This window comes from Dicentrarchus labrax, unplaced genomic scaffold, assembly GCF_905237075.1.
Source record: "Dicentrarchus labrax unplaced genomic scaffold, dlabrax2021, whole genome shotgun sequence".
Taxonomy (NCBI): domain Eukaryota; kingdom Metazoa; phylum Chordata; class Actinopteri; family Moronidae; genus Dicentrarchus; species Dicentrarchus labrax.
The window spans coordinates 6,144,485-6,207,090 of NW_026136706.1; the positions used below are offsets into that span (position 1 = coordinate 6,144,485).

Consider the following 62,606-nt stretch of genomic DNA (forward strand, 5'->3'; position numbering starts at 1 on the left):
CACTTTTCTTCACCTCATCGTCAGGCCCTGGAATCCCGTTCCACTTTTCCAGATGGCTTCAGCAGCAGCAGACTGAGCTGGTCCTGCTTCCGTTGACCCGCCCAGTTATCCCATCTGTCCAACCCAAGCAACCCAGTCACTACTGGCTGCAACTGTTTGGGACTGGGAACTTAATCCCAGTCCCTCACTGGAGACCAATTTGTGAGGTTGTTTGATGGAAATCCCTACCCCCATCTCTGGCCCTGGTACTCCTGTACCCAGCAAATAGTGTAATTGATTTATGGTTAACCAAGGAGGTGTGGGGGTGTAATTTTCTCACTTCTCTATTGGCCTGAGTGGCGTTATAAAGTACATACAACATAGCCACTCTGCTGGACTGACAAATTTCAAGCAAACTTAAGTGAATTCTGTGCAACTGGCGCATTAGCTGTTTGTGACAAATCAAAATGGGTTCCAAATAGTTTCTTCAAATTCGCCTAAAATTAAGTGAAGCAAGTTCAAGTTCCATCTGAACGAGCCTTTACTGCTCTCAAGCAGAGATTGGAAGTTGGCTGATTCCTAGCCCCATTTGCTACCATTTGGTTGGGTCACATAACAATAGATTTTATTTAGCCATCATCCAGCAATGGATTTTATCTTCAAGGGTATTTTTGTGATCTCACCGATGTCTGCTTTGATAAAATGGTTGCTTGGGATGAAATCAAAGTTTAATCCACATACTATGTTGCACTGCTCTGCTATTCCTGGCTGAAACTTGCGTTAAGTCTAAGTCTAAGTCTGTGGAAATATTGAATTTAAATGTTGTTTTAGCAAACCTTTTATCTTTCCCGATAGACCGAAGACAACCTGTTGCTCGATGACAAGTAATGAATAAAACGCTATGTGACCAAATCATGGAGGAACATTCGGAGTGCCAAGGTCACATATGGTGCAAGCTGATTCCTGACATTACTGAAGACTAAATTGCAAAGACACTGATTTTGTGTATGAATAGGGTAATACACACAATAACAAATTCTGATTACCTTTTAAGACCAATGCCTTCATTTTTGTTTGCGGTACCGTGTCTTAACAAACGCAACAACTATCTAAGTGACATACTACATAAGGCAACTAGTGTGTCACAAATGCTTAATTGAGACATCCCCCACTCTGCATGCAAGGACATTTGAGACTATTTATTGAGGCTTGTGGGGCTCTAGGAGCCCTCTCAGTTTCCACCAGCTGAAAAGGACTTTCCAGCGAGATAGGAGCAAGCTGGAAAGCACAGCCAAGTAAGAGCCAGGTTTTGGACTCCAGGCCAAAAATTTCCCCAGCTGCTTCCACCAAGCAATATGCAGACCCAGGTGTTCAGGCAAGATTTGAAACCCAAGCAGCCCAGCAGTTTAACTGTTCCACAACCCCCAGCCCCACATCTTCCCTCTGTTTACCCCTCTATAATGCTCCTTACTCCTTATATCTTTTTTTGGCCGGCATACAACGTAGTCATTGAATTGCATAGATTACTTGCATATGTCAATACAATGGACATTCTTCCTTTGCATCTTCTTATAATTGTGGCTGTGATTTATCTTTGTCCTAATTACTTTTTATTTCTTCTGTGTGTGATAGTGAATTACTTAATGAAGCTCTGGCATTTATGCATTTCAAGGGACCGTGTAACTGAAACAAGAATAGCATAACCTTCCTGTTACAAAGCAATACAACTATATATGATGGCTAATGTTAGCTAATCTTAGCTAGCTTTAGATGATACGTTCACTGCCTTTGAGTCTTATTTCATTGTGATCATGTTACTATACTTAAGCTTGTCATAGATACAAAAAGAAAACACCTCACCAGGAAAAATGTTGTTTCTTACTTGAGGACCGATTCCAGTCACTCTCTGGTCGCCTAATGAAAGTGTTTCTAAAGCAAAGGCCTTTTTCGCAGAAGTCATTTCAGAGTAGGTTACACACAGGTGTAAATAATCAAATTAATGATGACTGAATTGTGTTCCTTCTGTTTCACTTTCAGGGTACTGGTATTGTGCATGCTGGCTCACTGTCACACTGTTTTAACTTACTGAGACACTTCAATAGAACTGAGCCATTGTTAATGTTATTAGGAACACCTGTGGTTTTCCTACTGTGATGAGTCAAAATGTCTGTGGCTGTGAGAAAACATCTGCTAACTGAAGAAAATCTTGCAGAAATTTCAATGGGCCATTATCCAGTAATTGCCACCTTTCAAATGTATTGATAAGAAAACAGACAGTGTTCCATGATGTTCCATTATGGAGCACATGTGGGTGTGTGAAATGTTCTGTGTGTGTGGCAAAAACTCTTTAAGACAGCCAGAGCGGAGTATGTCGGAGCACCAAGCTGACACCCAGCTAAAGACAACTAACTGGTGTTTGGGCATCGCCTCCTCCAACATGTTTTGACATTCTATTTTCTTATGACAAGATATAAAGCTATAAAGTAAACCTTTACTTTTATAATGTCAATTAAAGTGATGTCAGAGATAACAATGTCAAAGCTTGGAAGTATATTCATGTATCTCAATACAATATCAAAACACAACAAACATTCAATGTAGCATCTATCCTTGGATAACGGGATAACGTAATGATATACGTTGGGAAATAAATTAATCTCTAAACTCAAACACAGCTGCCAGCCAATAGCAAGCACTGTGCCCCTCCTAACGGATTAATGCAAAGGAATAAATTAATGAATTCATGCAGATAAATTAAGTGATTCCAGAGCATGAATTACTAATTCATAGACAATACATTCCATTCCATCTGGAATTAGTTGAATATCAAGTGTCAGATAAGGGAGGCAGTAAAATGTATGCGTGTGTGTGTATTAAGGGGGGATTTAGGTTAATGAGAAAAGTTCATACAAAGTCCAACCTCCCTGATTCCATCTTCAGCTTGTAACACAAAGGCAGGCAGAGTCCACATGCAGTTGCAAAGAAGAAAGACGAGGTGACAGGTTCAAAAGTTCAGGCACTGCTTTAGACTCACTTTGCATGCCACTACCATTCGGCACACCCTGATACTTTGGAAATGTCAGGAGGAACCTCATTTACTGTTCTCTATCAAGCTCTGGGTGGCAATAATCTCCACAGGGGAATACCAAAATGGGAATAAGAGGAGGAGGGCTGCTGTTGCGAAAAAGAGCCCTGTCCCTTCCACATCTTCCTTGATGAATTTGTAAAACAGATCCATGATGTCTCACTGAAGACAAGTCGTGGCATGGCCCCCTTTTCAGATGTGCTAATCTCTGAATGGTTGTTATAATCACATGAGATACCATGAAATCAATTTCTTCACCTGTGACCTCTAAATGCTATGGGATTTAAGTGTAATAAAAAGTTGAATTCTCAGAACAGAGCTCATTCCCCCTACGTAATACTATACTTACAGGCTATTGTACAATACACAAATAGTTTTAATATTCACCCTTCACTGATATATATCAAAGAATCTCAAACAAGACCCTTGGTAAAACCAGGCAGTTCATTTATCCTTCTACATGCATATTCTTGAATTTTGAAGTTAGCAAACAGATCCAGCATCTGCTGTGGAAAACGCTGCTATGATCCAATCTGTCCAGTGGTGCTTTTGCAGACATTGGCTTTATCTGAAAAGTACTTGAGCAAGAAAAATCAGTGCAGCAGAGACCAAAATATACTTACTTTTAGTCCCTAGTATATAAAAAAATAGGATCCTACATTTCCCTGAATCTTTTGTTTCCCAAGATTACTTTCGTGATGTCGCTTGAGTAATGTCCTCTTAAAGAGAAAGGCGAGATCCCACCAGAGCCACATACGACATTTATAACACTATCTGTGACTAGTCAGTTGACTTTAACATGCAATTAAAAAGCAGCAGATGCACTGCATATTAAGTGTCAGGTGTGTAAAGCTATTACCTTTTAACACTTAATCCTTCCTCAGAATTCAGACTGCATACCTCAAGTCAACATGAGGGAAGATGTGTGATTTAATCCAGGTGTGGACATGTGTGTGAACATCTACATCAATGTAACTTTTGGTGAGTCTATGTGGTACTCCATTTCTCTGAACCACCCGGAGGGTTAGCATTAGCTGTGAGTAGCAAATTGACTTTGACATGTATGTAAAATTCATTACCTTTCAGTTTTGGTTGCATAAATCTACTAAAAATAAAGATGAATTTTTATTTTAGCTTTCATTAAAATGCCAAAACAGCAGGATCAATATGCATCAGAACTTTCCACACTTAATCCTTCCTCACTATCCAGACTGCATGCCTTCAAGTCAGTACAGTCACATGTGAGAGAAGATGTGTGATTTAATCCAGGTGCGGACAAGTGTGTGAACATGTACATTTGTCTCAGTGCAACTTTGTGTGGGTCTATATGTGGGAGAGAATTAGATGGAGAGATAGAGCGAGGAAGTAAAGGGAAAAGCCCAGCCTGAAGTTTTCATTACTGTGCACCTCTTAGCACGGAGGGTCCTTGCCACGTCATGGAGCTGTTACCGTGTGGTAGGTCAGGATCCTTGGCTGGTCTCCGGCCTTCTGACATGCTGTCTCCGTGCCTGCAGTGGCTCGCTGCCCACCAGTTCACTTTTAATTATCTCTTAAGTCAAACCAATTCTGAGGAAGTCCAGAAAAACAGTATCAAAACCTTCTGGAGGTTTTATCCCTTAACCCTCTTCTTTTTTACCTTGAATCAGTCACACAAAACTGTCTTCATGACATCCTGGTCTGCTTAAAGTTCTGGATTATAGGACTGTTTTTTATCACATTTTATCCTCATGTTAAAAGGTGCGTTTTTGCTAAAGTTTCCATTTTTTAGATTGCACTATAAGACTGTCTTAGTTCCCTCAGGTTGGATGGACATTGTGTGACTCTTAAAGAAGAATGTTGGAGTAAAACTTATTTTGATTTATGATGTGATATGTAACTTGACATCTTTACCGCAGCGCTACTGTCAGGGCGCCATGGTCATTAGGCAACAAATTCAGTTCAGTCAGTCAGGCTTGCGACACTCCTCTATATCTGTCTACTATCAAACTACGTCAAACAGACAACTCCATCTGTTGTGTTTTATGTACCCGTGCAAGTTCCAACTTTGTAGAATCTGTAGGTAATTAAAAACATCTTGTATCAGGGCAAACAAGTCTGACTTGGGGCAAACTTATGCAGATGCAGCTACATAGGAACAAATCTAAGTGGTATTTTTGTGTTTTCTATGTGTCTATGGCTTCAATCTAGGTGACAAAATAAATTCTTAGGTATGGAATTAATTCCATGAAGAGAGAGGCGCAGTGTTTTGGTAATTCTGCTAGAATACTGACAGTACGATAATAAGAGAAATGAATGGGGCTAAATCCCACAAGACCTTGTGTTGACTCAGGATTAAGGCCTATTGCTTACTGAGTCATTAATACTTTGCCGTGCCACTAAAAATATTTCGTACCACTCACTCCTAGACACAGAAACACATACACACACTCTTAAACCCATCTTGAAAATGATCAGATTAAAAGCAAGTCTTAACAGGCAACAGAGAAAAACAATTTGAAAAGACACAACAGGAGACAAAAAAGCCAAACATTAACAACCTCCATCTCAGAGGTTTCTTTTTTTATTGTTAGTACATGCTACCAAAAGGAGGAAAACACATTATTAACTCCCCATATTGTTTTGTTGACAGCAGAGAGCCCTGAGAAACGAACACTATTTTAAGTGCTTTGGTATGCGGTCGGAAGGCCAATTGGACTGCATGTGTCATATGCTGAAATCAAGCAGCTGCAAAATTACAGTAGCGTGCCCTCACCGCAACCGACTGGGGCTGTGCAATTAATCAGAGGTTAACCCCACAACCCCACAAAACTTGTGCATAATCTCTAATTTACGTACCTTCTCTCTCTACATGCACAAACACACACACACACACACACACGTACACACACAGAGATTGAGACACTGAAACCTCAAACATAGACACAGACTGGAAGTACTCCCCAAAACAGAATGTGGGTAAGCATGTCCTATAAGTAGATGTCAGTACATCAAGGCATCTAATAAAAAAGTTTTGGAATATGTCATGCAGAAAATAATAACTTTAGGGGAGGGAGCTGTTGTTTTCGTACAAGCATACCTCAGATTAACTAAGTAATTGTTATGAATGAGTTTCCAGTCCAGCAACAGATTCACAAATGAGATTATAAAGCGTCTGTTTTGAGCTTGTGCATGTGGATTTTCTCTTCAGACTGTTCACACTTGCATCCTACCATTAATCACTCCTAATAGCTTTGTTATCTTAGTCTCACCTTCCTGTATTCTTAGCCCTTTCACTCTAAGGCAGGAAACTGCTGGACAATACCTCATCTTTACACACAAAGCATCTGAAATTAACATTAACATGTGTCAGGTGTGCTGTGAGGACAGAGTCAAGCAACTGGATTGTGTTACTGTTAAGGTCAGGGTCAAAAACTGTACTGGGTGTTAATAAGATAAGGTGATTTAATGATCCACATAGGAAAACAAGGCTTTCATCGATCATGTTAGAATTCAGATGTCAGTTAAAGTTGAAATATGTAACTTTCCATATGCTGTTACATACATTATATAGCAAATATGACAGAACCTCTTATGTTGTGGTAATTATGTTGTCTCAGGTAACCTAAGGATATATTTTAATTCCCTTTACTGACATTGTAAACAGCAGCACGGTGCCTCAGTGGTTAGCACTATTACCTCACAGTAAGAAGGTCCTGGGTTTAACTCCTGGATGGGACAGGGCCTTTCTGTGTGGATTTTGTATGTACTTTTGGGGGCTTTTTGCCTTTAATGGATAGGACAGCTGAAGATAGACTAGAGAGGGGATGACATGCAGCAAAGGGCCACAAATTTGAACCCATAGCCGCTGCAACAAGGACTCAGCCTTGGTATATGGGGTGCCAGCTCTAAAAGGTGAGCTATCAGGCCGCCCCTCTGTGTGGAGTTTGCATGTTCTCCACATGTCTGCATGGGTTTTCCAGTCTCCAGGCTGCACAGTGGCTGCCCACTGCTCCTAGTACTGGACGATTCTGATTTCGATTCTAAATCAAATACATCAAACAACATCAAATAGGACCAATGTCTTCAACCAAGGTAAATCTCCCAGTTTTAGGGTTTCAGAGTACCACACTCTATGGTTACTAGCTTTAAGACCTCAAGAACTGAAAAAAAAATACTCAGTATCCTCAGGAAACGCATTTATACTGGACGATTCATGGTTTAAATCCAGTGTTCAGTACAATGCAGGAAGTAGTGTGTCCTTTATGCAGCAAGCCGGTGTAAGCATGAATGATGATGAAATGAGGATCACCAGAGTTGTTACAAATTATCCTGAGACGTAAGCAAGTTTTTGTACAATTCATATAATCACATTTAGAATATGCGTTGATCATCCCCTCACAACATACTGTTGAGAAAAGCTCTTTTCCATAGCTGTGGTTTCAGTTATTAGCATAGTTACAAATGTCAGTGGGGTTTTAAGTGAGTTTTTCTTCTTTCTGGAATAGATCCCGGAAATTCAGGTTTCACCTCAGCTCTCTATGTCCATAAATGTACAAAAGATCCTTGTAATCCATCCAACAATATATTAGTCTGCACGAGAGTGGTGGACCAACTGATCAAACGATATCGTCATCTGTCACACTGCTAGTGTACATACTCAATAGACCCACCTATGAGGTTAAAACAAACACAATGTCTGTCATGTCTGTCCCTGACTGTGGTCACTTTTGTCCAAATACCTTGTTCTTCCATAAAAAGTCAGCCTTTGGTGCAAGATTGCAATCTTCTCAGGTATGCATCGTTTACACTATGACTTCATGTTTTCATCCACAATGCTTCTGTTATAGTTTTTTTTATGCAACTCCATAAGCACATGAAATATTGCTGCTGAGTGTTGCTTATGGCAATATGAAGAGACTGCTGTGTAAGCTATAACATATCGTCTGAACAAACTTTGAGTGAAGTGGCTCAGTGGTATGGCTCTGTTTGTATGCATGGAATGCAGTCTTTAGATGTCCTTGGAAGTACCCTTGTTTGAGTCAGGGATTCTTAAAGCGGTTCATTTAAGTTCATCCTGTTCGGACGAAAATCTTAATCTCTCCTTTTCTTCAAGTTGGTTTCGGTGATGGCACTTGTTTGTTTTATCCTATTGCAAAAGGAAGGAGGAGGGGAAGATCCTTCAACATCCTGGTCATGGATTAGGTTCTTAGTGGATGACATCATTTTCTGGGGCTTTGCCCTGCTAGCATTGTGCTCCCCTTGGATAAGGGGAATTCTGGCAAGGATACATGCAGTTCACAAACAATATCAGTTTGGAACAGAGAATGCCACCTCTCAAATTTTCCTTTAGGCCCACAACAGAGTTGGACTGGCCAGCACGTTGTAAAAGCATAAAAATTTATTTCCCCCAAATGACTTTTCTTTTGAAACCAAAGAAGTTTCCTGATGTTTTCATAATGAATATCATTATTCATAGCAGTGACAATTTGGATATACCTGGATTTCTCATTTTCCAGAGGATTAGTTCTAACACAGATGCATTCAAATACTTTTAAGATGATCCTCAAAGTTGTCAACTATGGACTTAAAGAAGACCTCAATAAAACCACTTTTTTTATTCGACAACCGCCGCTTTAATAAAGACTAAAATATTCACATTTCTGTGACATATACAAGCACAAAGAAGGTCAATGAGAGACATTGAATGTGGTCATTGAAATATTTCCATATAATCCAATGTCCTACACACCTGTGAGCTGCCCTGTACAAACACATCATTTTACTGTTGGCCACTTAACAGCCAACAGACGCAGAGTTATACTGACTTCTGGTTTCCCACTTCAGGGAGCTCATGGGTATTACCAGAGGAAGAGCAAAATCAGGCTATCTGCAATTGCAGGATTAGTTTTAAGCCGTTAGTGAATTCCAGTTGTGCAAAGCTTTGTGTGTTTCACTGTTAGTAGCTAATGAGATAACGCTCCCTTGTGAAATGAACTTCCAACCTGCAGACTGAGTCAAGAGTTGGACTTAAGTTTGAGCTATAGGTAGATGACATCATTTCAGAGGTTCATAAATCCACTTCCTCTTAGCTGTGCCTAAGTATTTTATAGTGATCCAAGAAAAGTTGACTAATCCTTGATATTGCATCTTGACACAGTGCATCTTACAAACCCTGCCCTCCTTAAATTAAACTACTGACTTTCATGCAGGACCACACATTTTGTCAAAAGAGGCATTTGATATTTGAGGTCACTCATTTTGTACATATTTTGTACATACACTTTCGCTTTACTGCGTTACTGAAACAACTAAAGTATGCAGTGCAGCCATAAAGCCATGGCGTGCCGTGAATACTAAATTGATAGCCTGGGAACCAGACAAATCTCCAAGATTATGTTTTATTTGCTCTGGCAGATGTGTCTGGCCACTCTCCCATTAAGACAGATTTCCACCAGTCCTTGATCTGGTCGGCTAACTGGAGGACCTTATTGGCTGTTGGCGCATTTCCGTAAATAACCAAGATGGTTTCCGCTGATGTGGACCTGTTTCTGTTGAATCGGTTATCACATCAGTATAAAATGAACTGCACGGTATATTTTCTCTAAAAGAAGAACTAACAACAGCATGTAAAGCTTTTGTTGATCAGAAAGATGTGTTTGCCATACCACCGACAGGATTTGTTAAGTTAAATTTACCAACCACTCTACATCACACGTTGCATTGCTCTGATTGGTTGTGGGTATATCCTAATGCGTCCAGAGGCATTTTGGTCTGTGCCCATTGATACTGCCATTTGGAAAATGAGCAGAGAAGCTGACGATGCCATAAGACTAAACTGAGGACTGAATTGTTAAAAATCGGCAGTCCTCCAGTTTTTATTCTGATTTATTTAGATTGTTATAAAAAGCGTCTTTGAGCAAGACTGAAGATAAAGGTGGTTTACATAAGCACATCAGTATCCAGTCCTCCACTTCACTCTTCAGACATCTAAAACCTTATACTCCAATAAGTCAATGAGGTCTTTTATTAAGTTTCACTGTTTCTAATCAAATCCTTTTGTGTTTTGTGGGCGTTATACACCGCAGGGAACAGTAGCATGCTTGCACTAACTGATGTAATTGTTGACATTGCAGTCACTCAAGATAATCTTATTAATAGGATTCATTAAGATTATGAGTAATGCACCATAACATCTTATTTAGCTAAGGGTAAAAAGCTGCACCTGCAAGGAGTTGTATCTAGATCAACATATGAGGTAGTGAAGTAAAAAAGCTTGCTAGCTTCAAGTGTCTTTGAAAATAATGTAAAAAGTGAAATAATAATAATCATCATAATATTCTTTCACAGACAAAAATAAGGAACAACTAATGAGCTACAACTGGAATGTAATGATAATGGCAAGTAAAGTACATCATATTAAATGTAACATCAAATGAGCTACAGCAAAAGCTAGAGCTATTCCAAGAAAGTGTCATATAACTCCTAAGGCTACATTAAATTAAATATTTTATATAAATAATAATATAAATGACTACCAGTACAGTGAAAATAGCTGCTAGTATTGCCAATCCTACATCCCAGTCTGCAGCTCTGCGCCAAGACAGTGGTGTAGAAATGAGAAAATATAGCAAGACAGAGAGCCCAAGACATTCTTAGGGCTCAACATACCAAACAAGGTGGTGAAATGGATTTGAAAAATGTTTTTAAAGCACACACTTGTTTGCATGTGTGTTTTCTAAATCTTTCCGCCATCTAACGGTCAAAGATCCCTTAAAGGTTATATACAAATATCCCTTGCCACTGGGGCTGCAAGAGCAACCAGAGTCTCAGCCCAAAACAATGGGAAAGAAACAAAATACAACTCACCAAAACCAAATTTTTAAGTCTTTTCACAGTCTAGTAAACCCTTAATAATACACTGAGTTAATTGGGTGTGAATGTATTTGTGAAAAGGGCTCCAATGGTAAGCTAGCGTTAATCCTTGGGGACAAATACGACATCCAAGTACGTCCACGAAAACTGCTTGTTTCTGCCACTGAGAGCCTCAGATTGTTACTGTCTGAAACATGGAAAAGATTCCTACAAAGATAGACCTTTTGTTTAACAGACGTAATATGACTCACCACCACCCTGTCACACTCCCTCATTCTTATATACTTGCTGTCCTATAATTTTCCTTTTCTTCCAGTTAATTTTAGCTGAATGTCAAAATTCCTCTGGGTTGATTGGAGAGTTATTCAGATCACCTGTCGCACAGAGTGTGGTGGCTGACTCCTCAGCGACGATTGAGAGCAGCTTGGTGCATTCCCCTTTTGGCCAGTCAGGGTGTCACAACACCCATTCTTTAAGGCATACGAGAAGTGGGAACTAAACACCCAGGGCATTCTTCTTCAATTTATTGCTCTATTAATTACATTAACCTATTGAGTATTTGTATTTGCTGTCTCTTTGCTTTCAGACTGATTATGAATGCTGTTTAAAGACAGAAACGGTAGCTAATTTGACCTTGCATATCATTGATATATGATATAAACCTCATTCACTGTGGACAGAAACAAAATAAAACTCACCAAACCCGTCTTTGTTAGTCTTTCCACTATTCCAACAATCACCAACTCTGGTTTGGTCAAAATAAATCCTTATTTCATCGTGCTAGATGAGAAAAACAGCAGTTTTAGTCGCTCTACACAGCTGCACACGGAGCAGACGGACTGTGTAAACAAAGTACCGAGAAGCTGCCATAGCAAGAGAGGGAGTGTGACGTCATTCTCAGCTCAGAACACCATGACTCTACTATATCTTTACATAGCATTGGTGGTATATTAATGTTTTAAATGTCATTTATATATAATGAACCTTTTAAAGCAGCTTTCTTTCCATGAGCAATACATTATCACAATGTTTATTGTATGTGGTAATGTGATGTAACTGTAATTTCTGACTGTAACTTTGAGTGCTGACCTACTGTACAAGACTTGGCAATGGGAGAATCCTAGTGGACAGAATATGTTGACAGAGGGCTTGTAGAGTAGACTTCCCATCTCCCTGCAGGAGACCGTTGAGATAGGAAGGTGTCGGGGTGGACGACCTTTTACACTGAGGTACTGCAGGTCCCAGTTGTTGTCAGATGTCATGACTGAAGCACTTTTTCATATTAACTGAGTTTGTGAGACAGTGTCCACGGACTTTGTGTGCCTCAATGGTTGGATGGTCACTCTGCTCATTCTGAGCCTCCCTGGGAAAGTTTATTCCAGGGAGCCGAACAGGAGGTTCCGGCCTTTCACTGAATTCAGGAGAAGTAATCAGAACTGTACTGTACCGGAGAGGTTATGGGAGTTTTTCCATCCAGTTTACATGCATGTGTTAGTCTTGATGAAGCTTGGTAACTATGTAGCATGGTGGAAGTTTTCCTGTGGGGGTTTGCTGGGGTAGGTGTTTTGTCACCTGTTCTGAATCTGAATATTTTCATGGACAGAATGTCAAGGCACAACTGCTGAGAGCCTTCAGGTTTTTCATTTCCTTTTCTTTGAAGAATGTACATTTCACTGGCCTAATCAGCACCACTGTGCTATGTTCAGTGATCAGGTTGAATGGCAGTCATTTTTATTATGTTTCTTTGCTTGTTAGTTTTTGGATTTGTTTTCCTACAGAGCTGACTGAAGATCAGCTTGATGTCCAAAACCTTACAATTAGATGCAGTATTATGCAGATCAAAATGAATACAGACCCGTAGAAGCAGTTGTAGTTGTTCATGAAAATGTGTTAATAATGTTAATCAGATTGAAGTTGCCATCAAAAGGGGATTTCAAAATGAGCTTTCGGAAATGAAGGTTTAATGTTGGATATCTGACTGGCCCCTAATTAAAGTGGAGCTTGCATGCCGAGAAGTGCAATAGTGCAAAAACCAAAGGAGCCAAGTCAAACCTCAATACTTGTGGTTGAAACATCTGCATTTGTTTGCTTACGGGTGCTATTTATAACCATTTATTTGATATGCTACAGTATATTTAAGGATTTATATTTGGTCAATTTTGGATTAATCTCTGTTGTGGAAAACACATTGTGGCTATGAACCTCTTCCAAACATGGGAGGGGAATTCTGGAATTGTAATTGCATGTATGCTGTGCCTGACCAAACACATAAGAATTCACATAAATTCAAAGTTGAAGCCTAACACATGGTAGATGATGAACTTCACTTCCAAATCTAACTTCATTAACAAATGATCGTCATGTTTAATTCCGGCCAGGAAGGGGACGACTTGACTTCCAGGCCGCTGCATTTGGAAAGTGGCTCTTGAGCTGGAACGCAGCCCTTGAGACTCATATGTAACAGGTTCAAGTTGAAACCGCAGAGTGGTAGAGCGGGGGAAGGGAAGACCAAGATTTGAGGTTGAGGAGAGAAGTGTGCATGTGCATCTATGTTTGTGAGACACAGACTGGGGGAAGCAAACACAGAAAGAAGTGTGCCTCTGCATGTGTGTGCATGTTTGTTTGTGTGTGTGTGTGTGTGTGTGTGTGTGTGTGTGTGTTTGAGATGGAGATAGGAGCAGACCGCATTCTGAGGCACAAGAGGTCACAGATGTGAGTAGAGAAAGTGCACATTCAGCTTTTCCCAGGGAGGGAGATGAGTGGTTACACAGTTGGAGAGTTAGGAGATGCAGGTGGTGCTGCTGAACGTGCTGGTAAGCAGCAAACCTGACAAGTCTAATCAGGTCTTATCTGGCTGTGCTACAATTTCATGGCTGTTTGAACCAAGTGGGCCATGTTCTTCAGATCTTTGGTAGAGGTTTTTATCTAGGCATCTTGAAGCTATGTGGGGAAAAAGGGTTCTTTGGGGTGATTGTAGTGTGTGTTCAAGAGATATCATTTCTACAATGATGACCTTTACTTTCTATCATTGGAACCATAAGACCACCAGAGGACATTATGAAACTACTCACAATACACACTTGTCGAAATCCCCTTAAAGACCACTGATGAAATAATCTGAGCAGTTTCAATTTATTCCATTTCTAACCGCTGAAAGAAAAACTGCACGTAGCACGATACGTAACTCTGTTGTGTTTGTTTTTTCAAACCAATTTTAACCTCCTAATGACAATTTCTTGGAACAATCTATGTCTGTCTGTCCACATGCAAAGTCTGATTCCTGGTATAGTACAGCCACTAAAGGGTCATAGTTAAACACACAATGCAGATGGTTGCTTGGGTTTTGCTGAGTACAGAAAAGTTGTGAATGATGTGTTTAACGTGTTTGTTTTTTTTAACTTGATTTGACCACTTTGGATTATTGTTGAGGTTTGCCTGGTCATTTTTCAAGTAGAGCATGCACATAAACTGACCCCGACAACATGAACTGCTTGACTTAAACTGTTCAAGGGCCTTTTGTTTTGTCTGACAAACCACATTCATATCTGGAGGTCAGCTCAATAAATATTACACACATTCAGATACTCCCTGAACTTCGACAAACCAGACAGGGAATTAATTGTCCACTTGTGCAACACCAGCCTGGCAATAAAGTATTCTGTGTCTCTGATGAGTGCATAAGTGAGTGCATAAGTCCTCTCCTCATGTGTTTGCACTAAATTTCATGACCTTGCCTCCCCCGTGTAATCTTCCGACAACCTTCTGACATCCTCGATAAAAAGTTCATGTGGGAATGCATGTATGTGAACTCCAAGGCCAATTTTCATTGCTGACTGCTGCAAGTGGGACTCATAACCACACCCAAATCTATAACGCTGTAAATACTATGTTCCCGGAAACCAAGTTGAAGAGAGGTAAAAGTAACAGGTTCTTCTCAAGCACAGCATTGGGCTCATTCTTTGGAAAATATTTGAGCAATCTAGCAATATTTCATGGCATGTCAAATAATGGTGTGCATACAATGTAGCTAAGAGCTCACAAGAGGATCACAGAAAAAGGTGCGCTGTGTTCTTGGCAAAATTCTGATTTCAAAAACAAATACCTTTCTCCCTGTCCATGTTCTGCCAAATAAAGTTTAACTGTAAGATCACAAATCAGGATTTCAAGCACAACACTCAAAATGTTAGAACTAGCAATCACAAAGATCATGGACTTGGTTCAACACTCAAACATGCAAAAGTATAATGAAAACAGGAATGTTGTTAATGTAGATGAGATTCCATCACTTTTAATCATGAAAAATGAAATAAAAACAACACCTCACCCAGTGAGATAACTGTAGTGCTTTTGCATTTTGTTTTTGGACTTGAGAAATGCTAGTGTTCCTGCAGCTTGGATGTTTCTTCCCTGTTAGATGTCAAGCATATCAATATACCTTGGGAATAGCATGCTTGCAAAATAGTGCAAATAGTTATCCCCCACTAACAATGCTTGGCTGTGAGGCAATTTTGATGTAGTGGCCTCAGAACTGAGGGTCACGTAATGCCCACTATCACAAAGGGACGTTTTACCAAATGAGCAAGATTCCACACCTCTATATCACTACCCACATCTTTATTCAAACAGGTCTGGTGTTCTCATTGGCTCTTTCCCTGGTTAGAGAAACAGTGGACCAATCAGAGCTTCAGTCAGTCTTGGAAGAATTAACAATGAGGATATTATCTGCTCTCTGTTATGTGTCAAGAGTGTGAATAACTCTGGGAAATGACTCTTGTATCAATATTTAATCATTTCGGTTAAATAATGTCCAGGTAGTTGACAGGAAGACAGTTGGTTTGGCCTGCTAAAGTCTCGGATGTGCAGGCTCTAAACTGGCTCAGCTGGAGTAGGACTTCACTGAACATTGCGAAGAAATCCCATAGAGGCTCAGTGAGCAACTTTCATAGGAGTGAATGGGGCACCATCTTTTAATGGGATATCCAGTTTTCATTAATGTATCCATTTAATATATACATGGGTGTTGTGCTCATTGGCACCGGTTTCCCCTGGTTGGAGTCGTGGAGAAACAACTGAAAAAGCATAACTTTTGTAGGTGGGAGTAAGAATGATGTCTTCCTATATGGCTTGCTACCTGGCTCCATACATAAAAACAGTAACAAGTGTGATGAGATTAACACAGCACAAGTTGTGTTAAGACGACTTACTTACTTACTAACAACTCTAAAATTGTCATGTCTTTCCTCAGGAAAGTGTTGCTACTTCTAGCACCTGCTACCACAGCTTCTGTGTCCCGTGAATGAAATCAGTTAACATGAACATGATGTTGGACTGAATGAAAAAAAAAGAACATGATGTTGGACTGAATGAAAAAAAAAAAGAAACAAAATGGCAATGTTGTAGAGTAAGTAACATACTGTAGGTTGACATTGTTGTTGTACTTATTTTTGATATATAATAGCTGTTCATTAATATTTTTCATAACCACCTAATTCTGAAGAATCTGATTACGTTTAATGACAGAGTTGCTTTTCTCAGTCTGAACTCACAACTGAACTAATTGACCAACAAAAGATATCTGTTATGGGGAAGAAACATTATATAATAAACTTTGTTGGAGGTCTCCTTTTGAAATAAAAGTTTGTGTGATCTCCACTAACTCAAACCTCCAACAATCAACACTGTTTATGGAGGTGACATCATTATATAACAAGCGGAAGTAATTTATTAATCCCAGCAAAACCTCATGATATTCCGAAAAGGATGGGACATGGTTTACAAGGCAGTGAAGGGAGGGCTGAAAAGCCTGTTAAAATGTGACTCCTCCAGATAAGTAATTGCTGCTGATTTTGCCAAAGACATAACATCATAAAAACAGCATCCATTTAAAACTTACTTGGCACACACACACACTGCCTCCCTAATGTGAACAAGATGAGAAAGTCAAATCTGGATTTTCAACACTTTAATACATACACCAGGTGGTCTCTTTAAAATTAGTGTAAGGATAATAAATACATGTGTGCAGTGTGTTTGAGAGACGAAGGCAGCAAAATCACACTCAGTGCAGCAGATTGGACAGTATATAGTACTGTTTGTTTCTTTAAAACTAAAGTTTGGCCACTTTGGATAAATGATCATTAGCATCATCTGGCATAGATGAAACTGCAGAGGTGTCTGCATTGACTAATGTATTATGAAAATGTTCCACGTAATAGGATGAAGATTTTTTAGGTTTACGTCATGCATTTAACTATGCTTAGCCCATTTGCTTACAAGACACCAAAAATTCATATAAACCAGATCCAGAATGCAACAAAAGCCTTGTTATCAGGACGGCCCAACAAAAACTTTATCGAACAGTACTGACCAATTTCAAATATAATGTCAGATTACTGATAAATACACAACTTGTAATCTTCTAGAGAAGGAGTAAGGTCAATATTGTCTTCTGTTCTATAGTTTTGAAAACATGAGTTAGATGAGAATATTGACATCACTCTCTTAGTTGTGAAACTACAGCCAGCAACCAGTAAGCGTAGCTTAGTGTAAGGCAGGGGGAAACAGTAAGCATGGCTCTGCCCAAAAGCTGAAAAACCACTAGGGTAACTTAGATAGCTTTTGGCTGTAGCTTCGTATTTTACACAGAGATATGAGCGTGGTATCAGTCTTCTCAACTGTTGGCAAATTGTATTTTCCAAAAGGTCGAACTATGGATTTAAACCCATGGAACTAAACAGCCATTACATTTTTTGATCATTTGCAAACCAGAATATTTCAGGGATACAATTTGTCGGGTCATTTCATGAAAATGTATTCTCTTACGTCAAAGGCTAGATCAACCACAAAGGCTCCCACCTCACAGCCCCAGACCTCCAGGGTTGCAATAAGGTTTGGTTTCACAGTGTAATGATTACTTTGTAGTAATTCGATTAATTGTAATTTCTTTGGGAATATGTACTATTGAAGCACAATATCAACTGACATGATAACAGCCTTCAGGTGGCTGTTTTATTACATGATCTCGTTATTACTTCAGCTAATACTGTGCTCACATGTGCATATTCCCAAATTAATTTGTGTTTAATCAAATGATCACACAAATCTGGAGCCATGTAATATAGGAACCCAAGCAGCTCATTACTGCCCCGGGGAACCTATTAGATTAATCTGGCCATGCTTAAGTCATCATAGTTTGTACAATACACTACACAAAATGGGACTCACTTAATACCTCTGCCAAATCACACCACTCACACATACTATTTTGCTCCTGCCAACCTCAATAGCTAGAGGAAGAATACCAGTTCTTACTTGTTGAACTTTGGCTTTTAGATAACACTGTAACATAGCAATTAGAGTAAATACAAATAGACGCATAAAGTAATTTGGATCATTAGGGACCTCAAACTGGGCTGAAAAGTGTCATGTACTTGGCCTGAAGAACAGATTGTATCATTTTTTTCTATTTTTATCTTTGGAACTCGTTGCACTTGTTGCACTAAACAAGATGGATGGAATTTAGTTTTAGGATTTTAAATTTGTAGTGTGACTCCTAACAAACATCTCCTCATAATTAATCTAGCTTGCAGCTGTTCACATAGGTGTTGGACTCTGATACTGCTCAGATGATTCTGCACCAAACTTCTGTAACACAGTTATTGTACAATGGTGCCTCTAGCAGAGAGATAATACTAATGGGGAAATACATTTCTGTTCCAGTTATATGAAGAGGAATCATTTTGGTTCTAGAAAGATTAGAAAAGATAGATTACTGTCTCATTTACTTTGATTTACTCTCATTTCTCATATGCTTGGGACATAGATTTTACTGACCAAAAATCATTTGTTATTTTCCGCTGCCAATAATCTGTCAGTTGCTTTCTGCGTGTTCTGTCACATTCAGCAGGCCTTTCTGAAGGATCCAATGATGGATGGGAGCGAACAGCAGAAATGGACAAAATGCCTCATGCCAAAGTCTGTTTCTAGTAAAATATTTATAAGCGTGTCCTCTCCCTCATTGATGTTATGTCAAGTGACTCAACACACAAAAACCAGCAATCAATCATGTGACACCTATGGAAGTAAGTGGCCTGTCCTCCAAAGCTGACAGCTTGACACATATGCAAAAATCACAGTGGAGATTGATGCTATGCAGATTACGTTTTATGAGCGGTCTGGGAAATATCGTTTGGGTTCTTCATTCTTAGAAAAAACAAAAAAATACAATAAACTGAGCCACATCTGTAATTTTTGTTATGACAGTGTTACATGGACATCTGGGGGAAAATGAAAACAAACCAGCAACTCAAGAGATGAAAATAAATTGTGTTTTTTTAAAGAAACATTTCAGTTTGTGGAAATTTCGCCAGTAAAAAAATATTTTTTTTAACATTACGTACATTTGTGTGGAAATCTGTCACCGCTCCTTTAATATGGGGTTGCTGAATAAAGCAGAACATTTGACTGAAGTTCAGCTTTTGTCAGTGGCGATTATAAAGTAGTGCTGGCAATGCCTGTTTCCTGGTTGGGTTGTGCCAGACAGGGATGCCTAACTAGAGGAATTCAAGGAACTTTTCCTGCTTTTTTCTTGAGCTGGCAATGTTCAAAAGCTGCCCATGTGTGTCTAAGTCGTATTCCAAATGAGTGGGAAGCTTTATATTAGCACAGAAGGGTGGATCAGAAGGCCTACATGGCCATGCTCTAACCACACAGAAATTTAGACTTTAAGTGTAACAATACATCAATGTTTCACTGAAGTCTAATGGGGGAAAAAGAGTCCAGTGAGTCTTAACATGGTCCCCAGTTAACAGTGGTCGATGACATGCAGAATATTTGACTTTGTTGCTCCCCTGCTGTCCCTGAGCTTTGTGTCCTACAACCCCTCCCTCAGTGAGAGCTTGTTAATTCTTGCAGGCTGGTTCCACATTGCCACACCATCAGTCTAACACAAAAACAGTAAGGCATTGTTCAATCTAAGGGACATTTTGATAGTCTGTGTGTGGCCCAGTTAGCTAGCTTAGACTGGTGCGCTCTTTTTTAACAACATTTACAAATTTTTAGCAACTTTTTACAACCTGGCCTCATTGTGTTCATTGGTCTATTGTATTGTAGTTTCTAAAGAAAAGCAATGCTATGACGTTGTCTTAATGACCACACTGTAGCCATGGCGTTTGCCAGGTGCTTTGTCAGGCTCCGTTGCCACATTGTGGTAGGCATGAACGTAAAACAATAGCCCTTTTTAGTCACATCCCCAGAACTGTAAACCTATGAATCACTGTGGCCTTTTCTTGTTCTTTGAGGGGTTGTTTGGGTACAAGGAATTCAGACCTTGGCAGCTCATATTTTTAACAAAAGCTGATGCTTCAGTTTAGGTCTGCATTACCATTTGTGCTCATCACAATGCTACCCACCCAACACACACCATCGTCATTGCTTGATAATGGGAATCTTGTCTCCACCTGTTTATCTTCGCTCCATCACTTTCTCTCAGTCTGGTATGCACAATGCGTCGTTGTGCACACAGCAAGCCAGGCAATCAGGACACAGCTTCTATCCAGCGGACGCCACGACTAATTCACATTCAAAGATGTCATTTCTAACCTTGTTTTTCTAATGACACATGACCATGCCTTTTTGGCTTCTTTTTAAGGACTTGCAGTATGTATAAGCAGTCCACTCTGAAACGAAGGAATGAGTTGGTCATACATACGTCTTATTAGCATGCAGCCTACATATAAATTATCCAAACTAATACTACAGTCATCTCAAATGTTCAGATGTGTTTCACATGTTCTGGCTCAACTTTTGCATCTTACCACAAATACATGGATACTATTACAGAGAACTCCACAACAGATCTTACTAACAAGTCTTGCCTGTGCAGCCAAAGACTGATATAACTTCCTCTGTACCATAGAGCTCCATTATTGTCCAAAAACTGTTAAAAACACACCAATAAGCCACACCTCACCGTTCTGCTGCCATAAATACCCACAAGACCACCAAATTTCTCTTAATCCAAAGCTAAAAATAGTCCTGTTGGCTAAAAACTACACTGCCCATCTGTTTTAGAGAATTAAAAAATGTGGTTATATATTTGTGACCTGTTAATTATTTACGACTTCAGTAGGAACCAATGAGCTTGGGGCTGAGCAAAATATGCAAGTGTGTTTCACATGTTTGGCTCTATTCAAGTTCTGTCGTACCAAGAATACACTGACACTATTACAGATAACTGCACAGAAGCTACCCTTCAGACTGAATGGAATAGTGGTAAACCTAAATGTCTGAAAAATCGGCTTGTGACCAGATGTTTGCCGCAGAGAATACCCAGAACCGTGATTAAAGTGAGCTGGAGCAAGGCGGCAATAAGAGACTGTGGCAGAAATGTTGGCACTTGTGGCGCATGTTGTGGTCTGGAATCACAATAAGCAAAATGTAGGAAGCGTCTTTTTATGTGTAACTCCCTTGTTTATGTATTTCTAAAGTATCGATCCAAGTGAACACACTGTGATTCTCATCAAATCCAGTCACAAATTTTCATATTTATGCTTGGGCGCAGTCTGCTCTGCATGAGTTCAAACACAGACCTACGCAGACAATATAACTATTTCAAGTGCCTGCCAGCATTTGAGAAGTAATGGCTAAAATGACATAGTATGACAGGTCTTTTTTTCTTTATTGCCAAGATTTATTCGTCTTACGGTTGTTGTTTTTTTTGCGATATAACTAAAACACATTTGATAAATTCCAAAGGGAAAATGATGGGCCTTGGCCGTATTTCTTTGAGGCAGTTTCCCCAGGGGAGGAGATGTGAGAATGCCCAACTTGACTTCAAGGAAAGACAACATGGTTTCTCGGCCTGCTTCGGTGGGATGCAGACGCGTGCTCTCCTAAAACAATACTGAGGAGCAGTCAGCTTCATTTACCATGATAAAGAAAAACACAGTTTTTTCTCTTAAGCTCTGGTGGGTGAGTACTCTTCATAGAATGCTGTAGTACATATTTCCACTCAGTCTTTCCATTACTAGTTCTGATGACTAACAGTGCTTCAAGGGTGTCAGTGTTGTCATCTGCTTGGCAGTAACAAAGACTGGGCCTTATCGCCACGCTATTTTGTCTCTATGTTGTCCAAATATCCATTCCTGTCTGCCTACATCTTTTTGTTTTTCACTCTATCATGATGTTTTCGTGTTAGGTCCCCCCTTCCTCATCTCCTATATAGTGTCTGTGCTTGTCATCATACCCACAGGGAGTATCAAACTTCTAACCTCATTGAGGTGTAACTTCTCCCTGAACCAAGAGGATCATGCTTCCGTTAGTAGGAAACAAAAGTGTTGGGAGAACTGTTGTTGTAAAGTGAGTAATCCCTTAGATCACGGTAGAATTAGTTGACGGCACTGTTTTCTCTGCATTCCTATGACCCGTAGCCCAGAAATTGTAACCATCCTCCGAGTTTTTAACTTTTATTTGATTTAGAAACCACTCATCTGTCACTTACAAGTAACAGTTTCATCATTCATCTCTGCCTTGTTAACTATGTCTCCAACCCTATTTCAGAAGCAGCTAATGTGAACATAATGCCTTGAAAACTCTATCCAGAACTTTACTGTTTGCAGAACTACTGTCTTTCCAAAACACTTGAGATCTTCAGATAGCAGCAGGCCTGTAATATTCTTACTTTAAGTGTTTTAAACAAATCTATTATATTGATTTTAAAATGTTTTTCTGTTACAATTTCAGCTGCTGTTAAAAGAGACATACTATCTGGCAATGCTGTATTGTGTATTTTATTGTTAACAAATCCAATGAAACGTCTAAAACTGCCAATGAATTGATTCAACTAACACATATTGCCCCTCAAAGCCTGATATAGCTTAATTAAAAACACACCAATTGGCTTGAGACAGGGAAGTTGGAAATGTCAAACAACAAAAAAAGGTGTATTTTGTGTTGAATTGAATATTTTTATGCTTCCATGGGGATTTGTTGACAATACCAGAATAGAGCCAGTCATATCATTTAATGTTGGTGGTTAGTGATGTGTCACTTGTTCAGGTCTATCACAGCACAGTTCAGTGTGTACCTGAGTCTGTTGGCGAAGGTTATACAAAAATAAAAAACAATTTAGGGGTATCTAAGGGTACTTAGTTGGGGCCAGATGACTATTGTATCATATTTTGGTAATGTGAGTCAGATAAGGTTTAAAAGGAGCCAAAAGAATCACAAGAGAATTGTTGGTGTCAGCTAAAAACATACAAACAACAAACATCTTGCAACCTTTGCACGGATCATGTTTCCTACTGCATCAATGTGTTACATTTACTGTGAAATCTCAATTTAACTGCATCTCCATCAAAATCAATAAATGAACTAATTAAGGTACAGTAGCACACTTGGGTGTCAATGCAGTGCTTCTAGCTTTGCTTTATCAAATACAGTTGGCGGTTTTTGTGAATGGGAAGCCATTGAAAGATCAAGTATTAGAGAGGTTCAGTGCCTTGGCCACCTCTGCTGCTCCAGAGTATTGCAACCATTTTCTTTTATTTTACATATATATATATATATATATATATATATATATATATATATATACATGTGTGAAAAATACCAACTATGTTGCAGTGAATGAGTGTTCATAAATCTGTCAATGTGTCTAAAAGTCATTATATCAAAAGCAAAATTGTAATGAGGGAAAAAACAGAAAGAAGAGAACCTTTGTCTTATATATTGCGATGTTGTGTTTCCACTATCTGAATACAATGTGTATCATGTTCACTCCTTTTGTGGCATGATTGCTCCACACAATGAAGACTGGTTTGCACAGACACATTTGCCCTCAGACGCAGAAACACAATACTGGAATGTCTGACCTGGTGAAAGGAACAAGAGACGTAATGTAATAAAATGTACCAAAGTATTGTATTTAACTTAAAGTGCTATTAATGAAGAGTTTTTTCCCCCCAAACCTGCAGCACAATATCCTCACTGGGCTTGTCTATTTCAACATATAAATGTGTCAATATTTCCTGTTCTGGGAATGTTCATGTATAACTGTATTTAGCATCTCAGTGAAGCATACAGTGTGAGGGAGGACAATGAAACACAGATATGGAAAAAGGGAGTGGGGTCTGTGGCGTCATGTTTTACCTTTTCATGGTAAAACGGTGCGTGAGCATTATCAGATTGAGATTACCATCCATGCCCAGCTGTTCCCTTTCACACTGGCCCCCACATCCCCCCTACTATCAACTTTACTGCCATCAACCATCCCATTCCTTTCTGTTCTTTCCCTTAACTGAAAAGCAGAGAAGCAGAAAGGGCCAATGTTTTCAGCGACGTGTTGGCTTATCGTCATGGCTCAATCGCTCTACCCTAACAACATGGTGAAAAGATTGTATCCAGAACGTGTTTTAGCCTGTTCTTTACATTTTACTAGCAATGAGAGGATACTTCATGTTAACTGTCCTTTCAGTCATAGAAAATTCACATGACTATTGTCATTTGTTGAAAGCTATCATTATCTACTGGTGCATCCCTGTTGTCAAGCAAAGACAATAAAAAGTCATGATTTTTTATGTCTTTAAGAAAAAAGTATATTTTCTCCTAAATAACCTCTATGCATATTATATAGTTTATTGTCTATGGCCAACCGCTAAGTAGAGTGTCCAGTTTGGTGAACTAACTGCTTCTCTGCTTCTTGCCGATCATGAAGTCCTGCTAGCCTGCTAGCCGGAGTACAAAGACTTTCTTCCCTCTTTCTTCACAGGAATACCTTAACGATCCCCGGGCGGTTTGTTACATTTGCTCAAGGTGCTCACACGATGTTAAAGAATAGAAATAATAAGTATATTACAATATCTAACACTATATATAGATTTGAAATGTGTGTATATATAGGTATATACATATAAGTAAAAAGTTAAAATAGAAATATAATGTTAGATAATTATAAGGTTCATAAAGTATGTAGCTTTATAATAATGCAATATATACAATATATGCAAATATATAGACAGAAGTAAATGTATGCCACAGTATGTGACCTGAAGTGAGTAATAGTAGTGGGATTTAAAAATTGCATTATTGCAGGAGTTACAAAGTATGACGGAATAAACTGTAAAGTGTATTGCACAATAACCTTATTTAAATGATTGCACTTTAACCAGAGAACATTTCAAGCGCCAGTTTAATGACTAATGACTCAGAGTTCTGACACTCTGAGGGAGGAGTTGTGGAGTTTGATGGCCACAGGCAGGAATACTTTACACCTTTAGACTAACAAATATATTTGATTTGAATGCAACTTTTCCAACTCCCACGCTAAGTACATACAGTACAGTAAGCATGAAAGGAAGCTAAAGTTACACCTTCCCCTGGCAGTTATAAGTAGTTTACCAGTTTTTGTTGTAGCTGCATTTCCTGTTCTTTGTGGTGGTTTCCAACATATTCCACCTAAATCTGCAGAGTTTGTGACTTTGTGGTAATTCGGAATTTTCCCCGTTGGGCGTATTGTAGCAAAGACAGTGACAGGTTAACCTGCACTTGACCCATGTGTTCACACTTTGATTGACACCAAACACAGCCTTGTGATGACATCCTTCCATACTTTCGTCACAGCCACTGGATAAAAGCTAGATTTTGGAAAAGCATCTGTCCTGCAGTGGTTTAACTTTTAGAGCCAATCAAAAACTTGGACATTGTCTCAATATGTTGGAAGCAGGACAAGGGATAAAAATGCTCTGCATGAAGCTGGACACCTGGTCACCCTACTTGTCTTTGTGTCCATGTGTGAATGTGGGATCAGGCGGTTTTCCAGGCGAGTGTGGAAAGGAGGGGGGGAGGGTTAGAGTTGGCTTTTCCAATACTGAGGCCATGGTACTCTGCTAGAAAATGGCTGATTGCTTCCTGTGGAATGGGAGCAAGTTACTGTGAAGCAGTTCTCAGGGTCTGTGCAGACATTGTACTTGACTGCTGTAATAAATGGGAGAGAGCTAAGCATGAACGCGAAGCTCTTGATTGACCGGTTAGTTTATACACTGTAACACCAACCCTCACCTATGGTAATGAGCTTTGTGTAATAAATTAAATAATGAGAATGCGGATACAAGCAGTCAAAATGAGTTTCCTTTATAGGGTGTTACCCCCAGGGACAGGAGGAAGAGGAGCTTGGATATACAGAGGGACCTCATAGTACAACTGCTGCTCCTTTGCACTCAACAGAGCTAGTTGAGGTGGTTCGTATTTCTGATTAGGAGGCCCCTGTGATGCTTCTGTGGAAATATTTCATGCATGTCCAACTGTAAGGAGACCCTAGGGTAGACCCAGAACGTGCTAGAGGGATTATCCATCTGGCCTGAGAGCACCTTGGGATCCCCACAGTAGAAGCTGGAGGAAGTAGCTAGGAGCATTAATGCTACCTTTCTCAGCTTGCTACCACTGCAACTCAGAACCAGATGCAGCAGAAAAACGATGGCTTGGTGTCCTTGAATGTATTAATATCTCAACATACAACATTATAAATACTAATTTTTCCAAAGTACCTCTAAATCCCATGTCCAGTTTTTAACAGTTTAACAATTCACAGTTTCGGACAAGATGGATTAAGCTGATGACATTAATAATGCTGTCCAATAACCTTAAGATAATCATTAAAAATATCACTGCATGGATTTCCATTACGATGATACTCCTTAGTCTGTGGTTTAACCTGCTTTGAGATGGAGATGGCTGTTCAGCAGATGAATATTTCAGATCACGTCAGGTACGTTGACAGTCATTTGGGGCTCCAACCATATGGGGAGAAATAAAGGAACAATACAGGAATTTTCATGAGGTATGTTGAAAGGCCTTTAACCTCCAGATGCAGCATTGCAACTGCTCAGTGTTAAGTGTTTGTGGACTGCAGTTTTACTGCATGACTCCCAGGTGTGAATGCATATAATTGTATCAATGTGAATAAAGCAGGATGTTGTTGGAAAGCACCATGCATGCTCAGCAAGCCCTCTGTGAATACATTGAGATTTTTTTTAACAAATTAAATTAGGAGAATTTGGATCAGCCTTGTAAAACTTTTACTGTGTGCATCACATCATCCAAGAACGACTCCGTAAGAATGTGGAGTATATCCAGAAAACCATGAAGGTTTTGGTTACTGAAAAGAGAAAGAGAAATAAACTACACACCCCTCCCTCCGTACGCATTTCAGAATTATTGTTGATTAAACTTGATCCCAGCCAGTGGGAAAACCAATAAGATTATTCATGAGGAAATCTCTAGTATCATTAGCACGTCATCATGATACGTCTCCCCTCTTGGTGCTATCATTATGGCTAATCAGATTAGCATCATTGTGTCATTACCTCAGAGTACCTGTGCATCATTTCACTTGATGATATACTCTATGAAACTCCCAACACATGGAACATCTTACCATACAGACGCCCATAGCAAAGACAGTAGAATATGCTTATACTTAGCAGGCATGCAATACTGGTATTACCTCATGCTGGCTTTCTCCCACGCAAAGAAAAACACACATTATAAATGCAGTATCTCACACAGACACACACATATACTGTACATACACAAATATGTCAGTTTTCGTTATTATTTTTATATGTTTCTTTCCTGCATGTTGTCCAAGAGAAGTTGTCAAAATAATAGAACTGTATTTAGACCATTGATTTATCATTGCTTAGAGTTATTTATTGATCCAGTATATCGCCATGCTTTTTTATTGGACTATTGAAAAAGACTTAATGAAACTGATGGAAACACGCAAGTACAGGATGGTTATGAAGTTTGACCAGAAACTTCATGCTTAAAATCATTCATGACATTTGATTAGGCGCCATGTGGCTTGATTTGCCATGGTACAGAATGCACGGAAAGAGAAAGTAAAACTGGTTGAAGGTTTTCTTGTTATTTCTACTGTAATTGCTGTGGAGAAATACATACATTTCTATTTTTCATGCCCTTTGCATCAGTGAAGCAGCCAACTCCTCAACCATTACTGGATCAATTTAAAAAGCAGAAATCTTCCCAAAAGAACTCCAGCGCCCACAGAAATACGACTGTTCAAGGAATATTAAAGACACAACAAAGTGAAGAAGAAAAAGGCTGTTTTTGACTGACGAAGGCTGAAAGAAGTAAGCGTGTCAGCACTTTTTGCTAGAGTGGCTCATCACATCTTGTTGTGGCTTGCCAACATTGCAGAGCCTGAGGTGCAATGAGCCTGTCACGAGAGGAGCAGATAGTGGCTCACATGTGTAACTGGATCTGCATGGCACCGAGTACTCTGCTGCTGGGTAAAAACATATATCTGCAACAGCATGTTAAGAATGACAAAGTTTAAACAGTTTTTAGAGTTCAACTCAAAGCATAAAATACCATAAAAAAGAATTTTACCTATTAATTATAATATATGTATAATGAGTATTAACCATAACATGTGTTTACATATGCAAATGATGTATACAGGGTGACAGCAAGTGTTTCATGGTGTTTCTAACCATGCACAAGAGAATATGAATGGACAAAGTCTCTATGTATGTGTGTTCTGATTTGTAAATACTTTCGTGTATGTGAAGGGTGCAATTTCTGATCCCTTTCATAGATACCGCTGTGCTTCTTTGGCTCACCAACCAAATATATGTCAATATCTGGTAAAATATTATGACAACAACCAAGATTTGTAGACTAGAGCTCTGTATCTACTTAAGCATAGTACGTAGAAACATCTGGTTCATGTAAAAAAAAAAAAAAAAAAAAACAACAGTAAAACTTCATTTGTTCATTTTCGGGACTGGTTTAAAGATTGCACTATGTCATTTCTTAGATAAATACGCCCCAAAGTAAAAAAAAAAAACATGCTGGCTGAGAAATGCAGCAACTTTTGCGACTTTGCAGGAACATACTGTAGCTGCTGTATATCTTCCGGCCCTCCGTTTCCCAAAACGGTGGTTTAACGGTGTGTTCCGGCAGTCCTCACCGACTCATAAAGTTAGGAAAACATCATATGACAACGTTTAGCAGGTGTTTGCATCTAGGTGGTCATCGGTCACTGGTACATACATCACATTAACTGAACCAATGAAAATGCCACTGCGAGAGATAAATAATGGAAGACAGACCTGTACCAGCAGCCTGCATATGCTGTTAGACGCTAAATAGAATAGATGTTATAGACATTAACCCTAAACACTGACAGTTGTTTTAAGCACACTCTGAGTAACCAGTACAATGGCTAATACTGCAGTGCTATTCTGCCCATATGCCAAAGGACAGGGTTTGTAAGCAAATCTGTCCTCATATAACACATTTCCATTCCTGAAATCAGAGAAACCACAACAGTAATTTACTGGAGGAAGAATGAGCAAAGATAAAATGATTATTTTGTGAACAAAAAGTTGCATAATCATCACAATGTCCTGAATGTGCTGAAAAAAGAAGAAATGTGACCGGTTATTAGAGACACTAATAAAAATCCACACTGTGCATTATGAGGACCATTTATACATAAGTAACACATATTTTACATTGTGATGGGCCCCAGGGCCTCTGCCAGAGCTTGTGTATGTTGAGTCATTACTTTGGGAGGAGGGAGCGGGAGGTCATCATGGAGCTAGAGGCTGCTAGCCACTGTCTCCAAGTTATATAGGACCTGCCCCATCCTGGTAGTCTGGAGGATTCTTCTACCCTGGAACCACCTGATATTACATTGTAGAGTCAGATGATTTTCCGTATAGTTAATTTAGTGTGATCTTAGTTATCCTGGCAATATGTTTCCCTGCCAGTCTCATTTGTCAGAATGAAGATTTCTGTTGCATTTATTAAACTAAATGAATCTCTGTTAACTAACATTATCAATTGAGTAAACACAAGCATATTTAGGAATATGCACTATGTAATCATGACTCAAATATTAAATTAGATGTTTATATTATTATTATATAACAAATGCAAAAGTCACCTCAAAGCCTTTTTCAATATCAGGTTAAATTAATTAATTAATTAAATCCTGGGGATCTTGGGCTGTTATGTACCTTGTTGGCAATCTAGCCTTTATGGTGTTAAAATCAACTGAAAATGTACTTACTTTTCTTGCCTGAACTACACAGTGGTTTCTATAACAGTATGCAGTAGGCCTCATTGTGTCAGTTACACATTTTTGATTTATGCTGCTCACATTTGAATCAAAAAGCAGTGTATTGCTGCCATCATGGGAAAAAAAGCTTTCAGTTTTTCATTTTTAACAAGACATTTTTCATGTCATAGCAAATTTTTTTCTTATTATCACAAAATACTTGCATGTGAACAAGACGTGTTTTTCTTGTCATTATTACATACGAACTTATCTTCTTATAATGAGATACGTATGTAGCCAAGCACACATACACAAGAACTATGGGCTCAAACCTTTTTATCAGGCTTGTACTTGTAATCTCATTGTAAGAACACATTAAATTCCTTGTAATAACAATAGAAAGTAATATTTCATAATATTAAGAATAAGAATTAAGAATTGCAGTTTCATAATAAAACTGGTTTTCACTGTTGGACTTTGAATAAATCATGTTCAAACAGCTTTTTTAACATTTTGCTCCTCAAACCTAAGAGTCTTCTGGTCTGTTTTCTATCCACCCTTTGAGTAAAAAGTAAATGTTTCTGATAAAGCAGCGCCTACATTTGACTCCTTCCTTAACTGCTGATCTATGGTCTGTTCCAGACCACAGAAACAGATGTTCTACAGGTTGCCCCTCTCTGAATAGGACCTATTGTTGGGTTTTAGAACGGAGCAAGTGTCCACACCAGGTCGTGGGTCGGGTTAGGCAAAAGGCACCAGCTTCCACAAGTCTTGACCTTTTAAATGAGTGCAATGTGATACAATGCATGGGTCAGCAGTCACATGCTGAAACCAGGCCCACATGTTGACAAAGACCCTCTGACCTCCTCCGTCTCAGCACAGCCCCTGCCTTGGCCATGACGAGTGGCGACTGAGACTCTGCTGGGATAACAACCCCCTGAGGCTTCTGGGTAATTAGGGGACCCAATCATGCAAGCTCAGGGCCTGACCTGGAATGAGGATCGAAAGGAGACTAGTTTTGGCCAGGGACTTCTTGGATTTTGATTTACAATGGAAACGGACATGGTTTTGCTTTTAAGTTAATAGTGGAGGATAAATACTTAACCAGCTCCAAGAATCAATTCATATCTCATTTCCTTGCTGTAATTAGACAATCAATGGCAATAGCTCAACAAACACTGTTTTGAAAACAAAGAAACATGTGCATCTGTGCATCATTTTACAGAACCTAGTCTGGTTTCCTAATAATTTCACTTTAGACTTTAGTCATCTATTTGGCTTTTGTTTGAATTATGAATTACTCATTGTTTAGCCAATCACAATTCCTATGGTTGTTTGGTTGAAAGAACAAAAACTTCCATTTTCAAATGCATTCATTAAAGTGGAATGATATTTACCACTAATTGGGGACTCCGAGATGACGTATGATAAATGTTTGGTGTCTTCTGACAAATCTATTGCACTGGTTTAAAGCTGAAGAAGAGCAGATGCACTGTGGAGAGTCCAAAATAGCCCCACCACACTGGAGGCTTTTCTGACTTAATAATGTCAACACCAGAGCCCTCACAAAACCATATGGAGCCACTTTATTTGTTGGACTGATTGCACCAACTCAAGTTTATCTCCAGCCGCTCGCAAGACGGAGAGAGCAAGAAGGGAGAGATGTCTGGTCCAGTCAATGCTGTAATTTATGAAGTGCTTTTAAAACCGTGGCAACCCTGGTTCTGTGTAACAAAGCACATAAATGCATGATAACAACATCAGAGAGCACTGCATAAATTTTAACATATGAGTCCACTTCTCGCTCTCTCTTTTTCTGAGTGGAAACATGTGAAAGAATGACTGAAAAAAAACATCAGGGAGGGGACCGTCATGGGTCACCAAGAATGCAAGTTGTACAGTATATTTCATTTTTTTATTATCTGCAATTTAACCAAGTTACTCAAAAATAGTGGTGGAAAGTAACTTTTGGAGTATTTACATTGTATGCTACCTCATACGTTTACTCCACTACATTTATCTGACAGTGGTAGTTTCAAATTAAAAACAATATGTTTATAACACACAATACAAAACCCTTCACAAAGAAGCAGTGTCTACTTGCAGTCCCATTTCCCATTGCATTTCAGATGTCTGTGAATAGTTTGCAGCCCCCCCTCCCATTAATCATCTCATGACCCCTCAGAGTTATCTTGTGACCCTTTCAAAGGGCAGACCCCTAGGTTGGGAACCACTGGACTGAACTGGCTAACTGTATATAAAAGGTCAAACTAGATCCACCTGGACCAGCAACAACAATTAACAGCTACTGATGCATTAATGTTAACAACCTCATAATGTAATATATGATCATTTATCACTCACAGGGGGCAAATACTTTGAGTAAACGTACTATAATGTAGTATAATCAGCAGTTTACTCAAAGGAACTTCTGAATGCACTTGTAAAGATTAGTGTCACCCCTAGCTTACATTTTTTTCTTGAACGTATAATTAGTAGTCGTGTTCCAGCACCACATAGTGGACAACCATGCCAAGGAACAACCCAACATGTGTGGGGTGCGAGGGTCCCATTCATAGCTACTCGCAGCTTTCATTTTTAATTTGTTTTTTGTTATTATTATCTTAAATACTGTGTGTTTTATATCAGTCATTTTGGAAACTTGGAGAAAGAAATTGGGCAGTTATGATGGAACCACACACAACTAAACAACAAAGCCCTGTACTTACCTCTCCAAACCAACAAAACATATCCAATTGACAACTGAAAATAAACAAAAACTAAAAAAAACACGTTTCTGAAAAACATACTTTAACTTGTAATGGGACTGTCTGTAGCCTCAAGACAATCATGACAAACTATTCAAATCATGAGTTATTGCAGTAATCATGGTCACATGGTCTCCACAACCTTGTTTAGCTCTCTTACTTTTGAATGTAGCCTGTCAAACCTGCTTTCATTTATTTGTCACTGGCTGTTGACACTTACGCTTAACAGGCAGCTAGAAATAAAATGGAAAAAGAAAAAAAAAAGAAAAATCTGACACACCACGGTTTCGCCTCTGTTTTGTTCTCCCCATCTTCAGCACAGTGTGTGCCACAATGTCTCTGTGTTTATATACAATTCATTTGCAACAGCAAGTATGTTTTAAAGGAAAAATAATGTCAACCAGATTTTCTTTTGTATCAGCATAATGAGGAGGATTTAACCAATGCTATCTGTCAGGTCTCTACAATGTTGATACTGAATCAGTAAAATGTTCTCTGACAAAGTATTGTATTTTATTTGTTCTCCACCAAAATATCCAGTCTTGGAATCCAATATCCGTTCATTGTGACAACAGCATTGCTGAACTTTTTTATGTTGAGGCACTCACAACACTTGTTTAAGGTTAGGCAAATATTGTGGTCTGGTTTTAATACAGAAAAAAATCCACAGTGACCTGAGACACAGCGTGTTTGTTAACATTTAACCGAAACCACAATCTTTCATAAACCTTAATCCGACCATTCTCCGGAGTCTGACTGTGAGTCCTGGTGTCTGGTGTCAAAGTCCGGCATATTGTGTTGTCACCACAACTTCATTAGGAAAAACAATTTAGTACAATGGAAACATTATTTTGTTGATGTGTGGAATACTGCTGAACTCGACCAGGACACCGTCGACTCTTCAAGCCAATGTGGGACTGTACTGTTTTGGGGAGGGACCACTCGTTTGCTCCCCTTCTGTAGACTTGGTGTGGATATTTAAGAGTTTGTAAAAGCCTGTTTATACCTGGTATGAACATGCATTGTGGGTGATGGTTAAGGTTAGATAGTGGTGCAAACTCCTTTACTGCCGTCCACTGTGAGTGGTTCTTCATGTGAAAGCCTATCAGCAGCCCTGCAGGAGAGATACTATGTGTTGCGGGCAGGATACTTACTCACTTTCTCTGAGTCTGTCATTAATGCAGATCTTTGTCATCTGTTATGTGAAAACATCAGATTTGTTGTAAAATCCCACAGCCCCCACATCGTATCTCTATTGCAGGGCTGCTGATAGTGTAGGTAAAAAATGCAACTCAGACTGATACAGGGATTTAATGTGGTGCTATAAATGAACTGAATCTTCGTAATAGCCAACTGCACAGTAATAATTGACAATTGACTGACATTAACATTCTGAGTAGGGTACAATCCAATCAGTTTTTTTTCATTCCATTTTCATACAAGTGGACACTCAACTCTCACGTGGAGACACATTTTAATGCTGGGAACTGACATACTTAAAGCTGTCCACTTGTGATTGGATCACCCAGGGCGGTGTTAATACCAGGTCTAAGCAGGCCCCCTGAGGAATAGATGGAACAGTACCAACCTGCTGGGATTTCACCCAAACTTCCTGATTGCCCGCCCACACCCGATACATAAACTGAAACCAAACAAATAGAGCTCCTCGACTCTTAAAAATGGTAAACCTAGGCTATTATGTTTCTACTTGTCCTCACCATCACCATCCCTAACTAGAAATAAAGGTCCTCAAGCCCAAGACAATGATGCTAATGCAGTTTGAAGATTGGGGAAGAAATGTGTGTATTGTCTGTCAAAACCAGTATGCTTTTTCAACATTTTAAAACAGTATTGACTGGAACCTCTGAAAACAGTAATCTGTGGCATTTATGTGTGCTTTATTTTTATGTTGGATGTTTAACTGATGAAAGACAAGAAATATTGGACAGGAAGAAAAACTGAATGGCGCAATAGAGGTGATCTCAAAGGTCAGAAATTAGAAGTACAACCACAGACCACAGATGTGATATGATGAGCTTATTTTGCTTAGTTTGAACAAAATCTTAAAATGTGTCATATTCCAGCTGTGTGTCTTGAAATCCAGCAACTTTATCATGCCTTTTTGCGTGAGGAAGAGGATGTTCCACTTGAAGAAGAATGCTGAACTCACTGTAGATGTCAATTGTGCTTCATATTAAGTCCTTAAGACATAAGATCCAATGCATGCTCTCTGCCTGTACAAACACAGTGGTTGGATCTGCTTACAAAGAATCAAAGTCATGGCCAGTCCCATCACACTCACATAATATATCTCCCTCTTCCTCTCTCTCGCGTTCTGTCATCACTGACTTTCTGCTGCTGTCACTTTTATGGTCTGCATTTTGCTATTTTACACCCTCATTTTGACTCTCAAAGCCAAGAGAAGGTTTACTGTTCCCTCATGCAGATATGACGCGTTTACTTCATATATATTGACAATTTTTCACTGAGGTCATGTGAAAAAAAAAAGAAATGCAAAACTTCACCGTTCCTTACAAAAACAATAAACCACTTCCAGGTACATGGTTCCAGCATACATTGAAGGTCTCCTTTTTTTCAAACAGTGTGGCTCTGCCCTGCCAGAGGCTTCCTTGTAAGCTGGTTTTGAAAATGAATGCCTTTATGTTTTGGTTTGGACCCACTGAATAATTTACTATGTAATTACATACTCTGCAAAAGCCTCCGTGTCCACTCGGGCCCATTTGGGATTCTCTGTAGCATTGCAGTCACAACCAGAGCCTTGACCAAATCAAAACTCAAACCCACTCTCTAATCAAAAAACTGGAAAACTCACATCCAGAGGCAAAGTTTTATGTCTGCAGTTTGCTAAATACCCTTACACCAACAATTGGGGTGTAATTTCTGATTTGCAGCTCAGCCAACCTTTTTTTTTTTCATTTGAGCCACTGCAAAACAGCACTCGGCTGAGACGATGCAGTCTGCGCAGTGCTTCTGCAAAACATGTCCCGTCATTACAGTTGGCAGAGGTTCACTAAGTAAAAATGACAATACGCTGCAGCAAAGTTATCGCTGTGGCTGATGGGAAGCACCCTCTGATTTAGAACAAACAGGGGAAAACTGCTCTCAACAATATGGTCCTTGTTACACCGGTTTATGCATGACTGTTGAGACCGAGGAGTAAATATGTGATTATTTGTCAGGAGACAGCAAAGATCTTTTAGAAATGTGTGCGTCTGCTGCATTTTCTAAGCTTCAAGTTGGTGTGCGTTGCAACTAACAGCAGTGGTCAAAAATGTGATGAACACTAGCCAGAGTTCCATCCATTCTGTATCCTCCGTGCACCATGCACAGATCTGTGGTACTTCGTTAAAACACAGCTTGTTTAAATCATACCATCACCGAAGCACATGTATTTCAAATCACAAACATGCAAGATTTACTGCTGTTGATTAACACACGTGGGCTTCGTTTTTTTTTTTTTTTTTTAAATATAACAGGCTGTTAGATGATCTGAGTTTCACTCACTTAATCACTTGCCTTTTGAAAACTGGGTCTGTGGTTGATTTGTCAGGAAGCCATGTAAACCTATGTGAACTGACCGAGTTATCGAGAATAGAGAATAATAAAAAGATAGGCCCGTTTTTTGGCAAATCACTCAATGCTAATGAATATGTAAGAGGCCCATTGACGATGGATTAAATAAAACATGATAGTGCGTGGTTATCAGTGAATCTAGCCCTGGTATTACTTGGTACTGGTACAAAACCAAATTTTGTAGTAGTGCCCACCCCTAGTGTGTACTTGTGTACTGGTGTGCACATTGTCTCTGGCACCTATATCGTATAGCAACTGTATAACACTTGGCATGGTTGTGAGAACAAGGGATACAGGACATTACAGTTATACATTCACATCAATTTTCTCCTGCCGATGGGTGGTTTAGATACAAGTGGGCAGCTGTAACATCTTAAACCCACTGACCTGCTTGTGGGTCAATCATTACAAACTCATGCTGTGCAGCCAAACTTTGTTCAAACCCGCAGAACTTAATTTTAAGCTTTAGAGCAGATCCAAAAGTTTGTAAAGATACGACATCAGGATAAATTTGGGGAAGTATAAATACACTGATGCAGAACATATCTAAAAGGAACAGTACAGCAATAACAACATGTCTATAGTTTAAATATTTCACTGTTAAATTTGTCAAATATAATGCAATGTAATTTCAATCCGATGTGTGATTATAAAATATAGCTTCAATAAAGAGTTACAAATACATACCATCAGACAGTGTGGAATAAAATGGCTGAAAATATCTTAAAATTACTTAAGGGGAAAACTGGATATTAAGGGGTCAAAACAGTGTGATCGCCCCATTGACTCTCTAGTGATGTCATTGTATCCCCACATCTCAGCTGGCAAGTAAAATGTTATGGTAATGGTTATGAATGATGTCAGAAGCTACAGAAATAACAACCAGACTTTCATATGAGAAATTAGTAATGACTGCAGAAATGTTTGCAGCAAGGCAAGAAGTTTAATCAATATTTTCATTAATGTATAATTGCATGTTCAAGACATCTTGTTGTCATTTGGAAAGCTGTCATTAAGAGGACACACAATACAACATGAAATAAGCCATTTCCATTTTTTAGCAGCTGGCTAAGGTTTATTTAGGATGGTGGACACAACAAACTAAACATAAGCATCTTAGCATTGTGCATGGCTGTAGACTTTCCACCAATCACAGTCTCCCTGTGCCCAGCTTTCACTAAACACAGACACACACAGACACACACACACACACACACCATACTAGCATATCATGCTAGTATGTTAATATGTTTGATCTGCTCTCCGGCAAACTCCTGGTATTGAGGTTTGGCCTCTGCTCAGCTTGTCTTCTACCGTCCAAAATGCCATTCATACCCACATAGAGTACCTGAGCTGCCTACTATCAGAGTCTTGTGCCGGAGCTGTTACACACCATGCAGCAGTTCCCCTAAAGGGCATGTTGGCATGGCCTGGACAGAAGTAGTAGGCACTAGTGCCAAAAAAGGAATGACAGGAACCTAGTTTGCTCGGTAATGTTTTCCCATGACTGTTAATTTTATTACTTTCATTAGACTGACATTTTTATATAAATGCATAAATGCAATTCACTGCTTGTTCTCAATTTCCCCCCTGACATTTGCTGTTAGCTATTCTAATAAAACCGCTCTGTTACATAGTAGAATGATCTAGAAGTCATGTCCGGACAGTTTTGATATTCTTTTTGTTTGTTTCAGCACTTCTCCATGCTGATGGTTAATGAGGGCTGTTTTGCTGAATGTAGCTGTTTTGCACTCCATGCTTTCTTGAAACGTCGCCAGTAGAGGAATTTAGTTTAATTTATAGCGGAGGAATTCTAATGTTGACCTTAGTGTAAGACATTATGGATAAGAGCATCAGCTAAATACCTAAACTGACAAATTGAAGACATTGTTTGGAAGTGTTTAAATAATACTTGAGGAGTACTTGATGTGAAAATTCAAATATTTGTAAGTATGATTAGTCACTTTTGACCCTGTCTGCCGCCTCCAGGCACACACATATTCACACATTAACAAAAAGAAATGTACTTTGTCGGCGTGATTGCGTAAGGTAGCCTGTCAATTACAAGCATGAGGAATAAGAAATGAAAAGAAATAAGAAAAGAAGAAAGAAATATGCAGGAGGCAACGAGAAATGTGGCGTTAAGTAAATCAACCTTGGGGTTGAAGGAGTGAAACAGCAGGGAGGAGAGAAACCACAAATACATCACCTTTTAACAAAACCCAGCGTTAGCCATTTCAAGCTAAAGGTTTGGCCCAGGACCAGGCCACAAAGCAAAACCATCCCATGGTGCTCGCACACTCCCCATCTCAGTCTCTCTTTGGCTCTTCATGCACATGTTTGAATGCACTTTGTTTTGGAATTGCTTTAGGCCAACCATACATTAATAGACTATAAAAAGACTAACACTTGTGTAAGGTTTTACACTTAACAGCCAGCTTATCTCGATCTGCAGAGTTTCCATCACAGTGCTCAGATAAGCCTTTGCACCATCTCACATTACAAGATCATGCAGGTCTTCTCATGGTCACATCGAGGGGATTCAATGTTAATGGAAACCCGCAGGGCACTCATCACCACAAAGTTCACCATGCTGTTGACAATGCCTCTATAGCAACACTGTCAACTTCAGTGAGATGCAATCCAAGCAGGAGCAAGTTGAATATTTCTCACTATTTAGTGAATTAAAAGCTTTGTACACACTTCCAGATGACCAGGAGTGATCTGCTGTTTTAGAAAAATAAACCACATTTGTGAGATTTATTGTTTTTAGAAGTGAATTGGGAATTGCTCTCAGTGAGCCAACGCACATATACAGCTAAAACCACCGACTTTTCTTCCCAGTCATTTACAGAATGAGTTTTTGCCTGGTAATGTGGATTTCAAATGTTTCAAGGCTGATACTGATATCAGTGTTTTTGTATTGGAGCTGTCAATAGCTCATATTTTGTGCTGACATTCAATACGGTTAATTAAAATATGACCATAGTCATGCCCCCAAAAAGTCAATATTTTTATTCTTGACAGCGAATAAAAGACTTTGAAACAGCATTTATACCATAATATGATATTAAAGCTCCAGTGAAACCGAGACAAATTAAATCATTTTCGGTTTTGTTGCTCCTTGCAGCAGAGAGATCCACAGCCTTGTCCATTATTTCTGTAAATCAAAGCTTCTTATGTCCAGTGTATTGGTCAAATCTCTTTCCCGTTTTTTCTTTCTTACTTTCTAGCCTTCACATTCATATTTACACATTGCTCGTGTCTTTCTCACACTTTCATCCACATTATTGACTTCACAGCGGACAGTTTTATTCCACAGTTTAAATGACAAAATGCAGACTGCTAACAGGTTCATTCCTGGAGCCGTGCTGTCTGGTCTCAACAGATATACACAACAACACCTTTCTGTATGTCCTTGGAAATGGGACTGTTTGTGTGCTCGAGAGTGTTTGTGTATCACGCACTCCCCTTGTGTATATGTAGAGTGACGACTTGACGAAGTGGAACAAGAAAAATTACAAGCTGCATTCTCTGGTGTTCGTTATTTTCCATCTATGGGGAGTGCAAGGACATAAAACACAAATACACCTGCCCACACAACAGAGTGCAATTAAACACATATGCACACGGCAAGTGTACATCACACATGTACACAAGTTTGTTCTCAAGGCACATATGAGAGCTTAGCATGTTTGGAAGATATTGATGACTTTGTCATAATAAAATCAGTGGTTTATGTGCTTGGGTGTTCTGGTTTATTTCAACCTGGCGTATTTCCCATGAATGTGTCTATTGTGGCTCCATTGTAGAGATTCAGGCAAACAAGGACTCGCGCTAAACAATGTATATCGGGCCAAGCTGCGCGGGCCTCCTACAGCTTTCCAAATAACTATGGATTTTACATGAATCCTTTCAAACGTGCATCTGAGCCTGACTGAAAGTACACCACCTGAAACAGCCTAACTGGCTAACTGCATAGGGATCTACTTTCGGTGCAACTTGCACATTTGTTTGTTTGCTACTACTCCTCTGGCACGAACACATGGTGAATGGAAAGCTATCCACACCCTCACCACACATGCAAACAAGTGCCTGCCCGAGTCTCCAGTTGTGGCTAGTTGCTCTGCAACCGAAACACTACTCCAAGATATCACTTTCTTTTTATTTTTGTATATTTTTTACCTGGACTAATTATCCAAAAACAAATGTAACTTTTTCCCTCAGTTGTAATTTTGGATCATAGTGGCTCCAGGAAAATATATAACCCGATGCTAGTGTTGATTTTGGCAAGACGACTGTAGGACGTCAATGTTTATAGGTGCTGCAAATTCATTTGTTACAGTTAGAACATGTCCCTCTCTCTGCTGCTGAAGTTGTCCTCCTCCGTCGGCTGTGGAGTCAGCGAAACAACCTGAGATATGTTTGTTTGTTGGACTTGACACCACGCCCATCAGTGATGTCACATAGCACCATATGACGTTTGTGGTGTGAAAAAGTCAAACATTGGATGCTAGATGGTAGCAAATGCTGGACTGTCAGTGTGTCATTCTGAGGAATCTTTGACCTTCACCGACCTCTACTTGTTTCCAATTGAAACTGCACTTGGTCTTTCACTCCCTGATCCTATTGCCCCCTTGATCATAGCAGATGTAACTAATGCTGCTCAGCACTTTCTTGTTTTGGAGTGAGAGTAGAGCTGTAAGCCTCTGTTGCCGAGATGTATTGTGAGGCTCACTTGGACTACAGTTCTGCCAGTATTTGAGTGGAAGGAGTCTGGGAAATTGCAGTGCCAGGTGATGAGTATTTTGGCATTTCGAACTAGATTTCTGTGTTTTTACCACCACCCAAAGACATCATTTAGTCACCAAGAATTTGCACTTTGGTGCAGAATGAAACTTAGTTATTGTTCCTTTAAGTGCATGGCTAGAAGGAGGGTGGGACAGAGGGAGGAGCGGATGGATTGATGCATGAACTGATCTCTGGGGAATTGAGATTTGCATTGAGCAAAGAATGAGAACAGAGAAAAAGAAACAAGAACATTGTGTCCCTTCAGTGATGACAACTTGTATTGTACATCTTTAACAACAGGAGATTGTGTTGGGAGCATACTTTCCTTGTAATTTGTCATCCTCTCTCTTTATCTATCGTCTCTTGCCCAGCTGAGATTTGGTAGATGCATCATTAATCCACACTGCTTTACTGTCTTAATCCTGTTCATTATCGCTGCTCGGGTTTGGCCAAAGGAGCTCAGATTTATGTCTTAAGTTTACTCTCGCTGGGTTTTGCCGCTCCTGTTGGTTTTGGAGGGAACACTGACTCACCACAGTCCTTCACTCGGTAGCTCCCTGGTGAGAAGTTTAACCATCACAATTCACTCTGCAGTTTCTGCAGCGGCTGGATTAATTTGTGACCTCTTTTTTTCCCCCCCTTAAGATCCGTCCCTTTGTGTCAAACTCTGAAAAAAATGTCAGTCTGCTCTAGATGTTTACTGTTGAATGCAAAAGATGGGAAGTGATAGCATGGATGGAGGCATGTAAGAGAAACCAGAGGAAAAGTCATGGAAAAAAAAGCAATCCAGATATATAAACAGTGGTTCTGGAACCCTTCAACATCCTCTGTAAACCAAGTTTTATAAAATCATGGCTGAATTGAAGTAAAGGAAACACTAAACATATGCCATACTAATGTTGTGGTGAAAACAAATATAAGAGTTATTCCAAAGAAATGCCCATGTGATGTGTAATTATGCAGTCACTAATTCCATGGAGAACATTTTTGGTGTAAAATCAATAATTCAGTGCTATTACAGCCATGATGACATATTTATCTATCACTTAATGTGGTCATTCTCTCTGATTTCTTTAGTATATACAGAGGACATGTGAGTGAGCTCCTCTGCAGAGCTTATCATTGTTAACAGCGCCTTCTAGTGGCCAACTGCTAAACTAACAGGAGTAAATCACTTCTCTATGGATCCTCAGCCTGCAAATGCAAGGTTAGGTAAAATAATAGCCACGTTTGGAAATGACTGTGGCCGTTTATCAAGCAGTGAGTGGATATGGGAAGGACAACCGATATAGCTTCCTGACACTACGCTATTACTTAAGGAAGAAAAATCTGCCCTGAAAGCTGCAGAGATGGAAATAACAGCCCCGGCTGGGCTGATTTAGAGTGCATATGTGGTGCAAGCAGAGCACACGCTGAAGCAATCAGGCATTATTCTGCATACAGGCTATAAAATAATAGAGCCCAGTTGCACTTAAGTTGTCAGGCTGTTGCCTCAAATCTCAGAGTTCGTGACATCCTTCCCCCCTTTTCTCTGTTTCTTCTCTGCACATGACTCACTCTTTATGTATCTGTGTGTGTGTGTCTGTTTGTGTGTGTGTGTGTGTGTGTGTGTGTGAGAGAGAGAGAGAGAGAGAGAGAGAGAGAGAGAGAGAGAAAGGGGGCATGTTGGTGGATTCCCCTTCTAGCCCCATTTGTAACACAAACGGTGTCCAATGGAAGCAACAGGTGCAGGCTTTAAAGGTGACCTATAGACCGGAGCAGGTATCCCTCCGCCTGTTATCTTAACAAACAGGATAAAAAACTAACCAGTGCTGAAAAGCTGTAAATTGAAAAAAAAAAAAAAATTATTGCAAATCAATTTTCCTGTTCCAACCTATATATAAGTGAGTGATTCAGTAATGGACACACATGTGGTCGTACCGGTGTAGAGCAACAAACTTTTTTTTTCTGTTCCATCCATGAATGCAAAGCAGCGCTGCAGATTTGCTCCGTCCTACTTTTCCTTACTAAGGATATTCCATTCAACCCTTGACAATTAGGCACTTATGACTCAAGTAGGGGGGTTACCGATGATTTATGTTTTATGGCCACGGAAGAATCATGATGTAAGAAAATGATTTTTCCTTCAGACTTCAAAGCTTCAGATTCCTGGATCTGAAATTCGCACATTATTTTCTACTGAATAAACCAACTGCGATCCAGTGAGCTGTCAAAGCTGGTGACAATACACATCATTTCAATACTTGTCCTGAATTAAGTTTGCAAAGAGTTTTTTTTTTTTTTCATCTTGGACAATCTGTTTCTAAACAAAAGAAAACCTCTAGAATTATCTCACTCAATGTAAAAGACAAAACCTGCTTGAGCTTGTTTGACAGAAGTGGTGCTGAATATGAGTGTGGATGAATTGTGGAGAGTGAAAAACTGCAGTGTGGGGGCAGTTCAAAGATCTTTTTTTTTTTGGGGGGCTGAAGCTACAGATGTATGGGCAGTGAAAGCCTGCAGGTTTCTGAACAGTGCTCTGCTGAAATGTTTTGATGAGGGTTGCGTTGCTCTATGCCGTTGCCTCTTGCACTCCGGCATCAGTTCAGCCTTCAGGGTGAAAGAGCGATCCTCCTGCTGCTGAAAAAAAAAAAAAAAAAAAAAAAAAATGTTTGGCGGCCTGCCAAGCCGTGGAACAAGTGCGCCTCCCCTCCCTTCCCTGCTGTTTAACGTATTCATAGTTAGGGGTTTGGGCTCGGCTGTTTTTAAAAAGGCAAGGCAGCTCTCAAGTTGATCAGTCTGCTCAGAAAACTTGTGGTGGAGAAAGTACTGGAGTCCAAACTGAAGGGGAGAGAAGTTGAGATTTTGTGCAAGGAACTGCCTTGCTCTTGCAGAGGACAATATCTCGGGAGAAATAGCACATACATTTGAAATTGTTCATTTGAGCTGTTTTTGCGCGGTGCACAGCGCAAAGCCTCTAATTAATGTTTTTTTTTTTTTTTAAATAGATAGTAACACTCTTGGATAAAGACTCTTGGCTTTAGCTTTAAAAATCGGATTATCTGACTGAGGCATTGTGCTCATTAGACCAGTCTACTTTTCCCCCTCCTCTTCGCATTTGAGGTTTATGCTATAACTGAAGAGAACACCAACAATGTTTCTGAGTTTTTGCCTCTTGGTGACATTTATCTTGGGGCTGTCCGGGTGCTTGGGCTCATACGTGCCGTGCGAGCCTTGTGACCCGAAGGCGCTGTCCATGTGCCCTCCGGTCCCGGTCGGCTGCCAGCTGGTCAAGGAGCCGGGCTGCGGCTGCTGCCTAACGTGCGCCCTGTCTGAGGGACAGGCGTGCGGCGTTTACACCGGGACGTGCACCCAGGGCCTGCGCTGCCTGCCGAGGAGCGGGGAGGAGAAACCCCTGCACGCCCTTCTCCACGGCAGGGGAGTGTGCACCAACGAGAAAGGATACAAACCTGCTCACCCGCCCATAGGTAAGACGCGCACCGGCTGGCTGACTGAATGCATGCTTAGGACCAAACGATGAAAATGTGTGCGGCTGCAGATGAATGCGCATTAGTGTAAAAGGACAGCAGGGTCTCCAGTGTCCTCTGAGGATCAGGGTTTGGTGATGTCCCATGAGGGGATCCACTGTGTGCTGTTGTGCTATTGTATTATCTAGAAGGGATTTCTTTTTTTTTAAAAAATAAGCCCAATAGAGTATATTTGTTTATGTCCAATCAATTCGAAAAAAATGTATGACATTAGATTATTGGTCATTTTCTTCTGTTGCCTCTTCATCCAGGGACCCCAGGTGGTTCCCTCTCCTCACCTCCTCACTGCTGTGGAGCGTGAGCCGGTCCCGCTGCTCTCTGACAGACCGTTTGTTTGACAGATGGTTTGAGGTGCCATCTGATTAACTTTTATCCACAGCCTTGATTAAACTGGCTGCAGGAGCTTATTCCTCCTGTCCCCATCGGGTTAGCGTCGGGACAAGAAACGCAGCCAGGACTGTCTCCGCGTCCAGCTGTAGTGCCGCTGCCGCGCTGAGCCCGCTCGCAGTATGAATATTCATAGCGATAATAACACAAGGTGTACCAGCACTTTGCGGTTGTGTGCCCGGTGCTGTTGCGGGCGGATCGACGCTCCGCTGCGGTGAACGCGCATGCTGTGTCCAGCCTGGCTGATCTGCGCCTCCAAGTGCGGGACGGCGGCTGTCCAAATTGCGGTCCAGCAAGACCCAAGAGGCGCTGACATGGATCCACGCAGTCGATATTTACATTTTAAAGCAGCGCGGATTATTAAACGCGTTTCTCTTCAGAGGGTTCACCGTCTCTGCTGTTACCCTGACGCAAACATTCTCAGCCGAGTGAAAAACTTTTTGAAAAGCGGTCTGTGCATCACATTTATTGTATTTAAGTAAGAGGAAAAGCTGTGGGAACCCCTAAAGTGGAGCCTATTCTGCAAATTGCCGCCTTTAATTCCCTCTACTGTAACAAGTGTCTGTCAAACCCCACTATTTTCCATCCTGTGCCAGCGCACATGTCTTTTTCTCTGTTTTGCGCCTTTCCAATATCATTCGCACCTAACTGCTTGAGACGTGAAATCTATCCTGGGCACAGGGAAAAGGCGCACTGTGTAGATTATATGGGAAGGAATGAAGTGCCACTCCGCAAATTTCAGATCTGCAGGCTACCCCTAGCGTGGTGTTTAGGGTCGGATTACCGCTAAACCTGCATGCGTGAGAGAGACGCGAGAGAGAGAAAAGAGCGAAAGACAGAGAGACAGAGAGACAGACAGAGCTGAGCCAATTAGCCTTGAATGATTTAAGACATTTCTTGGTGTAGCAGAGAGGTTCACTGTCACTCAAAGTTTTAGCGGCTTGTCAACAACTAGATAAGTAGGTGGTAACCACAAAGGTTTTGGCTACACGCCTCATTCTATAAAATGGGCTACCACTGGGCTCATTTTGGCTGTTGACAGAGTCATTGGCTGTTTGCACCCAGTGAGCAGCCCTCACCTCTCCTCTTAATGACTTAACAGAACAATGTGGTTTGTCCGTGAATGCCATTGTTCCAAAAATACCCAGCAAACCTTCTGCTTTGCAAAGCATTGATCACTGACTGAAAGGTAGGCAATCAGTTCTCTCTCTCTCTCTCTCTCTCTCTGTGTGTGTGTGTGTGTGTGTGTGTGTGTGTGTGTGTGTGTGTGAGTGTGTTTGCTCACATGTATACTTGGGCGGGGCTGTGTGGGTGTCTGGGTGTGCATTGTGTGTGATTGTTGTGAGTGATGGCACCTCAGGCAGTTTTGTCTCACTCTGGCTTTGAACACACACACAGACAGAACCTGACTTTTTTGTTGGCCCACAGAGGTAATCAGAGCATCTTTTCCTGCCTCTGGCAGTGCATTCATTGCATGAGCGCCCAGTCACAAGGCAGTGATTCAACAGAATGCCTCTGGCTCTCTCTTTCCTCTGAAGGGCCTTCTGTCAAACAGCTCTGCTGTGATGGGCACTGGTGAGGTGAGCTTCTGGTTTCCTGTGGTGTGGGGTTGCAGCTGTCTGTGTGCTGCACCAGCTGAGCAAGGCAAACACAGGGAGGAGGAGCTCAAGTGTCTGCGACACTCAGGAAGCCATGAGAGCTGCAGCCTACTAAATATTGACTGGGGCTGCCAAACAATGGGAGAGAGGAATCTTTGCTCTCCCTACAGTCCACCCCCCCCCACCCCCACCCCTTCACTGCTCATGTAAAAAAGGAATCCTGGCCATCACTCTGCGTCAGTGTTTGTGTCCCAGCAGCGGTGCATTAATTCACGTTTGCTCCTGCACTGTGATCCCAGGAGTTGCTCGGATTGTAAGGCACAGGAGGTGGTATGTGCTTTGGGGGCACTCAGACTTTGTTAGCCCCCGTACGAGGGAATCAGACCCTGGAAAGCTTGCCAACAGATATGACTTCATAGCAGGCCCCTTGTCCCCCAAGCTTCTGAAAGGGCCTTATGTTTTAACAGATTGCTCTTTGCCAAGAAACAAAAGATGATTAGGGAGTGGTTCCAAATCCACAATACTCCACACACACGGACAGAAATACTATGCCCCTTATTAGCATAGCAACAGGAAACCTGGTGCCTTTACTGACAACTTTAATACTTTACATTTGTCTAGGGCTCTTGTGTAGATGTAGAGTTATTTCAGCCACAGCAACATTTTGAATAGTTAGTGGTTTTTGTCATGTCACATGTCCTTGTCATTGATATTTACCGTCATGAGCAAGTCAAGCGACTGCAGACTTCTGATGCTTAACGTTTGCCAGAGAACTTCACATGGTCACACTGTTGCCTTCTCATTTCTAAGCACCATGCAGAATCACTTGTCATCACATACTCTTAGTAAGCTATACAACTTTGAGAAACCCCCATCTGCTTTTTCCATGTCCTCAACGTCACTGACACAGCTGGTTACTGGGTCGTAGCTGAGAAAACTAAAGCAAGTGGTCAAACGCTGATTCTCCCCGACTGTTCACTTAAACTAATGACAACCATCAACCATACGCTGTCTGCTGTGGACGTTGCGTGCTCATACAGACATGCCACGTTAGATATAGCTCTCATCACGTGTGGCCCCAGCTGCCCGACAGCTTCATGATGGGCTCATGCGAAAGGAAAGACTGTATTTGGCTTTCCATCCGTCTCACCTTGAACATCTGAGACAGTGCAGTGAAAGCTTAGCATGCTGCAACTGATCTGTTGCAGGTGCTAGGGAGAATTATTTGAAAGGTCATTTTGTCAAGACATCACATGAGAACCTAAAGAAAAAGCATGCAATTCCTAGAATATGCGCTGCCCAGAAACTGAGAGAACCTGTTTTCTTAGATATGACATTGATACTATTGATGTGGAACTGGTTTTGTCTGCGCATAGCATTTTGAGGTACAGTGTGGTCGCAAGGACAGTGTACAGCACTGGAGCTGTTGCTGGCAAGCACATAACCTCTTTGGCACACTTGCCTGATTTCTCCCAATAAAACTTTACAGTGGTATTTGTACAGCTTATTGGTCACTGACACCTAGCCTGCTGGTGGCAACAGCTGTGAAACAAATCAGCACTCTCTGGAGTCTTTCTACGCTAGGAGCATGTGATTTAAAAAAGCCAGGGATGGCCACATGCTGGGCTTTAAAATTATGTCACATATGTTTACACCTGACCTGTGTACTGTAATCTCACCTCCGACACCTGGTTACATGCTAGCATGGTGTGAGAAAGGACCAAAGTCATCTTGTGTCTACAGAGGAGGTTTTTTAAATTTCCGATCGAAAGTGCAGCACAAAATAGGCGTCCTGGCCTTTCTTGGAAAACAACAGAGGCTCCGGTGACTTCTCTGAAATGTTGGTGTGAGACAAGTGAATCTTTTATTGTGCCCTGTCCCGGTAGGTAACCTCATCTTTGGTACCGAATAGTGTTTCCTCCTAAATACTTAATTATAATATTGAAATTGTTAAGGCATGAGAAAAAAACATTACTTCAAAAGCTGCATGCATCATGTTATGGAAACAGGCAGTTCACGCTATGATTCACACCATTATACTGAAAACCCTACGAAGAAAAGTGTTGGCCCCAAATTAATGTTGAAGTCAGTTCTTAGGCCACTGTGATGTTTCATTTTATGCTGCTTGGAGATCAGCTCTGTACAGTACATCCAGGAGCGCTCAACTCTCGCCAAAATAGCTGTTTCTGCCACTGGGGAGTTAGAACATCGTCACACCCAGCAATTGTGTTGTGGTGATGGTGACCCAAAAAGAGGTTGCGTCCGTCCGTGTGGCTTGTTGAAAACCCAAACCCAGATGTAGGATGAGACCTCAGACCAAAATTAGGAATGTACAGTAGAAGGGCCATGTGCCTTACTCTGATAATGTACTTCTCACAGGGCCGGTTGCAACATGGAGTGAGCATTTATTTGCACTGCAGAAGCTGTAAACAGGGCAGAAAGTTTGCTTACCTACAGCAGCATTTCCCTCTTGGAAAGATTTTGCATCCTCTCATAAGTCCTGTTTTTGCGATTTATAATCCTTGAATTGTTCTTGTTGCTATTTATACCATGCATTCAGAAAAGCAGGAAACTTTTTGATTGTAATGAACATATTCTGTGTGCACAATACCATGGGAACAGCTATTTCCTGCATTTTCAGAAGCTGATTGAGACCAGGAGCAGGGTAAAACAGCAGAAATTCCATAGAAACAACAGGACATAAGGATCAAAACATAATTCCTTTTACACTTGAGGGTGGTCAAACTAAACCATGGACAGAGGTCCATATTTTCCTCCTGAGGAACTGGTTTGGAATGGAGCTGATTTCAGCCACCAGTTTCTCAGTCTACTCATGTAACCAGGCTTTGTGCACTGCTGTCAAGTCATGTGCAGAGGGTGTATCTTATTGGATTTTATGGATGAAAGCTGTCACTAAGAAAATGCAACTGTCCATCTGTGCCATCATGCCTTACTCTAGTGACACTAACCCTTTCATTGTATCTGCTAATTCTTTTGCTATCCTACGTAAGAGTTCCAGCAGTGGTCACTTTGCCACAAGTTATTCCTTTGGTCAAAACAACCTAACTTTTGTGCTGCTGTGCACACACACACACACACCCCCAGTGACTTGCACAACTCCACTGGTTTGTTCACACCTCCCTCTCTGCTCTAGAAACTGCAGGGTTATCAGGCCATGGCCTTGCTTTTCAAATATTAAGTAGTGGAGACAGTCTGAGGCTGAAGGATGGTTTACTAACGTGCTGCTTTATATGACACAGGCCCTCAGGCTCATTTATCCCTACATTATCTTGTCCTACCCCCTGTTGAGATTAAACAGCACCTTTATTCACGACTCTCTTACATCTTGTAAAGATGTAATTTCAGATGCAGCACAGAGACTGACTTAATCAAAGGCAGGACATAACAAACGTGGTGTAATGCTGGGAAATCCAATGAAAGGTGAGAGAATCTATTGTCCAGGCTTTTTTGCTATCTAAATGGTATTATTATAGTCTTAAAGATCCAGTGGAGAGAAAAATCCAAAGAAGGGGTAGCTTATCTTTCATGCTTGGACTGATGCCCGTAAGAAACTTGGGATATTCATGAAGCATAATTGTGTGCAGATGTTAATTTTTAAACAGAGAAGTATCAGGTGCACCTCCTTTGGCTACTCTGCTCCTCTCGTCCTAATGAAATCTTTAGCTCGAGCAGAGAGAGAGAGAGAGATAGCAGCACAGCTTTGGGCTCAGCTGAATGGAAGAGCTGCACATGACTTGGCTCACTTGGCTCCCATCCAGCATCTTGGCTGAGTTTCAGGAGTTAAACACAGACCCTCTAAGCCTCCTTTACAAGCTGGGTACCCTGAGCATGGAAAAACTGAGTTTTTGTGGTTGCACCGGAGAGCCCACTTCAGAAAAGATGATTTTGGTGATTTTAGTGAGCGGAGGAGAAAAGAAGTCAGACACCATTGTCTGTGCAAACGCTACACAACATTTAAAATGCAGATAAAAACCTTTTTCTATCCTACGTTTCTAACATCATTGTCTAATGAGACATTTTGTCAAAGTGACTGACTTGTAAGGTGAAGATAATTGATGTGCCATGGCTCAGACCTCTTTTAGGCTGGCCATTTATATGCTCAAATAAGATTACACATGAAACAAGAATGCCCGTTAAAAAAACAGTCCTTATTTTCGACGGCATATTTCGTTGCCAAATATGTGGCATTTTAATCAAGCGCCCTGAGAAATTATTGGACTTTACAGCAGAAATAAAGAGTTTTCCACAGTGGTCACATGCATGGTGTACGTAGGAATGCTTGTTTGACGTATTTATTTATAGCAAGTAATAGCCTCGTAGTCTGAGCGGGGAGACACAAGGACATATCTAAACACAAACCAAGGCCTGCCAAGTCATGAGTTGTGAGATTAATTTCAAAGAGACGGCAGTGCAGCGCAGAAGCCAAAGACCCAATTCTGGTAATCACCCTGCCCCCCCCTCCCCTCCCAAAGACTCCAGACGCTCATGCTGTGTCAGGCTCTTTGAACATCAGTTTCTCGGAGCTCGTGTCCTTGTTACGTCTCAGTGCCTTTCGCTACGGTGGCTGTGTACTAACAGGCCAGTCAGCAAAGTTATGGCAACTTGTTAAATCATATTTTCAAACTTATTCTCTCATGCCCCAATACAAGAATGGAAGTTGATTTGTCTTTCAGCAGCAGTTGGCCTATAGTCGGCAGCCAACATTCCTCTCTGGTTCAGTGCGTCTGGCCCTGTGCACCACGGCGGGTTTCCTTGTCAGATAAATATAACCAGGGTCATCCACTGGCACCATTGCTTCGGCCAGTTGGGGCCTGGCAAAGTCCCCACAATAACTCTGTACTTATGGTACAGCTAAGCCAAGGGGGGAGCTGAGGGCTTCTTTCTGTGGCCTCAAAGAACCTCTGGCTGGGGGTCTAGGCTTAAGAGGCTGAGCCCCAAAGATAGGAGGCTGTGGGGGTGGGGAGGTGAAGAGGGGGCTAGGTTAAGGATAAAGGACCTCAACCTGTGAACATCCTATCAAGTTGGACTTTCAGATCTCTGAGACTACAGTGCCCCCTGGGGGTGCTGAAATGAGTCGAAGAAGTGCATAAAATGTGACAGAAATGTACAAGCATTTATATGAGTCCACAGAGCAACTGGATTTTCCTTAGCTTGACATTTGAATCAGTTTAATGTGGGACACGTCGCTATAAAGTTACGACACTCAGAGGCCTTAGTCCCTGTTGAAGTTTAGCAGTCCAGATAACGTGTTAGCAAATTTTCCAGGCACAGTGTAGGCAGCCATGCAAAATGTGATGCGTGTTTTCCCAAGTTGTAGAGGTCTGCACAAGTACGTGCAGCCTGGTGTCTATGTATCCATATTTATGTGTGACTTCAACTATCTTTAAGACCAACATGTCTCACTGATACATTCTGGATATATTCAGCTCTAACATGTCGTACATGAATGGATGTTCCAGAGTGACTTTATTCTTACTTTTCATAGGAAGGAGGTCAGAAGGTGGGGTTGTGTGAGAAAATATGAGTTTAAACTCCTGTGTTCGCTGTAGGAGTTCATCAGCTGTTGATCCGAGCTCCAGCCTCCCCTCCCCTATAAACAAATGGGAAGAAACAGTTGGTGGCACAAACCCCGGGAAAAGCACCTGGTATTGCACTTATGTGGGAGGGACAAAGAAGCTGCACAACTTCACATTGATTAATTATTTTTCAGTGACTGTAAAATATTGCAAATATAAATAATATCTCTACATTCTACTTGCTCGTCGTTAAATACTTGATTATAGGTCTATTATGTCTGTTATTCGGGAAAACATTACCCTTACAGAGACATTTTACATTCCTGAATTTTATGTTTTCTTTGAAATAAAATTTTAAGACTAGCTTTCTTGTAAAATAACACTGGAGATAAAATAGATATGGGAACATTCCAAGTAGTGCAGTGAGAGTTTTGAATACAGATGGAGATCTGTAGTTTGGTGTAAAGCGTTTTAGTTGTTACCAAATAGGCAGCTAGTCTTTGTCTTGTCAATGACTATTTAACCAGAAATGGAACCAAACATGGGACACAATTATTGCACTGTCCCATCTTGCACTTGATTACATCTAAACACCAAGAAACATCTATGGTGAACATAATGGAGCTTTTAGCAGCTTAAGAGACAGATTTCCCTCCGGCGGAGGTGGAGACCAAAACAGAGCTGAAATGAGAGTGAATGTTTGACTTTGCTGCATGGACAGAAACATGGCTCCAAATGAATGCTAACACCGCTAACTGTTTGCTCTCATGTAATATGTCAATGTTGCGTTTACAGCTTGTTCTGAGTTGTAGCTTTAAGTGAAGCTTTCTCTTCTCTTCATTTCCAGCAGAGGGCAGTCACCACTTGCCAGACAGTGCCAAACACTTTCTCACATTATGTTTTATTCTATAATTAATGATCTGCTATACGGAATTAAAAATACACATAGAAAAATGTTAATGCATTAATGTGTAGCTGCGACTTGGTTATAGGTTTAGAAATGTGACATTAATTGACCATTTTTTATTTTCTCGGTGCAGATCGTGAGTCTCATGAGGACGCCATAACCACAGAGATTACAGAGGAGCTGCAGCCAGCAAAAGTGCCACTCCTTCCCAAAGACATTGTAAACAGTAAAAAAGTCCATGCGCTACGCAAGGAGCAGAAGAGGAAGCTGGGCAAGCAGCGCTATATGGGCTCCCCCATGGACTACTCCCCTCTGCCCATCGACAAGCATGAGCCGGAATTTGTAAGTGTTTGATATCAGTTTGATCCTGTATCATTTTTAAGGCAAGTATGTGTAGAATTTGAACATTTCTGACTTTAGTGACCCCTAGTGGTAGGACACATTTATTCTGAGGTTTGGATTAAGGATGGTCTATCTGTTCCTTTGCATAGTCTTTGAACTGCCTCACACAGCTGAACACTTTTTCAGCACAAAATAACCTCTAATGACTGTGGTGCGTGATCATATCTCTGTGCTGTCTTTCCCCAAAGGGTCCTTGCAGGAGAAAACTGGATGGGATCATTCAGGGAATGAAGGACACTTCTCGTGTAATGGCTCTGTCTTTGTACCTCCCCAACTGTGACAGAAAAGGATTCTTCAAGCGCAAGCAGGTCAGTTTGCTTCAGAAAACTCTTTGCACTTCCAGACACCCTTTGACTGTGCATCAGTATCTTGTTTAGACTCATTGTTTACTCTTTTCCCGACTATTCAAAGTACTGTACCTTTAACGTTCGGTCACACCAGCATATACACCCACAACATTTTGTGGCGAAATAAGTTATTTAGAATCACCAGATCAGTGGATTCACTCGAGGGGGTGAAGTAAACTTTAACCTTTTCTTTCAATAGTTTACTGATAGTTATGAGACTGGAGTCAATGATAAAAAATATGTCCTTTGAATAAACTGTGTGAACTGCAAGCAAGTTTGAAGGTTAGTTTGAAGACCTTTTATAACCAGGATTGTGACTGACTTGTGCTAGCCAAGTGGCAAATTAAGCCAACATGGAAGTAACAAAGGCTGCTGTTCCTTGAATGGCCACTTGAGGTTGGCTACAGAAGTGAGTCAATCTCCATAATGCCCTATGTCCAAATTTACAGCAGAAATACACGTTTACAGCCTGGCACATACAATGGTTTTGGTTTCTATAGCTAAATTCCCCTGTTCATGACAGCTGTATAGGGATTTGCCTGTGTCAACCATTTAAATTATATCAGGGCTTAAAGTTATGCATTATTAAGGGCATGGCCATTTTAAGTGACAAGTGGGTGCCATCACAGGAAGCTGTTTTCAGTAACCAGGCTTCATTCAGCCCGGCTTAGGTCCATCCACACTGCCCACTTTTGAATTTCCAGTGAGCCGGCAGAGTCATAACTAGTCATAACGTTTTAGAAATCTATGGGTGACAACTACATCCATTTTAATCATATAGTCTAAGGCGCTAGCATTCTCCTGGCTGGCTAACATATTAGGCATTAGCATTCCAACTACAACAGTTCACCAATTAATTAACCCCTCGAGTAGTCACTATGTCACCAAGCTACAAAGCCTATTTTGCGAAGATGTGCAAATAAACTTTGCTTTGCCCCTTTTGGGTGTGGTCAGGCCTTTTACCCTCACCACATTTTCTAACCCGTACACCTGTTTTCATCAAAGTTATAATCTTGTTTTCTGGCCCACAGTGCAAGCCATCTCGCGGCCGCAAGCGGGGCATCTGCTGGTGTGTGGACAAGTATGGCGTTCAGCTCCCTGGCACGGACTACAGCGGAGGGGACATTCAATGTAAAGACCTGGAGAACAGCAACAACAACGAGTGAAAAGGGGCGGACCACCCTCAAACCCCACCCCCCCACCCCTAACCAACACGTGACCCAGGGCCCACGCCTCCTCTCTGAATCACACCTGTATGCTCCGCCCTCTGTTCACTTCAAGAGTTTTTGTTTTTTCAAATTGAAAAAAATGGAAGAAAAAAATCCAAACAAAAGAACAGGCTGAAAAAAGACACCTGTAATTTTTTTTTCTTTTTTTTTTTCTGTTGTTGACCAAGCACTCATCTCCGAATAAGGGGAAAAGTCCCAGAAGATTTACTAGATCCCTTGACTGTTGCTCATGGGACCCCTTGTATGAGGCAGGTCCGCTGGCTGCAGATCCATGAAAATATATGCACTCAACGGATATATTTTTATAGAAGCTCGGGGTTTCAATACAACACTTTGTATGATGTAAAATTAACATAAAATCATTGTGAAGAAAAAGAATATCAGGCACATTGATTGAAAACAGATCAGTTTTACGCTGTGGAACATGATGCCACTGTGGAACTGACGATTGGCAGAGTAATTTGGTTTTTCTTTGTCTGTTTTCCAAAAGAAAAAAAAGAAACAATAGATAGGGATATGCTGTAACAGTTGACTCTATCTGGGTATGTGGTTCTGTCAGAGCACTTATGAATAGGGGAGCCTGCTTAGATATGTGTAACTTCACAAAATGATGCGTGCATGAATGCGTGTATGTGTACAGTGCGAGTGTGTGGTATGTATCAGCCTATGTTGGTGAATGATGGAGTGAGCCTATTACAAAAAAAGAATGTCCTTTTTTCTTTCTCTTTTGTTTGATTTTGTCACAACAAGTATTGCTAGCGCTTGAAGTGGTCTTGGGGCTGGCCTTCTCTATAACCGATGTATGTCTCGGGACACGTAGCGTTTGGAAACAAAAGAGTAAGCAGATCGTCACAGATGAACCTATGTAAGTGGCTCTTCGACAATGAAGCTAGCCTGATATGCCAACTGTGCCTATTTAAACAGACACTGCCATGCAGGGCGACACAGAGCTTAGAGAGCACTGACTCTACCGGTGAAATAAAGACAAGTGTTTTCAGCTTAAATGATGGGACTCAAGTTTGACTTTGATCTTCCGAGTTGAGTGCATAATCAAACTTGCCAGTCAGGCCAGTTGCTTCTCTGATTCAGTTGTGTGAAGTGTAGTTTTGTATGGTTTTGTTTGTGCTGTTTTCTTTGCCTTCAGTGAAGTAAAGACCGCCCACTTTTGAGCCATGTTCCGTTATCAAGTGGTTTCCCCTCAGTACTGCTACTACAGTGTAACCATGGTGTATTACATTACTTTTAAATATAGTTATTGAATGTTGTTTTTCCTGTAGAAACATAGTATGACAACAATGTAATTGTGCTTGGGAAAAAAAAGATTTTAGCCTGTAAAGAATTTGAATAGGTCCTTGTAGCCTGTCAGGAGAATGACCCACAGTCATCTGACGACAGGGCAGTCAAAAAAGCTAACCCTCTGCAACCCTTCTGCTTACATGCCTCCATAAAAAGGTTATCTACTTACATCTAAGGGGAGCATGATCAAAACAAAAAGGTTACAGGTTATAACAGGGTCATTTAGTTCTCTCTCTGTGTGCAAGTCACAGTGCCTTCCTACATGCAAATACATTTAAAAAGTGACGTGAAAGTGACATGGATATATTACGGGGCAATTTCCTTTCAAGACAGCCCTCCAACGGGGCAGATAGTTGATACAACAATCAAGAGGTCAAGGTTTAGTTCTTTTTAAGAACAATGAATGGTAGGTCCTGTAAATGGTGTCAGCAATGCATTGCAAATCCATTTGTAATCTACGCCTGTACCTCGGGGCAATTCTGGACAAGAGTGAGGAACTGCTGTGTAACTGCAGTGAGTTACACTCCCCTCTTCTCTTTCTTTGACAACCAATAAGCTAAGATTCTTGCTTTTTCATGTGAATGCCAATGTATATGATTGCCAGAGAGGGGAAGCCAAAGGATGTTTGGAGGTAAATAATCCATTTCCTTCACTGCAACAAAAGAGAAATGATATGTGCATCCTAAATGGCTTCCAGTTGTGAATATATTATCAAGGCTCCTTGCCCTACTTCCAACACCAAATCCCCACTACCACTTTCGAAAAAAAGCAGCTTGCACTTATTTCAGTTACTCACTATTGATATTGACACACAACGACGTCCTAAGATGTGGTATCATGAAGTTAGTGGAACGAAAATATATATAAAAAAAAAAAACAGCCACAAAAGCTAAATGTTGTGTTATCTTGTGCTTACCTTTTAAAGGTGGTGCTTTGAGGTAATATTTGTCGACAGGGGCTGTGCAGCCCATGCCTGGGACCTCCAATACAGCAACATCTTTTAGGGAATAATAGATTGAAAGTAACACACAGCTAGAGATGTTCTCATGGCCAATTGCACAGAGATGAGAGTTAAGATAGCGAGGGGGGGAAAAGAGATGTAAGGAAAGAGGAAGAGCGAGCGCCATGGGCAGTGGTCATAATCAGGGCCTAGCCACTTCCCCGATATGGGGTCACCAATTGCATGACATTAGATACAGTTAGCAAGATAGTTATGGAAATCTGGGGAATGCAATACTGGAATCAGGAGTATGAAGTTTTACTTGGATTTTATACTCTTCGGTCAAGAAATGAAATATCTGATATTTGAGACCATTCACTGCCTGGATCAATCAAGCATGTGAATACTTCAGTGTACCAGGTATTTGTTTCTTTTGTTTGGGTTGCAGGTTGAGGTTCAGGCTTAAAAAAGTCTTGACTAGTGTCAGTGACTTCCTGTTCCCAACACTTGTTTGCGAGTAGTGAGTTCCTCAGGTTTTACATCTCCTACTGGGTTTAAACTCATATTCACATTTCATACTTCACTAGTACAGTAACGACAGTACAGCTTTTTTCTGAGTACATAACACTTTCTGGATGTATTGAGACAACACAATTGGTTTTCAAAATTTGGTGTTCACTGGCTTGTGAAATAGACCCATCGGTGGCAGGAGGATAGTGGGAAATAAAATGGTCAGTATTTGGAACTACATAAGACGACTAAGAAAATAAAAAGACAAAAAATCTCAAATTATTAAAGTGAATATCACTGTGTAATATTTATTCAACTTGTAATTTATGTACTCTTTTAACCTTTGTCTTTTTTTGTTATGACAAAGCATTTATTTAAATAAAGTTATGTATTCATTTAAGAACTCTGTGAGGTTTTCATTTCTAGTGTTGCCTTTTTAAGAGAAGTAAGTGGCCACTGAATTGGCCGGAAAAATACAGTTGGAAGTGGAATCATCCTGATAGTAAGCACTGACTAATCTCCGAGGCATGAGCTGATAAACCTCTTAGACATAAGTCTGAGACACCCAGGCTAGCCCACAAGGATCTCATGCTGCATGCAGGATGTGACTTTATAAAGCCTCGCCCGAGGGCAAGTCACCTGGTTTTCAACACCATAGTCAAAAAGATTGCACAGGAACAAGGAAGTCATTTAAAATGAGTTTGAACTTCAAGGGGGGGATAACATCTAGTGGGACCAGCTAGCTATTCAAATGACTGGGAAGAAGGGATTTGTAGCCTCAAGGAGGCTTCATCATGTTATGGAAAACCTACCGTTATTACCACTTAAAGGCAGAATGGACTCCCCTGAGACACGCCCATTCACAAAGACACACACATGCAGCTCAAAGTAAGTGCATACACCAGACACAAGGTGTGGACAGAATATGATAGGCAGAGCTGTAGAAGATCTGGTTAATATAGCAAGAACTATACTATCATAAGTCTAAGGTGAAGCAATCCACATATTTGTCACAATGCTCTTTTAAAAAACATTATGCAGCACATATCACCCGGATAAATAAAGATTCAGTACACAAATAAATCAAGGGCAATGATATCAGCAGTTTGTTTTCAGTTTCTGCATGCACAGACACTCATCTAAGGATCTGTGAATGCATCTCCGGGGTGTCTGGTCATTTTCATTCCCTCATGGACTCCAGGAAGTGACAGAATGGGACTTTTCTTTTTTGGGGTCCACCAAAATCTTTCCCTGGGGACCTCAGGACTTTGACCAACTCCAGATGTGGGTGACTGAAGCAGGGCATGAAAGGGTGGAGGGCCCAGCAGTTCCTGTATAGTGAGCAGATCAAGGCAGCCGTAAAGGTTGTTGTGGTGTGTGTGTGTGTGTGTGTGTGTGTGTGTGAGTGTGTGTGTGTGTGTGTGTCTGTCTGTGTGCGTGCGTGCATGTAGCAGGGAGGGCACAGACTTTGACTTCGGGGAGGAGGAAACATGTGTAGAAGATTTGATTTGTGAGGCAGTGAACATGACAATTACTATTTGCCTTCAAAGAAACTGACAACTGCACTTAGGACTTCAAAGCATTTATGCCCCTTTTATTACATAATTAGGCCAACAACGTTAGATGGCTACATCTAACATCAACTCACGCACCTCACTCCATCCCAAACCCAGTCAGACTGCTGTGCCAAGCACTTCGGTGTCACTCTAAACTCAAAGTTTTGCACAAACGTTGCATGCTCTTCCTCTCTGCATTTTGAATGTGATTAAATCAATGATCAGCGATGTAATATCGTATTCAGTGGCTTTGGAGATGCTTTCACTTGCTTGTGCATCGATTTGCCTGCGGCTCATATCATTAAATGTGACTTTTAGAAATGATGATGGGGCATTTAAAGACATAGGCGAACAAATGGCATGCAGATGTTTACACTGCATAATTGGGATCTTTGCAAATCACTGCTTGTGTTCTTGTATAATGCTATCTCTTAAAGAGGTAATGGTGGTTCTTTTCATCACCGGGATGGAGATGAAAGGAGATTTGAAAGAATGTACAGTGGTTGGGAGTAAATCACATGACTTAGTGGCGGAATCCTCCAATGCTGGTGGTAGACAACGGCAGACAAGTGTCTGCTAGTTTCCATCCAAGCCCTTTCATCAAAGATTGACTTAGACCCGGAATCCCAAATGGAGGGTTCTTCAGTGTGGATCGGATGTGACTGTGAGAACCACAACTGCATGTTAAGTAAACCAACTTTGAGATTAAGATTTGACATCCTATAAACCATAAAAGCATTTTAAGGCACAGATATAATGCTCCTGTTGTGGCTGCTGTGCATTGCATTGGACGACAAGGGCACAGTATTTAGTCCTGTATTTAACCTATGATCTAGTAAAAAATTCAACTAAATAACTAAGATAGGTCTGACTGGGCTAGAGACACAAGTAGTCATATTGGTTGTAAACAGCAGAGCAATTATTTGGAAGAGAAAATGAAGGCAAACTATGATACGACAAACCAAAGTGTCTGCTGTAAACATCCATCACAGATAACAGCTTCCTGGTTCAAATCTGAGCTTCCATTCTTGGCCCCGTCGTATGCACTCATGGTTCTTGCCCCGTCCAAATAGCTTTTAGCGATTTCACTGTGCTTAGAGATCCCAGCAATTCATTTAGTGAATGTAATGTGTAAACTGAGATAACCGATGGCCAGAGCTACTATGATAAAGTGTTCCTTTGAGATTGAGCTTTTTAGCTTTGAATCAGTCAGAGCATGCCATGGATCTAGGCTAGATGAACACATGTTAGCTTCACAATATTAGCTCATATATATTCTTTATATATTCAGTATATTCCTCTATTCTCTCCCCTTTTGCACAGTGCAAATATGCAAACACATAACCACATCCATGCAGATGCCCAGCACTGTTATTCTCTGACTATGGAGAGCTGAAGTCTTCCCCTACCTCTGAGTTTGCTTGTGTGCCACAAGCCTCTGTTACACAATATATTTTTGCATGGAGGTTTTTTTTTAATCAGTCTTTCTATGAAGCTGAAACATAATACTTGGCTCCATTGTCCATATTCAAAGATAAACGCCTCCACTGTTGTACTTCCTGCAAACATCGGAGCACCGTGTCATTTTAACGAAGATAAAACAACAATTATTTTGTTAACATTCAACAAGTACAGCTTCCGTGAGTCTTAGACACAGACCCACCATCAACATATCAAGGGAAGTTGTTGAATGCTAACAAAAGAAATAGTAGCCTGAAAGTAGGGCAGATCTTCGGCTCTCTAGGCCAATACACGCACATTTGCTTTTCCACATACACACCCAGAGACAATCATGCAAGCACACACATACTCACCCCCACTCTTATTCCCACTGCTAAACTACCCTCCTCAGCCCATTGTGCCTGATCTATCAAACCCAAAACAAAAGACTTGTTTTGATTTGTTTTCAGAAAAGGCCAGCTTCCATTAAATGTGCTGAACAACCCGAGGACGCCCGAGATCCATGTGTGACACCAAGCCAAGCTGTCAAATTTTTAAAGCAAGCGGTCTGCCAAAAACCCAGCATTAATAAGACAAAATAAAAAGAAATAAAAAATAAAAAAATAGCGTGTCACAAAAACTGAACAAAGCTGTAAAGCTGTAGTTGAAAGAGCGTTTCTGGGACTGGTGCTCAGCTAACTGGCGCACTGGCACATGTATAAGGTTACAAGGCCAAAGCCAGTCAGGAGTGGTCTCATATGATACACTTTTGGCCAGAGGTTCAAAGGCGTCTTTCTTTACACCCAAGTCTTGAATCATTTTGATTACAAATCAGTGGTGACTTTTATTTGGGGACTTTTGCGAGTGTTTTCTATATCAGCCATACATAAAATGTTCTTCGGACATATGTAAAGTTTTGTTATACAGCCTAACTGTTGCCTGTATAATCAGAAATCCTAATTAGTCAGAGCAAACTCTAACGGAAATAATCTCTTCGACATTGATTGAGACTGATCAAGAGAATTAACAGACCTTTTTATTAGCCTGCTTTAATACTCACATGCCATATGTACGTTTAAAGAGTTATGGGTCATTGTAATCATTCCCCCTCATGTACATGTGTGAAATGACCCCTTACTACTGCGACAGCATGCTAAAAGATCCACAGTCCTTGTTCAGATGAAGCTACTTTAAGGCTACTTCCTCAAATCGAGTGGGTAAAGAACTTACATTTGAAACATATCCTTAATTTGGGGAATTGCTGTAGCCTCGTATATCTTCCGCTGAAACTGAAAGTGTAGTCCTGCTGGGAAGTTCATTACAGTATGGGGAGGGGGAATGACTAGAGGGACCAATAACTCTTTTACTGGTAGCATGTGAGAACACCAACTTTGACTTAAGTTGACTTAAATCTGAACTATCCTATATAAATCCATCAGTTTAACCTGAAAGATGCATTCACATGCGTATTTATTTGTTTCATGTCTATTACCGGCTCCTTTCTGTAGGTCGCATTACCTGTTTAGAGTCCGTTCAGGCTATTATCAGGGGTTTATCAAAATGTCATCATCACTTTAACAAGGACCTGTTGACCTGTCAGAAGGTTGACTTTATACTGTTTTCAGTCAGGTGCAAGCAGTTTCAAATACCTTGATAATTGTAGTCTAATAAAAAATAAAACACAACTTTCTGATTATGCTGTATTTGCTGAATAATCAATTTACTGTGTGTTTTTACATAGGCTGCAATGGATTACAGATACATTTTTGAAACAT

At 40.6% G+C, this 62,606-nt stretch overlaps 1 protein-coding gene across 1 annotated transcript; it reads left to right on the forward strand.

Moving 5' to 3' along the window:
- Positions 1-43,900: 43,900 nt before the first annotated feature.
- igfbp5b (insulin-like growth factor binding protein 5b) lies at positions 43,901-58,238 on the forward strand. Its single transcript, XM_051403863.1, has 4 exons — positions 43,901-44,622; positions 53,245-53,453; positions 53,702-53,821; positions 54,892-58,238. The coding sequence occupies exons 1-4, from the start codon at positions 44,289-44,291 to the stop codon at positions 55,024-55,026; spliced, it is 798 nt and encodes a 265-aa protein (XP_051259823.1). The 5' UTR covers positions 43,901-44,288; the 3' UTR covers positions 55,027-58,238.
- The last annotated feature ends 4,368 nt before the right edge of the window (positions 58,239-62,606 follow it).

Coding starts and splice junctions, on each gene's coding strand:
- igfbp5b (XM_051403863.1), top strand. CDS start 44,289: ATGTTTCTGAGTTTTTGCCTCTTGGTGACATTTATCTTGGGGCTGTCC. Junction 53,454..53,701: donor ACAAGCATGAGCCGGAATTT/GTAAGTGTTTGA, acceptor CTTTCCCCAAAG/GGTCCTTGCAGGAGAAAACT. Junction 53,822..54,891: donor GATTCTTCAAGCGCAAGCAG/GTCAGTTTGCTT, acceptor TCTGGCCCACAG/TGCAAGCCATCTCGCGGCCG.